Source organism: Phyllostomus discolor, chromosome 5 (genome assembly GCF_004126475.2).
Source record: "Phyllostomus discolor isolate MPI-MPIP mPhyDis1 chromosome 5, mPhyDis1.pri.v3, whole genome shotgun sequence".
Classification (NCBI taxonomy): Eukaryota; Metazoa; Chordata; class Mammalia; order Chiroptera; family Phyllostomidae; genus Phyllostomus; species Phyllostomus discolor.
This window is the reverse complement of record NC_040907.2, coordinates 10820630-10890689: the sequence shown is the minus strand read 5'-3', so window position 1 is coordinate 10890689 and position 70060 is coordinate 10820630. Positions and strand designations below refer to the sequence as shown.

The 70060-nt window shown below is 53.5% G+C and overlaps 1 protein-coding gene across 4 annotated transcripts; it reads right to left on the bottom strand.

Annotated features, from left to right (window-relative positions):
• Positions 1-29223: 29223 nt before the first annotated feature.
• KLHDC7A (kelch domain containing 7A) lies at positions 29224-47870 on the bottom strand. Of its 4 annotated transcripts, XM_036025392.1 has the most exons (3): positions 44331-47863; positions 32486-32496; positions 29224-29235 (listed from the first exon to the last, which is right to left on the bottom strand). In XM_036025392.1, the coding sequence occupies exon 1, from the start codon at positions 47182-47184 to the stop codon at positions 44779-44781; it is 2406 nt and encodes an 801-aa protein (XP_035881285.1). In that variant the 5' UTR covers positions 47185-47863; the 3' UTR covers positions 29224-29235; positions 32486-32496; positions 44331-44778. The 4 variants fall into 4 exon arrangements, with proteins under 4 accessions (XP_035881285.1, XP_035881286.1, XP_035881287.1 ...); XM_036025393.1 differs by lacking the exons at positions 29224-29235; positions 32486-32496 and adding an exon at positions 34220-34270 and having other exon boundaries at positions 44882-47870; XM_036025394.1 differs by lacking the exons at positions 29224-29235; positions 32486-32496 and adding an exon at positions 40736-44130 and having other exon boundaries at positions 44882-47868.
• Positions 47871-70060: the final 22190 nt, after the last annotated feature.

The window sequence follows — 70060 nt, the reverse complement described above, 5'->3', positions numbered from 1 at the left end:
TGGTGGGGGCGGGGTCGTCCAGGCATTGCAAGCTCAGCAGACCCAGAACAGAATTCCTCCCCCACCCCATTGGCTCCTGCTCTGGCTTCCCTAGCTCAGTGGGGGCCCGAGGACCCACTGGTTGCCCAGAAGAGAACCCTGGATCCCATCCTGGGCTCCAACATTTTCCTCACCCCGATTCCCTCCCTTTTACCCCTTAATGTCTCTCACGTCCGTCCCCTCCTCTCGTACCTCCGCCCACCGCGCCTCCCTCAACAGCTGTCTCCTCACTGCCCTCCCCTGCCCGTCACGCCAAACCCTCCCTCCCACCCATCCACCCCGAGGCTGCCCAGAGCTCTTCCTAAAAGGCGCCTGCGGACACGCCACTGTGTGCTGTGCTTGAAACACGGCGAGCTGTGGTTTCCCGAGACTCCCTCCACTGGGGCCTCTGTTCCTGCTATTGCTTCTCCCTGGAAGTCGCGCTATCCCCCGGCTGCCTGAAAAATTCTCACTCCTCCTTCAGAACTCAGCTCCGATGCTACTTCTGTGGGTGCTTTCTCGATGGCCTCAGGCTGTGTTCCTTCCTCTGTTACAACACTCAAAACATGGGGCCCAATGGGCCGGGACCAGTTACTCCGACCTGTGAGCCACTGAACGTGGGACGTGTCTTTCTTATTCTTCCAGAGGATTCCTAGCCCCGGGCTGGCCCGCCGTTGGTGCTTAGCAAATGTTCCTCTCACTCCCTCCACCCCTCGCCCCCACCCCTCCCTCACTACTCCTGCACCCAGCGGTCTTCTAGGCATCGGGGAGGGCAGGAGGCAGTGTGACGCTTGCGTTCTAGTTCGAGACAGAGAGTTCCACAACAAGCAGGTCCTAAAACCAACCCAAGATGATTTTGAATTGAAGCAAGTGCTATGAAGCCCAGCAGTGCAGACAGGCAGCTGCTTTACGTAGCTGGTTAGGAACGGTCTTTTTAAGGAGGTAGCATTTGCGCTGGGACCTGATTCAGGAGAAGAGTTCTCCATGTGGGTCCCTGGAGGGAAAAGTGTTCCGGCCAGTGGGAACAGGATGTGCAAAGGCCCTGTGGAGAGAAGGCCTCAACGTTTATTAAGTGGGTGGGTGGGTGGATGGGTGGATGGATGCGTGGGTGGGTAGGGGACGCCCACTCTCTCTCTTCTCCCTCTTAGGGTCGGGTTGTGCAGCTGCGTAGGTGGCCAGAGTCAGCTGCCCCCACCTTCCGCGATGACAGCCTTCTCTCCCAGAAGGCGCTGGGACCCGCCGCTGTGAGTTTAGAGCCAGGAGACGGTGGGAGCTGGCGCTGGCCCTGAAGCCCCTCACCCCCAGTACAGGGGGTGGTGTGCCAGACTGCCAGCCCCCCAAGAAGACACATTCGTGGAGCTGGTCTGTGTCTTCCTTGAGCCAAGGCTCCGTAGGCACCTGCTTTGTAACAAACGTCTCTGGTTTTAATCCTGGAGAGTGTCCCCTTCAGACCCCCCGCAGGTGGAGGGGGCGCGCACTTGCACGGAGCAAACACGGGGGAGGCTGTGGCCTCTTGAAGTCTCACCACTACCCACCTCGCTGTCCCGCTGTCCTCCACGTCTGCGCCCTCCGGAGGGGGTGGCACCATTTATGGGATAGTTCACCTCGCTGGCTGATCCCCCCCGCACACACGCGCATGCATATTTCTGAGCACCGTGCGGTGGCTGCCACTAGGAAGTGCCAGGTAGTGAGTCAGGGGCAGGTGTGGGACGGGCGGCGATGGTGGGTCTCGCCTTCCTTGCCAGGGGAGGCCACCCCGCTGAGCACCTCAGCTGAGGCTGGGGTCGAGTTTCCACCCCCAGGGCCTCCCACTCTGGGCCTCCCACCCCCCAGGCCCCCCACCCCCAGGCCTCCTGCCCCCGCTCTCAAGCCGGCAGTTAACCCTGGACCGTGACTTTCCCTGTGGAGGGAGGGACAGCAGGAGCAGCTGTAGCTGGCTCGGGGTTCCTGCGGCCAGAGCCTGCGAGTGCCCGGGAGGGGCAGATGTCTGTGTGTGCTGGGAGTCAGCGGCAGCCCAGGCCTCAGAACCAGACGGGCCTGGCTTCCAAACCAGCCCCTGCTCTCCAGTGTGGCTTCGAGCGTGGACCGGACCTGCTCTGAGCCTCAGTTTCTTCACCGGTGAGGATGGCAGGGCCAACTCAACACCCTCCCTGAGCGGCGCTCCCGAGGGTGAATCACAGCACCGAGCATCAGGTTCCTGGTGCCCAGGAGATGCTAATGACGTGAGCTTGGGCTGGGGCTGCTGTGACTTCATCATGCTTCAGTCCCACAGGTCCCCGCCCCTCATGCTGGGGTGGGGGAAAGGGCGATGGGGCTCCGGATGGGAAGTGACTAGGAGGGTGCCAGACCTATCAGCAGTCAGACCCCCTGACCACCGAAGGCCGGGGTCCCTGCATGTGGGAGCTGGAGGGAGTGAGGAAGGGCTCAGCAGATGGATGGGGCGAGGCTGACCCAGAGGGCGGCCCCTCCCGGGTGGAGCCATCTCTGCATCCTGCGCACATCAGCCCTAGCTGAGTGCCCTGGCGTCTGCAGGGCCCCACTGAGCCTCCGCAGCCAGCAGGGCCGGGAGGGGGGGCCCCTCAGAAACGAGGAAGTGGGAGCGGGTGGGGCATGCCCTGCTCCGACCCAGCAGGCCTCAGTGCTGCCCGCGCCGACCTGGAAAGCAGTGTGGAGCGAATGCTGGGCACAGCCCCCCCTGCGTGGGGAAACCTGCGGTGGCTTCCTTGCACAGCTCGGGCCGGCATAGCTTGTCTCCAAGGTGAGCTTCCCCAGTGGTGTGCTGGCAAGATGTTGACAACCAGCTTTTCGGGGCGGGGCGGGGGGAGACAAATTCTGATCTGTAGCAGAGCAGATTTCCATGGTGTGAATACTCCCACACCGCCTGGTCTCAAGCTACTGCGGAACCCGGGAGGGAGGTGCGCCCTGGCTCTCAGAGCAGGTGTGGATCATCTCCAGGCGCCCCTGCCTTCTCCCCGGCCTGCTGCCGCTCCGGGGCAACCCACCCCACCCCACTTCCCCTTCTCCTGCCTCCGGCCCTGCATTCCCTGGTGTCTGCACCCCAACTCCCAGTGTGCCCTGTTTCGGGGCGTGGCCAGCGATGATCTCACGGCTGGCCCCTGGGGCCCGCCGAGACAGGAGATGTGGGAGGCAGATTGTTCCCGAGATTACACATTATTTTTAGGTCGCAGGCCATCGTTCATGATCTAAAAATGATTGAACCAAGAAAGTGTACATAGGGATACATGCAGAACAGTTTGTACAAAATTACAGGGGATTTCTGGACCCCCAGAAGCCGCCACTGGGCTCTCAGGGTCTCGGGGGGTTGAGTGGGGAGCGGGCGAGAGTTGAGAGTCTCACGTGAGGTCAGAATGGTTGGTCAGGACCTCTGGACCACATTTTAGTTTTCAAACACTTTCCCTTCCATCACTTTATGGCCAATCCTTGGGAGCTGTGCTGTTCTTTTTTTTTTAAATTTATTTTTATTGATTTTAGAGAGAAAGAGGAACAGGGAGAGAGAAGAGAGAGAGAGAAAGAAGACCTATCCGTTGTCCACTTACTCATGCATACATTGGTTGATTCTTATATGTGCCCTGACCAGGGATCGAACCTGCAACCTTGGTGAATGAAGACGCTCTAACCAACTGAGCTAACCGGCCAGGGCAGGGGCTGTGTTATTCTGATCATCATAGCTATCAGGTTAGGAAATGGAGCCCACAGAGGAAAGATACCACTCCAAGAGTCTTTTGTTAATAACACCACAGCTGCCATTTTTTGAGTGCGCCTTCTATGCCGGGAGTTTATTTATTACTGTTTTATTATTATTATTATTATTCAACAAATGTTTCTTGAGCACCTCCTATGTGCCAGACACTGTTCTAGGCACTGGAGGATGTCAGTGAAACAAAACGAAGAGCCCCACCCTTGTGGGGCTTCCACTCTGGCCCCGGGACACAGACCTGCATCATCTCAATAATCTGTCAGAGAAAGTTCCAGCTGCCTCACAGAGAAACTCAAGACCTCTCCTGATGTGGGGCTTCAGGCTCTCACGGGGCCCCTGCTGGCCTTTTCAGGCTGTGACGTCTCAACTCTGAAGTCTGTCTGTTGCCAAATGCACTAAATAGTTTTGATCTTTCCGACCCTGCGAAGCTGATGCATTTGCTTGCCATGGCTGCTGTGACTGGTTACCACAACTTGGTGGTTTGAGCAACAGACAGACCATCAGGGATTTGGAGTCTGAAGTCTGACATCAGTGCCACTCCCTCTGGAGGCTCCCAGGGCGTCCTCCTCAGTGCTTGTGGCTGCTGGCGTTCCTCGGCTTGCAACCTCCTCACTTCTAACCTTCAAGGTCAGCATCCTCAAATCTCTTGGTCTTCCGCTTCATCAGCACCTCACCGTGTGCTCTGTGTATCAGGGCCTCCCATGCCCTGAATCCTTTCCCAGGGGGCCCAATTAGGGTCCGTCTGAACCCCTCTCAGCCAAGCCTGTGCAGTCTTAGCTGGCGCCGGGCCTCCACTTGCCATCAGGAAACACACGGAGCCCTGGCTGGTGTGGCTCCGTGGATCGACCACCAACCTGCAAAACTGAAGCATCGCTGGTTCGATTCCCAGCTAGGGCACATGCCTGGGTTGCGGGCCAGGTCTCCGGGGCAGGGCCCATGAGATGCAACCACATGGTGATTTCTCTCCCTCCCTTTCTCCCTCCCATCTCCTCTCTCTAACAATAAATAAATAAAATCTTAAAAAAAAAGAAAAGAAAAGAGAGAAAACACGTGGACAGAAGGGGCGGCGAGAAGTCCCTTCAGTTGCCGTGTTTACCAGCTTTAAGCTTTCCAACCCAGTCAGGGCGGCTAATGTTCTGCAGCTTCCACTGTTCAGCTCCATTTATTGGCCGGACACGGAGTAAGCACGCGATCGAGAGCTGGGCTGTAGGAACTGTCGCTCCCCAGCCCCCGGCCCCGGCCCCGGCTCCTGCAGTGGGCCCACAAGTAGGGAGGGCGGGGACAGGTGGGGGGGGGCCACTGCCTGTCAATAACCAGTCGCAGGAAAACGGCCCACTCTCCGACCCCCCGGAGCCCTGGCGCATGAAGAGAGAAGCTGCTTAAAAACTCCGGTCTCCTGCGTGGACACTCGGACACTCACACTCCAGCTGATCAATAATTCCGTCACCCGTGGGGCTCCCGGGGGGCCGCCCGAGATGGCTAATTGGCTCTAGGAGATGGCTGGCTGGTGGAAAGTGTGTGTTTGTCCCTGTGTGAGTGTTTGGTGTGGTGTGTGAATGTGTGTATGTGCGTGCGTGTGTTTGAGGGTGTCTGGGCAACTGAGGGGAGGGTGCATGGTTTCCGTGTTCCCCACACACAGGTCCCTAGGGTGGGGGAGCCCCTTCGCATGGGTAGGATCGGGAGGGACTGTGACTTTGGAGAAAGGCCTTTGAGTTAGTTACAGGTACGGAGGCTGGTGATTCCTCCACGTGTGAACTGTCACAAAGCGAAGGGACAAATAGAAGTGTCTTAGGGTAGTGGCAAAGCACATGGGGGTGACGCCAGAGGGACCTGAGTTCTAATTCCGGCCCTTTCACTAACTTGCTGCGTGGCCTTGGGCAAGTCCCTGGCCTCCGGAAGCCTGGATGTCCTCATCTGTCACGTGAGCATAATGCCCCTGTCCTAGAAGGCCGGTAGGGGGGTTACATGAAGTGACAGGTGTAACAAGTCACAGCCATTGCCTCAGTCCTCAGAGGAGCTGGGGCGGACAGGGTAGGGTCTGGAAGTCAGGCCGGCCTGAGCTTGGATCTTGGACCTGCTACTTGTGTGGCCATGACCTTGGGAAAGTCACTCTCTGAGCCTCAGTTTCCTCTGCTGTGAAAGGGAAGAATAATATCTGTGGTATTTGGCCGATGGTGTCTTCCAGAAACTCACGTGCACCTGAAACCTCAGAAGGCACTTGACATGGAAACACCTTCGCAGGTGTAACTGAGTTCAGGTGAGGTCGTGCTGGGTTAGGGTGACCTGAATCCAGGGGCCGGTTCTTTGTGAGCGCGTCCTGTGAAGACGGACACAGAGGCACACACAGGGAAGAAACCTATGATGTGGAGGCAGACATAGGGGTGCTGCAGCCTCAAGCCAAGGACCCTAAGAACTGCCAGCAACTGCCAGAAGCTGGAAGAAGCTGCCACTTTCCTCCAGGACCCCTGTCCTGGTGGACCCCAGTGTCCTCAGACCTCCCTCGTATCGCATCAGCTGGCTTCTGGCTCCCGAGAGAGCGGCAGGGAGTCTTCCTCCTTCTCCCCCGAAGCCCCAGGGAAGGACGTGGGCCTGGCTGCGCGGCAGCGGGCGGTCCCCTGGGAGGCTCTGGGTCCCCCCCGGGGCTTGCCCGGCCGTCCTGCTGGCCATGCTGGAGTTGGCAGGGTCACTCCATGATATAGCACCCCACGCTTGGAGCAACATAATGAGGCCTCCTAGGGATTGTTCAAGAAAAAAACACAGAGCACAAGATAATTCTGGAATATTAGGCCCATACATCAAAGTGCAGCGGGAGGCCAGCTGGCTGGCGCAGGGAGGCCTCTGGGCCATATTCCCCCAAGGGGAGCGAAGGGTCTGGGCTGGTGAAGCAGGGGTTGGCGCCACCCCGTGAGGACTGTTCTGCCGGCGGGACAGTGACCAAGGGGTTTCTGGGTCCAGAGACGCCTGCCCAGCCTGGGGAGACATTCCAGGGAAGTCACGGATGGCACGGTGAAGCTAGCACGCACTCAGTTTGGGCGCACTTTTCCCATGGGGGGGCCAGGTTCCTTGTGCGGGGCACGTCACAGAGGAGACTGACCCGAATGGCAGCACCGCCTCTGTCCTCCGAGGGCGCCGGTGGGACCCCTGTGAGAGGAGACCGGGGTTCTCAGCTGTCCTTTTCCAATTACAGGCAATTCTCAGTCGTCGCAGGGGACATGACTGGAGCACTTTTAATCGACATCATTACCCAGTGGGTTTAATATCTAGTTGGTGGACATCCTCTCACCCGAAGCAGCAGCAGTTAAAGGAAAGTTTTTGAGATCACAATGTAATTACTTGCTGAATCAGGTAGGACCGCGTTCAGGTGCAAGAGACAGGAAACCCAGCAAACGGGAGTTTGTTTTTCACAGCGAAGGTGGAGCTCAGAATTAAACAGGCCAGGTGCAGCTGAAGGAAGCTGCCCAGAGTGCAGCCTGGTTCTGTCTTTCCGCTCTGCCGCCCCTGTGACTTTTGTCCTCTTGGTTGCAAGAGGGCTGCTGATGGCCAGACATTGTGTCCACATCCTGGGCGGGAAGAAGCAGGAGAAGGGGCAGTGCCTATATCAGGAGAGGATAAGCATCTCATAAATCCCCAGCAGACTTCTATTCGCATCTCAAGGGCGAAGATTGTGTCACATGTCCACGCCTGGCTGCCAAGGAGGCTGGCGAGTTAACTGCCCTGATCAAAGCCAGCACTCTGGAGGTGAGAAGGAAGGAAGGAACGGATACTGGATGGATAACTATTCGTGCCTTCCTTCACTCATACAGCGGAATCTAAAAGTGCAACTAGATTAGCTTAACATCTGGCATCAGACCTTCCTTAGGGAGAAAAATGATCTTTGTTTCAGAAAATACTTTGACAACCTTGCGAGGGTGGAGGATAAGACTCAGGGAGCGTGCAGTGTCTGGAAACGCAGATAGCTAAGCCAGCGGCCCGTGAAATGCATGGGAGTCTGAGGAGAGGAGAGCAGAGAGAGGGTGAGGGGAGGTGAATTGGCAGGGGATGAAGCTAAGGAAGACTGCCGTTGGTGGGGTGACCACATTTTTTAATTTTTATTTTAAATATTTTTATATTTATTTTTAGAGAGGGAAGGGAGGGAGAAAGAGAGAGAGAGAGAGAGAGAAACATCAATGCGTGGTTGCTGGGGGCTGTGGCCTGCAACCCAGGCACATGTGCCCTGACTGGGAATCGAACCTGTGACACTTTAGTTTGCAGCCCACACTCAATCACTGAGCTACACCAGCCAGGGCCCAAATACATTTTCAGAGCAGAGAGAGATCTCTAGCATCCAACGTAAGTCAGTTGAGATCGTGGATAGGAAATCCTCACCCTCCTCCAGGCCTTCGGTAACATCTGTGAGCGTCCACAGAAGCCTTGTAGGTTATTTGGGGGCTCTCAGGGGTCGGGGGAGATGGCTTTCAGGCCTGAGAAGGGGAACAGAGAGGAGGAAAGATGGGAATTCCTGGTCCAGGGTGGCCAGAAATTCACAGGAGTCTCAGAGAGACACCGAACTTCCCAGGAACACACACCGGGGTGCATTGGTTATCTGTTGCTGCGTAAAGCACCTACCCAAACACACTGCCTGGGCACAGCAACAGTCATTTATTCTGGAGCTCTGCTAGGCTAGGTGCTTTTCATCCCCTTGGGAGGTGACATTCTTCATTTTCAGCAGAGACAGGGTGACAGGCTGGGGCTGAGCCTGGGGGTGGCCGTCTGGTTTCTCTCAAGGCAGGTGTCTGTAATTATCCTTCTTTTCTCTCTCTCTCTCTCTCTTTTTTTTTTTTTTTTTTTTGCGGAGGGATTAGGAAGGCTCGCTGAGTTCCCAGGGTGCCAGGCCCACCCATATCCAAACAGGAGGATAAACACATGTCCCAGAGCCAAACAGAAATGCATTTTTAATTATCTGCACCACCGCTCCCTCCCATTAGTGTGGGAAATCAAGAGTTGAGTGCAGAGTATTTACAATCATAATCCCAGGAACGGCGCTTCCACTTTCAAAACGGCTCCTCATCTGTTCTTGCATTTGATGCTCGCGAGCATGCCTGGGGCGGGCTCGGGTTAGTGTGGGCGGCCGCTTCGGGTTTTGGTTGGATACGTGGAGACTCAGGTGGCAGAAGGCTTGGTGGGGGGGGGGGAGAGGTGAAGGCAGGCTGTGAGGGCTGGTCCCCTGCGTGTCTTCCCTATTAAGGAGAGGAGTGGTCTGTCGTGGGCTGGGTCAGGGGGTTGGGGGGCCGGTGGGGACAGCACAGACGTGCAGCCAGCTGATCGGGTTGAACCCCAACCTGGCTACTTCCTAGCTGAGTGAACTTGAACAGAGTTCTTCGTAGCTCTGAACTTCAGTTTCCCAACAGCAAACTAGGAATAGGACCGTGTCTCTTGCAAGGGAGGCTATGCTAGATGTTCCATGTGACAGTACCTAGCCTGTGCCTGGTATGTGCTCAGGCTGTTGTACCGTCCTCCTGTGGCAGCTTCTCCTAGGTGGTTGGGCTGGCAACGCGGTGTGCGCTCTGGCTTCGTTCTGTGTGGTCCTAGGACTGTCCCTCTTCACAACCTCCTATGGGAGTGGCACGAAGAGGAGGAGGGGACAAGAGATAGGGGCCTGGAGTTTCCTGAAGTGAGGTGTTAGCAAGCAGGTTGCATGGCTCAGGAGAACCGTGGCCATAAAACCAGGAGCTTTCAGGTGAGAACTCTTTGCTGTCACTTGCTTGGTTTCTCAAGGGGCTGTGCTGGGGGAGAACCAAGCGCTCAGTAGGGTCCCCTCCTGGAGCTGGTGGTGAGGGGATGTGCCGGAATCTTCTGTGGTTTCAGATCCAGCGGTGTGGGCAAGCCAGGCCAGGACCTTGCTCTGGGTGGTCTCACTGCTCCCAAATGACCTCAGCCTCCTTGGGCTTTTCATTTTGCAGGGGAGGCAGGGTGTCAACTTTCCCTCCCAAGAGAGGGTTGGGGGCAGGGATGGGATGTGATCTTGGGAAATTGCTTCGCTTCTCCGGCTCAGTTTTATCAACGGTGAGCCACGTGTTAGGTTCCTGCAGCTGCTGTAACCGATCACCACAAACCCCACAGCTTAGGAGAGCACACATGTGCTCCCTCACAGTATGGGAGGCCAGAAGTCCAACATCAAGGCCCCTGGGCTGAAATCAAGGAGCCGTCAGGGCTGCACTCTTTCCAGGGGTCCTAGGGGAGAATCTGCTTCTTGCTTCTTCTATCTTCTGGGGCTGCCGGCATGCCTCGGCTTGTGGCTGCATCACTCCAGTCTTCAAGGTCATCATCTTCAAATCTCTGCACCAGCCTCACGTCACCTGCTCCTCTGTGTTCCAAATACCCTCTGCCTCACATTTATACGGATGCATGTGATTTCATTTAGGGCCCATCTGGATAATCCAGGATCATCTGCTCCTCTGAGAACCCTAACTCAATCCCATCTGCAAAGACCATTTTCCAAATAAGATAACGTTCACAGGCCCTAGGCAGTAAGATCTGGTACCCTGGGGAGCCATTGTTCAGCCCACTGGAAGTCTGCAAACCATTCTGTCAACAGTATTCAGCAGGCAGTATCGAGAGCTGCAAATGTAGACTCTGAAGCCAGCCTGCTGGGCTTCCATCCTCCCACCTGGGACACAGGTCTCAAGAGGGAGACAGGGGCGCTAGGAAAGCTGGAGAGGGATTTTACCAGCAAGGGAGGTCAGCGCAGGCTCCCTGGAGTAGGTGATGGCGGGGACATGAGGAGGATAAGCAAGAGTTGGCTGGAAAGAGTGGTGTAAAGAACATTCTGGACAAAGGGGACAGCCCCGCCATGTGGAGAAAGGGAAAGGTGGTCTGTGAGGGTGAAGAAGAGCTAGGTAGGGGGGGGCTTGAGGGGCCGCTGGAGAGGTGGGCAGGGCCGAGGCTTATTCTCTACCCTGAGAATTTCGGACCCCATCAAGAGCAAGAGGAGGCCAGGAGGGGTTTTACGTGGGATAGATCTGATCTGATGTGCGCTGTGTCCTGACTAGACCGGTCTGGCTGCAGAGTGAAGGGGGTGCTAGAGGGGCCGGAGGTGAGAAGCTGAAATGGGACATTCTTGAAGTCGTCCTCGCAGGAGGAGGGGGCCCGTCGAGGGAGGGAAGTGAAGATGGGACACGGAGCAGCGAGGGCTTCAGGCTGTCACTATTGAGGAGGTGAAACTGACAGCATTGGGGGTGGGTTCCTCACGGGCATGAGGCCGGGGGAGAGGGACAGTGTGACTCGTCAGGTTCCAGCCTGGGCCGCTGGAGGGTGGTGTCATTCCCAGGGGACAGGAAACCCAAGAAGAGGCTTGGATAAGGAGACCGCTGTGAGGGCCATCTTGAAAGCACTGAGTTTGAGCTGTCCTTGAGACACCCGAGGACCTAACAACTTCTGGCAGAGCCTGAGCTCCAAGCGATGCTGCAGCTGGAGATGTGAGCCCACAGAGGGAGAAACAGGCAAGGTAGATATTCTGCACCATGCCTGGCAGCTAGGAGGGCTTCAAAAGAGTGTAGCTCCCTCCTTCTTACCTTGAAAGTAATAACTCTCAGGGTCTCAGGAGAAGATACAGCAGTGGTCAGGGAGGTGGCCTGTCTGGGCCGTGGGGACCATTCATGGTCTATCCATGCTCAAGGACAGCCAGCCTTGCTGTCGGGGGTGGGTCACTGAGAGGATTGCTGGCTGATGATGGAGACTCAACTAAGGTTGAATTTGTTGAGCCCTCATTAGGCTCAGTGGTGGACCCAACTGGAGCTCAAGGGGAAAGAGACGCTCAGAGGCAGGGTCTGTGGGTGTACCAGAGGATGATGTCCACCCATTCCCCCCCCCCCAGTTGGTCCTGCCCACTCAGCAAGGGTGGCCTGGGTCAGGGCCGGCCTGGACCAGCCTTCTCAGGTGGCACCAGGACCTGATCTTTGGAGGGTCTTTATCCAGATGAGTGCACTGTGTGGGGATGATGCTTAGGTTGGATCAGATGGAGTCTGTACCCCCAAAACCTTGGCCAAATCCAGTGTATGCTGGGTAAACAGGTATCAGGACCAGAACCACTGCTACTGTTGCTGCTCCTCCTCCTCTTCCCCTTCATTCTCCTCCTCCTCCACCTCCTCCCCCTCTTCTCTTGAGCAACTGTTTTGTGTTCCTTCATGAGCCCTGGGAATCTGCTGAATAAATTGACTTGTCTTTCTTGCTTCGGCCACTAGGAAGCTCAAACCCAGGAAGCAACCAACTCAAGCAAACTGTAGAACATGACATTTTATAACTTAATTAAAACCCTTGTTTTATTTTATTTCCTGCTCTTGCCTTGTGTGTGTCCTGACTCCACATCGATTTAGTATATCTGGTTAAATGTATTTCGAAAATTGCCTCAAGCCCCCTTTTTTTTTTGGTGGAATAAGACCGGGTATATATAAACAAATCAACCAAGTCAATAGAACAAACATTTGTGGATTGATTTAAAAATAGACTGTTTCTGCGTGGCGCTGGCTTTGAAGGGGAGTGTGCTGCTTGGAGAGTTCTGTGGTTCATCCTCCTGCAAGGGGAACGGTTGTTCCTTAATTAATCTGCTGAGCAAGTCTGTTCAGCGCATCAGCCAGATGCCGTTGGAGGACAGACATTCAAAGATCCTGTAAAGGGTCTCCATGAACTGGGCAAACACCTTCTGGACACCAGGTCGGGCAGGAGTCAGAGTGGTGAGGGAGGACTGAGAGATTCTAGGACTGTGAGATTCTCCTGGAATCCTGCTTAGTGGGTTCGATGGTCTCTATTCCTCTAATTAGCTGGAGAACGTTTTACAGAGGCTGGGGACAGGGCCAAGGCTGGGGTTGGGGTGGGGGTTAGGTCTTTGGGGAATGGCTCTACGGACCCAGCTGTCAATCATCCGGGATGTGGAGAGAGTTTGACCGTGTTTTCATGCCAGCTGCATGATTGGGCGGCTGTCGCCTGCCCAAGAGTTGTCTCCATGAACAAACGCTCACTCTGCTGGTCTCCGAGTCTCACCACAGTCGGCTGGCCCCGGCCGCGTCCTGCAGTCGGGTGCCTGGCCCTCTACACATGCTGCCTGCTGCACCGCTCGGCACAGTGAAGAAGTGCAGAGCCCAGAGGCAGGAGCCAGGTGCTGGCTCCCCCATCTGTGATAGCCAAAATCTCAGGGAGGTTTTTAGCCTCTGTGCCTCAGTTTCCTCTCTGTAAAATGGGGACGGTGGGCATTGGGTTATTTTTGAGTCCTGATGAGTTGCCGTCACTAAAGAGCGTAGAGAAGTGTTCGCTGCTGTGGCATCGTCCCTCCCGAATGCTGCACCTGCTGGTCTCTGTCCATCTCCCAGGGCTCAGTGGTCTCCCTGAAACCTCCCCTGACCACCCCTTTCCCGAGGCTGGGTCAGAGGCCTCCCTCTGGGCTCCTGCAGCCAGTCTTGCAAGCATTTGTCTTGATGGGCATTTCTGCACCCTCCTCCAGGTCTCGATCCCTTCTGGGGCTGACAGGTTGAGTCTGGTACATCTCTGTGTGCGGTACCCAGGCCGGGGCTTGGCGTAGCAAGGTGCAGGGTACCACCGGCATCACTTGGGCCCACGCCATCCTGCCAACAGCTGCCTGGAAGTGCGGAATGGGCTGTTTCCCTCCTCTGAGGGGCTGGGTAGGGGGTGCAGGGGTGTGACCGTGCTCTTGGTAGGAATAGTCCCAAATCCAGTTTCATCCGGATAGCCTCCAGGTGAGCAAATGGCCTTGCCCTGCGCAGACCGTGGGCAGGAAAGATGCTTTTAATCAGTTCTAAGGAGGCGGTGTTCCCAGCGGTGAGGGCTGGGGCTCAAGCCTACATCCTCCCTGCACCGCGGTTTTTTCAGCTGAAAAATGGAGTTCATATCTCCCTGTGCTTATTTCTACGAGGACCGAAGAGTCAACGCTTGTAAAGCTTTGGCACGATGCGAGGTGCGCAGTAGCCATTCAAGAAGTGGTAGCCATTGTCTCCATTCTTGTTTTTTTTTTCTGAATATTTTGATGGTGGCCTTCTGAAGGGGGTCTCTCCTGCGGCCCTTTCTCCTCAGCGGCGAGGTCTGACTCACTGGCTGCGAGCCATGCGGGGAAGCTGCTGACCAGCCCGTAGACAGAGTCGCCACCGCCCCCAGCTCAGCACCTGCTCCGTGCCGTCTGCACGGACTTATCATCAGTTCTCATTCGCAGGATGACGGCGCGCCCCGGGCTTGTTGTGTGTTCTCTTTACTAAGCCTTCCTGGCCACTCTGCAATGACCAAAGTGGGGTGCAGAGAGGTGACGTGACTTGCCTGGGGTCACACGGCTTGGAAATGGCGGGGTTCAAACACCACTGGTCTGCTCCAACGTCCGCGCTCCTTCCTCCGGGTCACACGGGCCTACTGCCCGCTACAGCGTGTGGTGTGCGGCAGGCACTGGGGACAGAATAGATGCGTGTTGAGCAGATGGATTTGCTGTGTCAGGCACTGAGAATGGCGAGGGGATAGGATGTGGACCAATGGTCCTACAGTCCAGTGGGTTTGAATGGGTTGGCCATGCAGATGCTGCCGGAGCCCACGAGGCCTTTCATTGTGAAGGAGGCTCTGGGGCACCATCATGGTTGCTTGTCCTGCAGCAATCGCTGCCTTTCTTTTTTTTCTTTTTTAAAAATATATTTTCTTGATTATGCTATTACAGTTGTCCCATTTTCCCCCCTTCACTCCCCTCCACCCTGTACACCCTCTCCCACCCACACTCCCCCGCTTTAGTTCATGTCCATGTGTCATACTTATGAGTTCTTTAGCTTCTACATTTCCCGTACTATTCTTACCCTCCCCCTATCTATTTTCAACCTACATTCTATATGTATTATTCTCTGTACCTTTACCCCCTCTCTCCTCTTCCCACTCCCCTGTTGCTAACCCTCCATGTGCCCTCCATTTCTGTGGTTCTGTTCCTGTTCTAGTTGTTTGCTTAGTTTCTTTTGGTTTTGCTTTAGGTGTGGTTGTTAATAATTGTGAGTTTGCTGTCCTTTTACTATACACATTTCTTCTTTATCTTCTTTTCTTAGATAAGTTCCTTTAGCATTTCATAAAATAAGGGCTTGGTGATGATGAACTCCTTTAACTTGACCTTATCTGAGAAGCACTTTATCTGCCCTTCCATTCTAAATGAGAGCTTTGCTAGATAGAGCAGTCTGGGATGTAGGTCCTTGTCTTTCATGACTTTCTCCTTGGACAGCACAACCTCCCTGCCTGTCTAACAATTCGGGCTAGTGAGAGGGAAGGCCAAATCTGCTGGGGCGGGGAGCTTCCTCCTCGGCCAGAGAACAAGCCGGAAAAATCTCCGACTCCTGCCTGCCTGCAACCGGGTCTTGGGGCGGGGCGGGGCGTTAAGAGTTAGGAGAGATGGGAGACACGGCAGAAATGAAAGGGTTTGCAGGACAGTCAGGAAGCGCAGAATCCGAATAAGAAGAGATAGGGAGATGCGCGAGGCAGTGCTTCTCCAAGTGTGAGCCCAGAACCAACAGCAGCACTCACCCGGGGACTGGCTGGGAATGCAGGTTCCCAGGCCTGGCCGCAATCCCCAGATTCCCAGACTCCGGCGGCAGGGCCTCACAGCTGCTTTCACAGGCTCTCCGGGTGATGCCCGCGATGCTGACATTTGAGACTAGCTGGGGTTGTTCGTTGAAGACTTGGGCTGCGATCGATAAGAGGCGTCCAACTGCCCCCCTGGCAAGGTGCCTAGCCTTTGCTGGGGGCAGGGGGGGCAGCAGGGCAGATTTGAGAGAGCCACACCGGGATGTGGAGGGCATTGCGTCGTGTGTGGAGTGGACTACAGAACCTGAGTCACTGTTCTCCATGCTGTGCAGGCAGCTGAGCTCAGGGTTCTGTCGCAGAATGTGAGACAGTGGATGCTGATCCAGCTTTCTAAGAAAGAATAAGAGAAAGGAGTGTGTGTGTGTGCGTGCATGTGTGTGTGCATGTGGAGGGGCCGGAAAGACCCACTGACATCAGGCCACTGCTTGAGGCAGCCCTTAATTGGGATCCATTTCTCTCTCCCCAGCTGCTGGCTCAGCTCAGTGAGGAAGCGACACGCTGACAGCAGCCAGCGGTCCGGACCGGACCTCCCCCCCCCCCACCCCGCTCTGCTTGAGGCGTGGGCTCCATGGGGGCACCTGCCAGCTGGGCATTCTGCCTGCTGATGGATGAAGCTGTAAGGAACATCCTTATTGGGGCCCAGCTCCCGCCTGGCTCTGGAGCTCCAGGATGCCTGTGTCCCTCTCTGGCACGGGGGCTCTGCCGGACACTCATTCGGCAGCATGTGCTCGGAACGGAGCCAGTTCCTAAATACTGACTGCTCTGATGCCCTCTTCCCTAGGGGGTGGCCCCATGGGAGGGGTGAGACAGGGGCTCCATTCGGGCTGCAAAGGGCTCCATGGAACTTCCTTCTCTCTGTCTTCGTTTATGTCACATGACGTGTGGGAGGCAGGGAGGAGAGCACTCGGAGACAGAGGGTCCTCCCCACCTCCCCTCCATCCTTGTCCTGCTGTGATGACTGCCTGTGTTCACCGCAGTCCTGGTTCCCCACCGTCTCTCCGTGGCCATGGTGACCGCCCCAGGACCCATCCCAGTGACCGTTGTGATGTCCCCTGCATGGTCGCCCTGTGTCACATCTCCAGGGCTGACTTCTCCCTCGGGCACAGTGGGCTCAGTGCCCAGGGCTCACCGTCCTTTCAGGGGGCCCACGGAGATATTTTAGTTTATTTCAAAATCAGAAGAAAACATAAAATTTTAGGTCAACAACAGTGTTTCAATACATAAATTAATATATTGGCCTTCATACCAACACCACAGTGGTAAAAGAGAACTTTAAGACTCTTTAAATTATTATTTTTTTTGTTTTTATGGAAGATGGGGCCCATGGAAGTCCCATGTGGCCCTGCCCCCACCCCCAATCCATCTGTCACTTGATATGGGGCTTCAACAATCCGAGCCTGGCCTGTCCCTTCGCTGCTTGTAGTGTGATGAGCAGAATGAGCCAAAGTGGCCCTGGTGACAGAGGACCGAGCCCCCCCCCACTCTTCCCTGTCAGGGTCTGCACCCAGAGTCAGCCCCCACTCGGTAGTGGGCCTGCAACACCCCCGGACACTGCGGTCTCTCATCCCTGGACACCCCGTGTTGTTGCTGGGTAACTCTTGCGAGCTGTGGCTCCCATATCGGTCACTTGGCACCAAGTGGTCTGGGGTATCTCCCTCTGATATGGTTTCTCAAACTGGCGTTTTAAGAGAGAGAGAGACAGGAGGGAAGGCCCCTCCACCGGAATGGTGGACCCATCTTAACCCATTCCAAGCGGGGTGGAATTTGTTTTAGCCTTGGTGCATGGCCAGCAGGAGCCTTTCTGGACACTTGAACTCTGAGTGTCCCCTGCCCACAAGATTAGGCCTGAGATCCTTAGCCTGGCTCACCAGTCGCTCCATGATCCAGCCCTGGAAATCTCCTGGTTTTCTTCCCTCACCTCCTCGCTCATTCTGCACGCCATTCCTGAATAAGCATGCCGTTTTAGGTCTCTGAGCTTCATCACATGCTCTTCTCCTCGATTGGAACGCCTGCCCTCCACATTTCTCCCTGGTTCACAAAGGGAAACTTCTGTGTTCATCAAAACTCCATGACTGTATTACCTCCCACGGAAGGCTTTTTGGAGTTTAATCATCCTCACCTCAAGATAAATGTGTATGATATATACATGAATATGATAAGGAGTTCAGAAAAACAATAGATGAGTTTTAGCTTTTCATGCTCCTCTTGGCCCTCAAGAAAGGAGAAGCCAGTATTATTTATTTATTATTAGAAAGAAAAGGCAGAAGGGAGGAGGAGGGAGGGAGGAGGGAGGGAGGAGGGGAGAAAGAGACTCCCATTTACCCACCTCTCGAGATTCATGGACGTTAACCTTTATCCTGCTTGATTTACATCCTTTCCGTGAATGAGAAAATTTAAAAAATGGAAATAATAAAGCTGAAGTACCACTGTCTCCTTCCTGGTCCCAATTCTCCTTCCTCATCCCTCAGGGCTATCATGATTTGAATTTGCTTTAGTCCTTTCTGTTCATGATTTTACATTTTCACTCTACGCGTTTGTACTTGAAACCCTGTGGGGTGCCTCGTGTGTGCTTACACGTGTCGTACAAACGATGCATTGTCTTTAACCTGCAATTTGGTTTACTCACCCAGTCCCTCCCGCACCAACTCTACCTACGCTGACTCTCGTAGGTCCCGTTCATTCATTGCAATAGTCCCTCGCATGCACACAGCACATGGAACAATGCTCTCCTTGGGAGGAACACTGATGTGTCCTTTTCTTTTCAGTTGCAATCAGTGCTGTGCCTGGATTTCTCTAGACACATACCTAATGGTAGAGGTGCCGGGTTACGCAATGGGCATGCGTAACCTCCACCCCAGCAGCGTGTGAGAGCCTGCCTGGACAGGGACCACATTTGGGAGAGGTTAATAGGATCTATATGCAACAGAATTCATTTTTTTTGTTTTAAATGTTATTTCTCAGATGACTAGTGAAGCTGCTATTTCACTACTAAATATATAAGATATTTAACAGACACTTGTCAGCCATTTGAGCTTTTGTATTTCTTTCATTCAGTTTTTGAGTGGGTTATCTGTCTTTTTCTTCCGAGTTGCAGGAACATTGTGTATTTCAAATACTGTTTTGCACAGTTCGGACAATCTTCTCCAACTGTGTTGATTATACGTTGAATTTGTGTCCGGGTGGTTTTAGCATACAATAATGTGAGTATTTGAAGCAGTCAAATTATTACTTTTTCACTGTATTTATATCTTTGCTATGTGTTTAGGAAATCTTCCCTTAACTCCATATTGCGAAGGTATTCACTATATTTCCTCATCTGGTTTTAAAGTTTTGTGTTTAAACCACCTGGAATTTATTTTTAGGTGTGGTGTGAGGTAAGCATCCAGTTAAGAATGGCTCCGTGGCTCAGTTGGTTAGAGCATCGTTCTGTGCACCAGAATGTTGAGGGTTTGATTCCTGGTCAGGGCACATACCTAGGTTGAGGGTTTGATCCCCGGCGGGGTCATGTAAGGGAGGCAATGATTGATGTTTCTCTCTCACATCGATGTTTCTCTCTCTCTCTCTCTCTCTCTCTCTCTCCCTCTCTCTCTCTCCCTCTCTCCCTCCCTTCCACTCTCTCTGGAGTCCATGAACACATCCTTGGGTGAGGATTAAGAAGAAGCCAATGTCCCCCATAGCCATGCCAATGGTCTGACACCATCTGTTGAATAATCACCGTCTCCTGGCGGAGGCACGCAGCGCCTCTGACTAACAGCGAGTCTTCGCAAACATGTGAGGGCCTCTGAGCTCTCCGGTCTGTTCCGCTGATGGATGTGTCTCTCTTGTATGCCTCTCCCATTATTTTAACGTCACAAGGCTTTATAGCGAGTCTTTATATCTACTTGGGAAAGTTCCTTCCCCACGTTCTTTTATCTTGGCTCTCCTTTGCCCTTAACTACATCAGATTAATGTCGGGCTCAGTGTGTCAGCCCCATGAAAGGCTCCATTGGGATCTGGATTGGAATGGCAATGAATTTATAGATTAATTTTGGGGGGAACTGACATCTGTGTAATGTTGAATCTTCCGATGCATGAACATGTTATATTTCTCCATCTTTTCGGGTCTTCTCTTATGTCCTTCAGTAACTTTTAATAATTTCCTCCATAAAGGTCTCTCACATCTTTTGCTAGATTTATTCTCAAGTAGCATAGTTTTTCTTGCTTTTATGATTGGGAACTTTCTTTCCGTTATATTTTTTTATTGATTATTGCAGACATATGGGATCACTATTGAATTTTGAATCTTGAAATTTCTGCTACCTTGCTGGCTCCTCTTGGCTGTAGATTATCTTGGATTTTCTATGGGAACAACCATACCATCCACTAACTATTCCTTCCTACCTTCTTCTTCTCCTCCTCCCTCCTTCCCTCCCTCCATCCCTCCTTCCTCCTCTCCTTTTTTTCCCCTTCCTTCCTTCCTTTCTTTCTGTCCCTTATCTGATTTTTTCTTGTTTTATATTGCTTGCTAGGTCTCTGGTACAAAGCCGTATAAAACATTATAGCAGCCATGCTTATTTTATTTTTGACTTTAATCATAATATTTTTATAGTCTTGCCATTACATATGATATTTACTTTAGGTTAAACATCATAAAATGTAGGTAGACCCATTTGATCAAGTTAAGGGAGTTTCCCTTATTTCTAGTTTACTATTTTTTAAATAACAGCTTTATTGAGATAAAATTCCCATACTTAAAACCCACCATTTTAAAGAGTACAATTCAGTGTTTTTTTATTATGTTCACAGAGTCGTACAACCATCACCATTATCTAATCTTAGAATGTTTTCATTACTCCCAGAAGAAATCCTATTCATCCCTCCTCTCCAGTCCCTGGCAACTACTAGTCTTTCTCCCGGAGGTGCCTGTTTTCTGGACATTTTATATAGATGGAATCGTATTATATGTGTAGTCCATTGTGATTGGCTCCTTTCCCTTACCATCACGGTTTCAAGGTCCATCTATGCGGCATTGTGTGTTAGTACCTCATTCTTTTCTATTGCTGAAAAGTATGCATTGTACGGACATGTCGCATTTTTATTCATTCACCTGTTGATGGACATTTAGGCTGTTTCCACTTTTCGCCTCTTGTGAATAGTGCTGCCATAAACATTTGTATGCAAGTTTTTTTGTTAATGTATGTGTTCTATCATCTTGGGTGTATACCTCAGTGGAATTTCTGGGATATATGGTAACTGTGTGTTAACTTTTTGAGGAATTGCCAAACTGTTTTCCCAAATGGTTGCACTATTTTACATTCCCACCAGCAGTGTATGAGGGTTCCGATTTCTCTACATCCTCACCAACACTCATTACTGTCTATTAAAAAATGTATAGCTCTCCCAGTGCTCGTGAAGAGGCATCTCATGGCTTTGGTTTGCATTTCCCTAGTGGCTAATGACGTTGCAGGTCTTTTCGTGTTCTTATTGGCCACATGTATATCTTCTTTGGAGAAACGTCTTCTTAAACCGTTTGCCTGTTTTTTAAAAATTTGGTTACCTGTCTTTTTACTGTCGAGTAGTAAGTGTTGCTATAGTCTGGAAGTAAGTCTCTTATCAGATATCTGATTTGCCAATATTGTCTCCTAGTCTGTGGGTTGTCTTTCCACTTTCTTAATACCTTGTGATGCATAAGAGCTTTAATTTTGATGAAGTCTCATTTATTTATTTTTCTTGTGTTTTAGGTAAAATAGCTAAGAAATCATTGCCTAATTTGAGGTCATAAAGTTTTACACCTGTTACCTTCTGAGTTGCATAGTTCTCACTTTTATATTTAGGCCTTTGATCAGTTTTGAGTTCATTTTGCATGTGTGTGAATCCAAACTCATTCTTTTGCATTTGGATAACCAGTTATCCCGGTACCATTTGTTGGAAAGACTCTTTGTCCACACTGAATTACGATGACATCCTCATGGAAAATACTTTAACTACAGATTTTTACTTCTGGACTCTCCATCCCAGTTCCTCTGTGTGTCTGTCCTTATGCCGCTGCCACACTGCCTCGATTACTGCAGCTTTGTGGCAAGTGTCGGAACTGGAATGTGTGCGCCTTCCAACTTTGTTCCTTATCATGACTGTGTTTGCTATTTAAATGCTGTTTTGTACTGCATATACATTTTAGGATCAGTTTGTCAATTTCCATAAAAAGGCAGCTGGAATTTTGATAGAGATAACTCAGTTGCAGATCAGTTTAGGAAGTTGCGACATCTTCAAAATATTCAGTCTTCTAATCCATGAACATGGGATATCTTTCCACTGATTTAAGTCTTTTTTTAAAATATATTTTATTGATTATGCTATTACAGTTGTCCCATTTCCCCCCTTCACTCCCCTCCACCCTGTACACCCTCTCCCACCCACACTCCCTCCCCCTTTAGTTCATGTCCATGTGTCATACTTATGAGTTCTTTAGCTTCTATGTTTCCCGTACTATTCTTGCCCTCCCCCTATCTATTTGCAACCTACATTCTATGCTACTTATTCTCTGTACCTTTTCCCCCTCTCTCCTCCTTACACCCCCCTGTTGCTAACCCTCCATGTGACCTCCATTTGTGTGGTTCTGTTCCTGTTCTAGTTGTTTGCTTAGTTTCTTTTGGTTTTGCTTTAGGCGTGGTTGTTAATAATTGTGAATTTGTTGTCCTTTTACTATACATGTTTTTTCTTAATCTTCTTTTCTTAGATAAGTCCCTTTATCATTTCATAAAATAAGGGCTTGGTGATGATGAACTCCTTTAACTTGACCTTATCTGAGAAGCACTTTATCTGCCCTTCCATTCTAAATGAGAGCTTTGCTGGATAGAGCAATCTGGGATGTAGGTCCTTGTCTTTCATGACTTGGAATATTTCTTTCCAGCCCCTTCTTGCCTGTAAGGTCTCTTTTGAGAAATCAGCTGACAGTCTGATGGGAACTCCTTTGTAGGTTACTGTCCCCTTATCTCTTGCTGCTTCTAGGATTTTCTCCTTCATTTTTACCTTGGTGCCATTATGAGGCACTCATAATGTAATTATGATGTGCCTTGGTGTATTTCTTCTTGGGTCCAACTTCTTTGGGGCTCTCTGAGCTTCCTGGATTTCTTGGAAGACTATTTCCTTTGCCAGATTAAGGAAGTTCTCCTTTATTATTTGTTCAAATACATGCTCAATCTGTTGCTTTTCCCCTTCCCCTTCTGGTACCCCTATAATTCGGATGTTGGAACATTTAAAGATGTCCTGGATGCTCTTAAGCTTCTCCTCATTTTTTTAAATTCTTATTTCTCCATGCTTTCCTGCTTGGTTGATTCTATCATCCTTCTGGTCCACTGTATTGTTTTGAGACCCAGTTTCCTTCCCTTCACTATTGGCTCTCCTCCGTGTATCTTCCTGCATCTCTTTTATGGTAACCTGCATCCTTTCATCTAAATTGCGCCTAAAATCAACCAATTCCGTGAGCTTTCTGATCACCAGTGTTTTGAACTGTGCATCTGATAGATTGGCTATTTCTTGGTTGCTCAAAAGGATGAGTCCTGGGGGACTGATCTATTCTTCTCTTGGAAACATATCTCTCCCTGTCTCTCCCTTTTTTTTTCTTTTTTTTCCCCCTGTCTGGTCGCTCTTGTTACAGTGGGGGGCGGAGCCTTAGGTGTTCACCTGGGCTGGGCACCCCAGTCGCTAGATTGTGACGTTATATGTGGGGGCGGGGGCGGGAGCGGGGACGGGAGGGAACAATGGCGGCAGTTCCGTTCTCCTGGGATCTCAGTCCCTTCTCTGGGATCCTGGGCTTCGAGCTCTGCCCTGGTCCACAATCGCCGCCTCACTGGGTCCGCCAGCCACAGCCTGCTCACTCAGGGTCCACTGCTGCGTTCCTGCGCGCCCCGGTTGGCTTATGCACCCAGTTCGCGCCAAGTTTTCCCCGACCTCCGCACACTGCTGACCCAAGCCCGCCCTGCTCGTCCTCTCCTACCAGTCTGGATGTACAGGTTTACTTCAACTTCTTGGCTGTCCAACTTCCATTCAGATAAATCCTCTATCAGTTCTGGGTGTTATTCTGACTCTAAATTGTTGTTATTCTAATCTTGGTTGTGCTTGGAGGTACAGTGCATCCACCTATTCCTCCATCTTGCCGGAAGTCCTGAGTTAAGTCTTTATTAATTCTCTCAACACTTCCTAGTTTTCAGTACACATGTCTTGTACTTCTTCTGTGTTATTTATTTCTAGACACTTATTGTCTCTGATGTTTTGTAAATGGAATGTTTTTTTAAATTTCATTTGTGTTTCTGAATCAAAAGTGTGTCTCTTGTAGACAATATATATTTGGATCATTTAAAAATTCATTTAGACAATTTCTACCTTTTGAGGGGCATGTTTAGTTTATCTATGCTTAATGTAATTACTGGTAAGATAGGGCCTATATGTCTCATTTTGCTATTTGTTTTCATATGTCTTATGTCTTTTTTGTTTTTCTATTTATTCATTCATACCCCCTTTTGTGTTAAATAGATATTTTGTAGTGTATAATTTTCAATCCTTTGTTTTTTCTTTTATTGTATTTGTTAAAGGAAAACAAGCATTTTATATAGTGATCAAGGGCAAAAATACAAATATACACACATAGATATCTGAAACATTATTTTCCCTTACCATGTGGGGTGCATTGTACAATTTTCTATTTCATGTTCTTATTTAAAAATAAAAATGTTTTTAAAATTATTTTTATTGTATTTTTCCATTACCATTTATCCTGTTATCCCCTGCTCCCTCCCCCTCACCATCACCACCCTGTTGTCGGTGTCCATGAGTCCTTTTTTTGCTCGATCCCTCCACCCTGTAACCACCTCCCTCAGAACTGTCAGCCTGCTCCCTATGAGTCCGTCTCTGTTTGGCTTGTTAGTTCAATTTGTTCATGAGATTTCACATACCAGTAAAATCATATGGTATTTGTCTTTCTCTGACTGGTTTATTTCACTTAGCATAATGTTCTCCAGGTCTATCCATGCTGTCACAAAGGGTAAAATTTTCATCATTTTTACATCAATTCCTATCAAGATACCAAGGATGCACTTCACAGAACTAGACCAAATATTTCAAAAATTTATATGAAACCACAAAAGGCCCTGAATAGCAACAGCAATCTTAAGAAAAAAGAATAAAGTTGGAGGAATCATGCTACCTAATATCAAGCTATATTATCAGGGCCATAATAATGAAAACAGCACAGTACTAGCATAAAAACAGACATGCAGGTCAATGCAACAGAATAGAGAGCCCAGAAACAAACCCATTTCTTTATAGTCAGCTAATATTTGACAGAGGAAGCAAGCACATACAATGGACAAAAGAGAGTTTATTCAATAAATGGTGTTGAGAAAATTGGATAGATACATGCAGAAAAAAATGAAAATAGACCACCTTTCTATGCCACACACAAGAATAAGCTCAAAGTGGATTAAAGACTTCAATGTTAGACCCAAAGCCATAAAACTCCTAGAAGAAAACATAGGCAGGAAGATCTCAGACATTGCTGATAGCAATACTTTTTCTGATATATCTCCTTAGGCAAGGGAAATAATCTTTTATAGTACACTTTAAAAGTTATTTTCTCAGTAGTTTCCCTGGGTATTACAACTAACATCTTTTTCTAAAAGATGTTAATTATTTATTTTTAGAGGGAGGGGGAGGGATGGAGAAAGAGAGGGAGAGAAACACTGGCCTGCAACCCAGGCAGGTGCTGTGACTGGGAATCGAACCTGTGACCTTTGGGTTTGTCTTAAATGAAGACAATATAGTTCAGGTTAATAACAACTTAATTTAGATAGTGTGCAAAAAGTTGGCTCCAAGATATCCATTCTCTCCTTTGTGCTATTATTGTCATGTAGATTACATCTTTACACATTATAATCTCTTCAACACAGTTTATAATTATTTCTTTATGTAGGTGGTTTTTAAATCAGAGGAGACTTACCAAGAATACATTTATACTATTTTTTATGTTTACTTATGCAGTTACCTTTACCAGTCCTCTTTGTTTCTTCACATGGATTTGAGTCACTGTCTAGTGTCCTTTCATTTCAGCCTGAAGGGCTCTTGTTAGTATTTCTTTAGTCTGCTAGTGACAAATTCTCTGTGTTAATTCATCTGGAGATGCTTTAATGTTCCTTAATTTTTGAAAGATAGTTTTCCTGAATATAGAATTCTTGGTTGACAGTCTTTTTCTGTCTGCATTTTAAATATGTCACCTCATTGCTTTGTGGCCTGTATGGTTCCTGATGAGAAATCAGCTGTTAATCTCACTAAGGATCCCCTTTATGTAAAGAGTTGCTTCTTTCTTATTGCTTTCAAGATTTGCTCTTTGTCTTTTGAAACTTTGAGTATGATATGTATTGGTGTGGATCTTTTTGTGTTTAACATATTTAGAGTTTATGGGCTCCTTAGACGTGTAGATAATTTTTAAAAAAACAAATCTGAGTTTTCTGTCATTATTTACTTAAATAATCTTTAAGTATTTAGATGTTTTTTAAATATTCTTTCTCTTTTATCTTTCCTCTCCTTCTGGGGCTTCTGTTACTCATATGTTTGCAGGATTGATGGTGTCCCATAGATCTCTGCCACCTTGGTCATTTATCTTCAGTCTTTCTGATGTCTGTTTCACAGACAGGATCATTTTAATTGACCTGTCTTCAAGTTTCCTGGTCCTTCCTTATGTCAATACAAATCTGATACTGAGCCCTTCTGGTAATTTTTTTTCAATTATAATTTTCAACTCTTTATTACCTATTCTGTTGTTTTTATAATTTATATCTCTTTTGATATTTTGTGTTTCATGATACCTTGTTCTCACACTTTCCTTTAATTCTTTGGACATAATTTTATTTACTTCTTTGAACATATTTATAATAGCTGATTGAAGTGCTTTTTCAAATAAGTCCAACATCTAGGTATCTTTAGGAACATTTTTATTGATTTCCCCCCTTGTGTATGGGTCATACTTTCCTGTTTCTTTGCATGTCTTGAAAATTTTTTTGAATACTAAACATTTTAAATAACATAATGTGGAACTCTGGAAATCAGATTTCTCCTTCTCCCCAGAGTTCATTGTCATTGCTCTTCCCACCCTCTCATTGCTTGTTTGTTTAGTGATGTTTTTGGACTGATTATATAATTTGTTTGCTGTTATGTATAGCCACTGAAGTCTCTGCTTATTTAGCTTATTGGTCAGCTAATGATTGGACAGAGATTATCTTAATTGCCTTGAAACAATAAATCTTCTACCCTTGGCCAAAGGACTCTTTGTGTGCCTTTAGTGTTCCAGCAATTTACAACTCTGCTTTAGCCTTCACTTTCTGCTTATTCAGGGTCTCAAGGTCATCCAGAGGTGAGAGATTAGGACCTTCTCTGTTTTTTTTCCCCGGGCACGTGCACAGCCATACGTATGTGTGGTATTCTAGATTCTCAGGAATATGTTAGAGGTTTTCAAAGCCCCTTATGGGCATCCCATTCCTCAGATTTTTATTTTAATATTTTTTGGCCAGGCTCTTGTTTGCCTCAGTTGGTGTCACCACCTTAGGCAGCTGTGATATGAAAAGCTAAAATTGCCACTCTTGCCCTGGCTGGTATATTTCAGTGGATTGAATGCAGGCCTTCAAACCAAAGGGTTGTCAGTTCAATTCCCAGCCAGGGTATATGCCTGGGTTGTGGGCCAGGCCCCCAGTGGGGGATGCGTGAGAGGCAACCACACATTGTTTCTCTCCTTCTCTTTCTCCTTCCCTTCCCATCTCTCTAAAAAAAACCAAATAAATACATCTTTGGAAAAAATTGCTACTTTTTTTTGGTAAATGCTCTGGCTTAGGGCTTTATCCACTGAGCAGGCTCCGAGTTAGGTCAAATAATGATAAATCTTGCAAATAGGGTTTTTGCAGGGAGGTTCAAGACAAGTCAAACAGTGACACTACTCTTGGGGTGGAGCTTTATGAGGAGCCCCAGCCCATAGTGGCCCTTCTAGTGACTGGTTTACATAGCTACTAGGGCCTGTGACTGCTGATTTTCAAGGACATGAAGCTAGAAATTAAAGAATGGAAATAGAGAAAGTTAAAACAACATGAACCTCACTGATCTTTCCAACATTCAGCTCTTTTTCATGAATAAATGATCATTGGATTCTTGTTAGCTTTTAGTTACTTTAAGATTCTGAAAAAGTTGATTTGGATAATTTTTTTGCTAGTGCTTTTATTGCTTTTAAAACCAGAGGAGTAGACTCTCAGAGGTAAGAACTATAATTTTTTAAAAAATCATAAATGAGTTTTAAATTTTTTCTGATGATTTTCTGCATCTGTTGGGATGAGAAAATGATTATTCTTCTTAAATTGTTACTGTGATAAATTACTTGATAGATTTTCTGATGTGGAAGTTCCTAGCTGAGTTCAAGGGCAAGTTATTTTACATCTCTTCTCTGTATTTCAATTTCTTCATTTTCAAAATTGAGACCATAAGAGTATATTCTCATTAGTTCTAAATATTAAAAAGGAAGTTAGAACTGTGTCTGGCACGTAGTGAACCCCTGATGAAGGTCAGCTATTATTATTATCTTTACATTCCAGGGATAAAGTCTACTTAGTCATGGTGTGTTGCAATTTTAGACATACTGCTAGATTCCATTTGCCAATGTTTTATTTAGAATGTTTGCATTCATGCTCATAAGTATGAGGATGGTTTCAAAATCTTTTTTTTACTATTCTTGTCAAATTTCTGTATCAGGGTTATTCTGGCTTAAAAAAAACAAGTTGGGTGCATTGGCTTTCTAATACCCCATTGTGGGATATTATCAAGGAAGGGGGATGGGTGGGTTTTAGAGGATGTGGGAGATGTCAAGCACCCATTCATAATAACCTCACTCCCCTCACCAGTGACTTGCTTAGAAATGAACATACAATGCCATCTTGGCCAAGAAAGACGGAGAGACCAGCATGTCTGCTGGTGGAGAAAGGAGGCTGCCAGGAAAAGTTTTCTGTCTTCTAGAAAGGACACCCAGGCAGGGATGGCCCTTCTTCTTGTGTCTGGGTGTGATGCCTTGGACAAATCCTTAATCTCTGTAATCTCTACCTGTGATGAGAATAGATATGTAAATCACCTGGGCATAACATCCACTTAATATGTTGCAGCTATTACTGTTTTTATTACTCTAACAAGATAATACTACAGAAACCCAAGTTCAGTGTAATTTGTGCTTGAAAATGATACAATGCAGCTTCTAGTCTCAAAGATGGCCATCATCAATCCCTTTCACTACTCCCCCCCCACCCCATACACATGCCTCTTCTCACATTATGAGATACAGCCTATTTCCTTTCTCTTTAAACATGGGCTAACCCTGTGACTGCTCTGATCAATAGAATATAGCAGACATAATGTTCTGGGAATTTTGAGTTTTAAGAGCACTGGAAGCTTTTCTTTTCTCTCTTAGTAGTGCTAGCCCTTGAGATCCTCCCTTTCAGAACCCAGTTGCCCAGCTGTGAGGAGCCCACATCACGTGGAAACGCCACGTGGAGGAGAACGGAGGCTCTCCAGCTGAGAGCTCAGCCAGGCACAGAGCGAGCCATTTTTGCTTGACATTTCTACTTACTTCCCCTCAGACAACTGCAGTCCAGGTGACACTGCACAGAGCAGAAGAGCTACCTATGGCCGCTCAACTTCCAGAACTGTAAGAGAAAAGAAAATGGCTGTTATTTCAAGCCACTAACTTTCAGAGTAGCTTGTTAACGCAGCAAGGATAACAAACACAACTTCTTTAAATGCACTGTAGAATTCTGGCTCGTCACTGAGTTCATATCAACATCCTGTCTGTCCTGTAGGCTGAAACAGTGGGCATTCGATGTCGATGGCCATGGAGGTCCGCTCTCGCTGTCCCAGGTCTCGTCTCCCAGCACCCTTTGGATAAGTTCCGTGTGCTGGGACCACCTCAGCCAACGCCTGCAGCTTCTTCCCGCACTCCCTGGAATGCTTGGAAGGCAACAATGTGCATCACAGGAAGAATATCAGATTTGTGGTCTCATGGCTCAAGTTCAAGACCTAGTTATTTTAGTTACCAGTTATGGGAGCTTAGTCAAGATTCTTAATTTTTTTTGAGTCTCATTTCATTTTCAACTGCAAACTTCAGAAAATGAGAGGAGCTTCACAGAGCAGTAGGCTGGTGCAAATAAGGTAACACATGTGAAAGTGCTTTGAAAACGTATTCTCGGCACATGGTAATTATCATTATCATGCCTCATTGTACCATGAACACCAGGGCATGAGCTCATCAACCAGCAGCCCCTCTTTGTGTTGTATTGTTGAGCTCTCCCTGCTCTCAGAAACAAACCACTGAGAGGGAAGTACATCTATTACCACCATCACCATCGTCATCTTCATTATCCTCGGCAGAAGCATCATTCTTGTCGTTGTTACTGTCACCATCATTACATACCATTTCTTGAGCCTCTCCCATGCTACACCCTCGTCATAGATTCCCACCACAGTCCTTCAGGATGAGTGTGTTACTAACCCGCCTTTACAGGTGAGGACATCAAGGCTAGTTCAGGTTCATCTCCTTGCCTAAGATTATGCAGAAGTAAATTTGGCTCATGGGGAAGTGAAAAACTAGATAGAAAGGACATTTGTTACCATATATATGTTTCTCGTTTCTCCATCCACTTCAGAGAACTAATGACTCTTCTTAAGTGGCTCTGGGGGCATTTGGGATGTCAACACCATTATTAAGCTGTGATGCAAATGGTACTGTTTTGGGGGGGGGACACCCTCTAGCATTGGAATAGTGGCAATGAAGGATGAATCTGAAGCTTTCGACATCCCGAAAGTCCATGGGCTGGAGCTAAGGGGCAGTCAGGCGTCCCTGTTTATTTGCTGTGTGCAGCCATCTCTTGGAATCCGGGCAGGCGCTAATTAGATAGCCGCTTGGAAAGTTGCTCTCACAAACTGGAGACCATCCAAATTGCTCTCTTTGTTCCAGAAGCTTCGGAAGAGCATGCCCCCCTTCCCCAACTCTCTTCCCACCCTATCCTCACTTGCCAAACCTCAAGGACCACAAATACAGCTAATTATGTCAGCTTGGCTTGACATTTGTTTTCCAGATAGCATCTTTCATTAGCGTTGACCTTCCGGCTGCCTGGCTGCTGTACCCGTGGGAGTTGTGAGCGATGTGTTGGTTACCCCAGTGACATGGGAAAGTGGTAGAGGAGGAGGTGGAGGGAGTGGATGATATCTCCAACAGTCCCCAAAACTATGTGTACTTTTTCGTCCCTCCTGCCTGTGCTTCCATAAGGTGGTCCTCTGTGGTTGCCAGAGAGGAAGGTGGTGTGGATTTGTTGGTTGTCTTGGCCTCGAGGATCTTAAAGACACCGGCAGGCTCCAGTGGTAAGTTTTGGAGGGCCATCACTGTCTTCTATTTATTGTTCCTGTACTTCATGTGCTACCAAGCACGTGCGTGCACACACACGCCACGCACCCAGCCCTAGCTGTCAGAGGCTTCTTAGGCAAGATGCGTGGAATTGAATTTGCATCATTTTGCTCCAATGGCATGGACCAAAGGCAGGGGCGTGGTATTGATTTTTGTAAGGGCACAAACTCTTTGCAGGTTCCTTAACTCAGTGCTTAAGCAGAGTTCTGAGCTTGCGAGCCATATTCAAAGGTTTCCGGTACACGATTTTGAGAGGGTCTTGCTTACCAAATTCTCTACAAACTGAGGGGGGTGCATAACGCATAGAGAAATAAGTGTGACTTACTTCTGTCCATAATTTTCTGGACTCCCTGATACTACATCTCAGCAGACAAGCATTTGCCTTTTGCCAGGTGCAACCATACCTCGGTCACACAGTGGTTCCAATCCCAGCCCCAACATGTCCGGGTGGGGAGCCGGCCAAAGAAAGGGCAGAGAAAGGGCTTATCTGTAGACCGATTCCTTGACCATCCATGACTCGTCCTGGCCAACAGGAGAGTGGATAGTACTTCTTTTTCAGTCTTCCATCTCTAACTTTCAAAACTCTTTCTTATTCTAGGTGTGACCAAGGCCACAAGGAGAAACCAGCTGCCCACATTTTGCTTTTCGGGGGAATTATGAATCCACCAGTACCCCCATACCATTTAGCTTCTCAGTCATCTGCCTGTCGGGGGGAAGGAGAGACATAGAACAAAACCAAACCAGCCAATGGGAAGGGGCACTTATCATGTGAAATGGTCATCTCAGCAGGAAACATACAGTAAATAATCATTTACAGACAATGTCATGTTAACGGCATCGAGAAAAAGATTTGAAACGGTGGCCGAGACTCCTCCACCCCAATAGAGTGCGGGATCCAGGTGCAACCCCTATGAAGCTCACGGGCCCGAAGCCCCACAGTTTCCTGCAGACAAGAGAAAAAAAAGAATCCTTTCTCATTTTTAGCCTAGAAAATTTGGCCAGCGTCCCGGCTGGCTGCACTCTATAGAAGTCAGTTCAAATATAGATTTCTTCCCCTCTCCTTGTTTGCGAGAGTTGCTTGCAGAAAGCAGCCAGCAAACCAGTCAGCCAGATGAGTTTCCTTCTTTCACTTGATCAGACAAAGCGTCTCACGTCGCGGTGTCCGTGCTGGAGCCGCGTCAGCTGTCGAGTGCCCAAGAGAAACCGGAGTTTTATTTGTCCGACTGTATAAACTGCGCTGAGAGAGACGGAAGGCAGAAGGCCCTGCTGGGGGTTCACCTGATGACGGGCGCGTGGGCACACCGGCCGGAAAGCCTGCAGCCTGACGTTGGGTGTGGCCTGGGCGTTCCCAGTTCTCCAGCAGCTAAATGAAGTGTATTTTTTTTTATGAGGCAGACACCGTGCTGAGTGCTTCATACCCACTGTCTTATTTAATCTCATGGGGACCTTACGAGGGGCACTGAGCTGGTGAGTGGGGGAATCAAGATTCGAACCCGGGTCCCTCTGACTCGGCCTGTACTGTACGGGTTATTTTAGGAGTTAGCGGTTTGAAGGATCGAGGTCCATACTATCCTCATCTGCCTGAGACTTCACTTGTGATCTTTTCTCTCTTCTTCCTTCTTCTTCTTGTAGGTTTTCTTGTTTTTATTTATTTATTTTAATGGTTGTTCAACTACAGTTTTCTGCCCTTTACCCCCATCCCAGCCCACCCCTCCCAGTCCTCCCCCCTCCCTCCCATCTCCACCCCCTCCCTTGTTATTGTCCATGTGTCCTTTACTCTTCTTCCTTCAAACCCTTCCCCCCTCCCCTCCCCTCCCCTCTCCCCTCTGGTCACTGTCAGCCTGTTCTCCATTTCAGTGTCTTTGGTTATATTTTGCTTGCTTGTTTGTTTTGTTGATTACATTCCCGTTAAAGGTGAGATCATACGGTATTTGTCTCTCACCGCCTGGCTTATTTGTGATCTATCTTCTGGCAGAATTTTCGGATCAAGGATCCAGGCAGCTTGGCCCAACACAAGGCAATAGCAGGAGGCACGAGACCGGGTCAGCTGATCCAGAATGCCTTGTCTGGCAATGCCAAAGTCCATCTTGCAACAGTCTTCCGGTGGTTAACTCTAATCTCCCTCTCTTCCTGCCTCCACCCTCCCCCTCCCCCTCCCATTTCAAAGACAAGAAAACAGGCGTTGTTACTTTCATTCTGGGCAGCTATAAAAAGGAGAAGTTGATTTAGATTGAATGCGGAAGAAGACAAGCAAACAGACGTTGCTGGAACAGGACTGGTACGACCCGAGGGCACGCACGGGAGGTTCGGTGTGCCACAGGTACGCCAGCTTTCACAGGGCACTCACGGCAGGCTGGTGCGGATCTCACTCCCGCGAATACCGAGTGCGCCTCAGTGGCTGCCGCAGCAGCAGTCAGTGGATGCCTGGGCATCCCCAGCAGCCACTGAGCCCAGAACCTGTCTCCTCATTTGACCAGATCTGGGAGAAGACCAGAGTGGTTTAGCTGCCATGTACGGGCATAGACACACTCATGAGCTCCTCACAACAACCCTATGAAATAAGCGTCACCCCCATTTCGTGGGTGCTGACGTGAAAGCCTAGTGAGAATCACAGAGAATTACTCAGAAATCGGAATATAGGAGATTGCTTTCGGTGAATTGTTGCATTATTCCTTCCGAGAGCATGTGGGGATACTGACGGTACTAAGTCACTGCCGGCGAAGTGTTGCCAAGCGCTGGTCCTGCTGGATCCCTCCTCGAAGCAGGAACAAGGCTTATCTGCAATTAGCCCATCCGTTGTGTACAAACAGTCCTAATTGCTGGAAAACAGTGTGTTTTTGTAAGCAGGTTAAACCTTCCCTTCTGAAATCTTGTTTATACTATTAATTGGAGCAACAGACTCTTCCTTTATGGACCCAGACACACTCCGGCCAGGCCGGGCCTGGAGAAGGGTGACAATTTCTCACTCGTCTGAGTTGGGATGTGGGTGTCGATGGACACGCACCTGCCAGCCTGGGTCCCAAGAAACCGGCGGTCGGAGGGCCAGCGGAGTCAGCAGTCACCGAAGGTATTGAACATTCGTGACGAGAAAGGAAAACGACTTTTTTTTCCTGCTACCAGAGAACCTTGAACTCGGTGCCAACAAAACCTTGCCAACTGGAGGTCCCGCTGGGCTTACTTGAACGAACGGATACGACTCCGTTTTAATTAGCACACTAATTGTTTCCCTGCACATGAGTGCGGGGAGAGAACTTGCAAACAGTTTATTTTCTTAAGTGGGTTACAAGGTGCCCCCCGCAGCCCCGTGCGTGGTGCGCCACCGGGCAGCCAACTGTCGTGTTCATCAGACGGCTCACGTCCCGGCCCAACGCGCGCTTCTCGAGCACAGCCCCAGTGGTAGGCTCTGGGTGAGAGCCGGGGGCCCGGACCCTCTCTCCTAGGAGTGCCCTGTAGAGGTCAAGGGTGACATTGTCAAACTCTATCGGCTAGGGTTCCTGGTCGTAAGCAATCAATTCAGGACAGTGAAGAGAAAGGCAGTGTACCAGAGGGGGCGGGGGTAGAGGTGGGCCAGGGAGGGGACGAGAGGGGGAGGAGAACCCCTTGTCTCCGTGCCTGGGAGCCTGCAAACTCAACTGACAAAAGGTAGAGTAACAGGAAGGGAAAAAACCCCCACAAAATTTATTCATATGGGAGCTCACAAAAGAAGTAGCTGGCTAAATGGCTGAAGTTGGGGAAAGGAAAGGAGACGAGAGGCTTTTATGGGAGGAACAAATGGGTTTCTAGGGGAACAAACGGGAGATAAGGAAATTTGCGATGATGTTTGTTTATGCAGGTGCGGGCGGCCTCTTCCATCCTTTCACACCGTAAAACTCCCATAGACGGGGGGGTTTCACTCCCAGAAGTTTCGGCTTTTAGTGAAATAAAGGAAGCTCTGAGAAGGCTTCTCTCCGCACCCGATACTATCAGCTATCTTTAAAGTAATCTGCACATTCACTCTGAGGGCCCGGGGGTGGGGGGGTTCCCACACCTCTCACCGACGGGACCCAGCCCCCTCCTCACTGGTGTCTCCATTTCCCCTCTGGCCACCCACCACCAGCCTGTTCAGAGGGACACATTGAAAATGAAAATCCAGTAACACCACCCGTGTGCTTTGAAATCTCCGAAGACCCGGGGTCCAACCTGGGTTCCTGACCCCCTTCTGTAATGGAAGGAACTGGGGCTCCTTGGAGGAACGCTGGGTTCTAGGATGGGGCTGGGAATGTGTGAGTGCCAGGAAATAAGGAAACGCTCAGAAAACCAGTGGGGGAAGGCACATCGAAGGGGCCCAGGAATCAACTGAAGATGCTCTCAGTAGCCAAAGCGGGAATGCTCTGGGCAACAACATACACCACGTGGAATCGGAATGTGACCCAGAGAACACAGTTAGTATCTGTGGGACCACACTGACATAGGGAAATAACCGGGGAAGAGACCAATCTCCCGGACAGAAGAATTCCAAATAATATATGGAGCTAGTCCCCCTGCCCCCCCAGGGAGGCGAAGCTGGTTTCCCGCCCCTGAGTGTGCACCACACAGTGACGCCTTCTGAACGGCAGGGCACGGCCACAGCAAAAACAGAGCAACTTTGCAGCAGAGGAGCCTGACAAATGCTAACTCAGCCAGCCATCAGGGTCAAAGTCAACAGTTACAAGTCCTGTTGATAGCGCGTACCCTTGATAGGATGGGATGTGCTCGAATGGCCCTTTGCCTCCATGAACTTCCTTCCATCATCCCGGGCGAGTGGCCTATAACCTGTGAAAAAAGCATCGGTCAAAAGGCACGCTGCAGGTCAGTCTGCAAGACACCAGGCCAGTCCTCCTGCCGTCAGCAACAAGGGGAGCCTGGAAACCGTCCCCACCGAGAGGAAGGAGGAGCCTCGGGAGGTGACCTGTGAAAGGAAAGCGTCTTGGACAGAATCCTGGGACAGAAAAGGGACGTTGGGTAAACTTTTAGGAAATCTGAATAAAGTATGAACTTTAATGAGTGAGAGTATATCAGCGTTGGGTCCTCACTTGCGACAATGTACAGGTGCCCTACTAATATCAGGTGTTAATAACAGGGGCACAGGGTAGGGGTATAGGGGATTTCGCTGCACAACCCCTGCAACTTTTCTGTTACACGGCTTATTAACAAACAAAGCAAGATGTCCTTTGGGGCTTCTCATCGAGCTGAGGGTAAAATCCAAGCTTCTCAGTGTGGCTGACAGTGGACAGTGTGACACTGCCCAGTGTGACCTGGCTGGCCTTGGCCTCACACTGCCTCTGGGGCCAACCTGGCTTCTGGGGTCGGCACAGGGCCCTTGCTCTTGGGTCCCCCCCCCCCACTTCCAGAATGTTCTTCCTCTCTCCCTTCAAGCCAGGTCCTTCTCATTTTTCATGTCACAGCTAAAATGTCACCTCCTCCAAGAAGCCATCTGGAGAATGATGAGATATGTCCCTCCTGATTCTCTCCGTCACAGTGCATTTGCTTCCTGCACCGAGTTCCTGCCAGGCCACCTGTGTTTAGGGAGCTGGTCACTGGTGCCCTCCTGGCTTCGCCAGGAGATCGTGCTGACCTGTTCACAACCCCACCCCTGGCACCTTGCAGGGCGTAGGAGCTTATAAATGTTGAAGGGGAGGAGGGGGGACTCGCCTCTGTCAAGCTGTGCTGACTTGCTAGCCTCGTCACGCCCTGTCCGACCTCCCTGCCCCCAGGAAAGGCAACCTTTCCGTTTACTGCCTGAGCCCTGGTCTCTCAACCCTCCAGACGCCTTCTTTGGCTCATCCCCTGTGCACTGCACCCCGAGGCTCCTTAACTGCAGCCGATGCTGTCCTGGGTGTGGGCACACCTCTGCAGAGGTTATTGCTGTGTAATTACAGTGACTCACTCCCACCCTGCTCCACGAGCTCATCGCTGCGTAATTAGGGCCCGCCACACAACACAGTTGTTAACGGGTTTCGCACCTCTGCCTTTTCCAAACTGTATTGTTGTTAAAGCTCCAAAAGTAATTAGTTCGGGGTGATGATGGAGGAAGTTGTGGAGAACAGAGAGTGTTTTTCCCTTTGTCTTTCCCCCTGGCGTGGCGGGGAGGAGGGGCGGGGAGGGTCTTTGAGAAAGGAGCTATTGATTGTTTTGCCCCAAAGCATCCCGCGGAGCTGGGTGCTGCATTGTTTGCGGAACTTTCCAAAATGAATGAAAACCACCGTGTCTTTTGTGCTTAAGGCACATTCCCAATTATCTGTGCTGAAGGCACAGAGAACTTCTTTATACTTGTGAAGGGTGCCTTCCAGAGTTAGAGAAAACTTCTACTCACCAGGGGCCAGTGGGGGATGGCAGAGGGAGCTGGCTCCTGTTCAGCGGGCACCGGCTTCTCCTTGGGGTGGTGGTGAGTTCTCTGGGGAGAGGGAGGTGGCGGTGGCGGGGGCACAATACGAATGCACTTACTACCTCTGAGCTGCACACTTTAAATTAGTGAAAATGGTGCATCTTCCCTTGTGTGCATTTTACCACAATAAAAAGAAACCCGGTGGTGTATTTTTTTAAAACTCAAAAGTGTCACGGTATTAGTGATAAAAGGAAAGGTCAGTTATACTGCAAGTTCACAGTAAGACCCCAGTTTTTACTTTTATTTTTACTTTTAAAATGTAAGTATTTATTTTTTTAGAGGGGGGAAGGGAGGGAGAAAGAGAGGCAGAGAAGCCTCAGTCGGCTGGGGACTGGACCGCATCCCAGGCACGTGTCCCGACCGGGGACCAAACCAGAGAACTTTCTCTCTGCAGGATGAGGCCCAGTGAACTGAGCCACACTGGCCGGGGCCCCACTTATTATTTTAAAAATTACGGATAACAAATAAGAGACTGGAAATAAGAGGCTGGAAATAAAGAAGTCAAAATAATAACCGATTATTCCTGAGTGGGGGTGATTTCTACTGTCTTCTTTGGACTTCTCTATGCTTTTCCAATTCTGCGTTTGACAATATGTGTTTGTGTATCTTTTGTAATCGGATGAAACCGACGCGCAGCCTGGTGAACGTTCTCAAGGCCACTGAATTGTATGCTTTAAAGTGGTTGTGATGGTGAACATCGTGAGGTATATTTTGCCATGATAAAAATACGTTTCAGAGAGACAAGGCAACTTGTGTGAAAAACATCACTTCCCTGGGTTTTTCCGAGGCCGGTATTTTCCAAATTTGCCATCCTCCTCCCCCCTCCCCCCTCCTCCCCTGCTGTGTGGTCCAGCGTGGAGGTGGGGCAGGGAGAGACCAGGATTGGGAATGAGACCGAGTGGCCGAGAGATGCCAGGCATGGGTTTCAACGCTCCTCAGTACAACCCAACATTGCGGCTCCTCCAGATCAGATGGGAAGCCTTCTGTAACAAGAGGCTTTTATTTTTTTTAAGAGTCTACTCAAGATGCGTTACGATTCAAATTGAGGCCACGTTAAGCTAACCCTCGTATTTTCTATGAAGTAAAGATGGCCAAACGGGATAGCCTAAATGGGCTCGCAGGGGAAACAGCCACAGAGCTTCAGAAGCTCAGATGAACTCTTTGAGAGCACAAAGGCACCCCGTCGCCGTGACACTCGTAACAAAGAGAGCTGCATCATATTTGGGTGGTGTTTCCAACCTGCTGAAGTGCATTCGGGGCTCTTCTTTATCAGCGATCGTGAGAAAAGCTCTTCTTTCGCAATGGGGAGAGGCCAGAGCCTGTTCGAATCTGCTTTTAACCGCCCAGGAGACAGGGGGCTTGGCTGGTGCTGGACCAGGACCGTCCCTAGAGTGAAGCCCCAAGGAGCCTAAGAGGGCGTGGGCTTACGGGGCAAGGGGGAGCCACTCCTCGCCTGTCTCACGAAGGACAGGGGGTGCAGGGGGAGAGCTGACCGGGAGCACGCAGGAGCTTGGTTAAAGGGAGGTTACCCAGGGAGCCTGCGTGGTCCACTGAGGGCGGAGGGAGCCTGGGTGTCTGTCCACCAACCCCTGCCAGTTAGGCTCCTTGGGGGGCTCCTCCTGGGCTGAGCCAGCCTGCCCCTTGCATGGGCAGCGGGTAAGGCTCTTGGTTAGCGTGAGAGTGCCAACAGTTTCATCAGAGCAGTTGTGCTCGGCACTGTAAGAACCGGGGGGCTTTGCATCCCATTATCGTGGGCCAGAGGGAAGAGGGGCTGTTTGAGGAAAGAGGGAAGGCAGGGAGCTGCCTAGCTTGGACACAGGAAGGCAGGCCCGCTGGGTAGTGCCAACACCGGGTCACGGTGCCCGATGGCACATTCCAAACAGGGATACAGCGTGGCTGTGGCTTCCTCTGAGCCACGCCCTGTGGCCACTCTGTGCTGGCACCCAGGACACCTGCGGAGTGACAGGTGAAGGAGTCTCGTGTGCAGTGTGGGGCGCCCGATCACGGGTGGGGGTGTCGGTGCGGAGGAGCTGAGGCCGCATTTTCAAGGCCTTGAAGGATGCGTACTCACGTCACAGCTGGGAGAGCCCTCTGAGCCTTCGCTACTTCATCTGCAAAATGGGACGATGATGGCTCGGAGAGTCTGGGTGGAGACTCGGGCTGGGGAAGGTCATGAGCATGTGGGCCACGTGTCACTCATCACCCAGCAGGCCAGCCCGGCTTGTGCACATGGAGACTGTCTCGAGGTCTCTAACAGCCACAAGGGAGTCCACCCCACACCCCAGCTTTTTAAAGCGGGTCCCACAGCCGCATTCAGGGGGTGGAGAAGCTGAGGGGAAGGGGGGAGTTGGGCTAGTTGTGCCATGTACTGTGGGTGTTTGGAGGGTAAAGTGAGGGTAAAGCATATGAGTAGAGCTCTCATTAGCGTCGGGACGGCTCAACAGAGGTATGACAGAGATGACATGTGTCCCTTCCTTTTTAATAATAAAATGGTCGCTGGAACAATAGGTATGAAATAGTAATTTTTATTTTTTGTGAAATGTCTTATCTTCGTTCCCTCCCCTCTGCAGCGAGGGTGACCACTTCCGGACAGCATGTCTCCGGGAGGATTCAACCTGCAGGGAGCCCGGTGCAGGTGCCGCCGGGGTCTTATTCTGGTTACAGGGCCCGAGTCTCCCCTTCCTCCCCGCAGGCAAGAAGGCAACCCAGACACCACCCTTTTTCATTTTTTGTTTTATTTTGACCCATGTCCCACTTTTCAAAAAACAGAGGCTGGGAGCTGTTTGCAGAAACGCTCCTGCAGGCCGGCTGGCCTTTCTTCCGGCTCCTGGTGAAACCTCCGCACCCTCGGAGTCTGCTCTCCCTGAACGCGCACCTCCTCCCTTCGTGTGTCACCCCCCTCCCTCTCTCTGCTGCAGCCTCCCAGCTGCCCGGGGGTGGGGGGGCTCCTCCCAGCCGCAGCTCCAGGGGACTCCCGGGCCACCCTGGGGCCACCAGGTCCTCCCAGGGAAAGGTGACCAAGGCGGGCAGCGCTGGGCACCTGCCGTAGCTATACCCATCTAACCCCCCCTTTCAGTGGCCCTGAGTGGCTCCCCCTCCCAGTCTGTGAAAGGAAGGAGGCCCTGCGCCTGCTCGAGCTTCCCAGCTCCCCGCGGTGCGGCTCTCAGCGGCATGGGCGCCCCGCTGCGCTGTGGCCGGCGCTCGCTGTGGGCAAGCGCTTCCTGCCTTGAGCCTGGAGCTCGCATCAGCAGCCGGTCCATTCTCACCCCAGCTGAGGGGCTTGGAGGCTCAGAGCCTCAGAGCCTGGATGAGCTACAACATCAGTAACTTGAGCACACCCCAGACCTTGTCAAGCCAGACAGGGCCCTGCAGCTTAAACCTCAGACACCAGGGAGCTGGCCCGGGCAGCCCCACCCCCCACTGGCAGAAGACACCAAGACTGACCTGAGTGCAGAACTTGGGCTGGGTGTTTTACCCATATTCTCTTGCTTCTTATAACACCCACGATGGGCCGGTAGTGGCAGGCCCATTTTACAGATGCAGATCATGAGGATCAGAGAGTTGCAGAAAAGTTTATTTGAGTTCCAAGTTCAAGGATAGACTACACTTGATTGGCGTGGGTGGAGAAGGCCTTGGGGGCAGCCACGGGACGGCTGATGCCAACTTCCTGGCCCCCGTGCCCCCCGAGAGGGGCATGGAAAGTCTACCATGTTGAGAGTGGGTCTGGCTCCAGTACGCTTTTAAGGACACGGAGGGTCCCTGAACTTGCTATGAAGGCTAGGTCTCCCGTCCTCTCTGAGCTTCAGTTTTGTCACCTGTAACATGGGGTGTAGGGAGGGTCAACGAGATGACACGTAGAAAGCCTCTCGTGCAGTGGCTGTGCAAGACCCGGGCCCTGTCTTACATCCCGGCTCCAGGAGCACCTCGGGGCGGGAAGCCTGGGGCGGCCCCTCCAGAGAGCCTGGCCGTCCAGGCTGGGGCACTTACAAGGGCAGCCCCGTGCCCTATCAGAGCGGGGCCTGGGCCTAACCCCTGGCAAAGGCTGTGGCTTCTATGGTTGTTTGGACAACCCTGCTTATTCCAGACCAGACCTAGGCTGGGTTTCTCTTGTAAATATTGACAGAGGCCCCAGACAGAGAGGAATAAGAAAACAACGGACGTTTTATTTGTGACAGAAAAAAACAAATCTACAGACCCACCAGGAGGGGGGAATGTTAAATAAACCATGGCACAGCCGCTGGATGGAATATTGTGCAACTATTGAAGTGTTGTTTACCGAGGGCTTGTAATAACACGGGGAAATGCTTATTTCCAAACGCTAAGTGGAAAAAAGGAAGCGACTGAGTTGTATACTCAGCATAATCACACGCAGGCGAAAGTCAAGCCCAGCCACACCAGAGGGACGCACGCCACGGCGGGGGTTAATTGGGGAGATTTTTTTTATCCTTTTCTGCATTTTCCAATTTTTCTTTTTTTTCCGTAATGGCATGGTTAGTCTCACGCAGAAAGCAAACCAGACGTAGGGTATTTTTTTTTCCTTGAAGAAGAAAGACCTCTTATGGGGCAAGCAGGCCCGAGGACCCAGGGGGAAGCTTTATTTGACATAGAGGCTACTTGGAGGCTGAGGGCTCCAGGTAGGCAGACAAGGCTGAAAAACAAGGTCAAGTGGAAGTCCTAGCCCCGGAACCCATGGGGTCACGTGGGCCGGCTGGCACGCACCCACACGTCCAGGTGTGGCGTCTGTGTGGTTGTCCTGGTCGTTGTTCTGGCTTTCGCCCCTACCTGTGCAAACGCTGCTTCTCTCCCGGGAACGTCGTGTATCCCCAAGTGAGGACCCTCTTTTACAGGTGTCAGTGGGACAGGATTCTCTCCCGGACGTGACAGGCAGAACGGCTGGGCTCCTGCCCCCTTCACACCCTGAGCTGGGCCTCCTGGGGGCAGACCTGCACTCTGCTGCCCTTGTGACAAGGGCCTTCGGGTGGCATGGCTTCCCGTGCCCTGAGCTGGCCCTGGTCTAGGCAATTCCCCAGATTCCCATTCAGGTCCCTGCTCGGTGTCATCTTATCGGAAGGCCTGCTCGCCCTCTCCCCCTGGGTTGCCTTCTCCGTCGCTACGGCCCTGATGCAGCACGGGTCCTATTTACTTATGTACTGTACCAATTTCTTCAAAACTGCCTGTTTTCCTCCATTAGAACCCGCACCTGCAGGGCAGGGCTCCCTGCAGGGTGCTGCAGCGCCTCCAGCACCAGGAAGGGTGGCCGGCCGCAGCCTTCTGTCAGCGAGCCCTGACCTCCGGGGCTCCGGGTGGCAGTCGTGGCCCCTGGACTGCCTGCTCTGCCACAGCGGCCCTGACCACGCTCATCCCTCACCCAGCACCAGAGATGAGAGATGCATCAGCTCTAATGGGTGACGATGGCCGGGCCCTGTGCTGAGACCCGTCTGAGGCCCTGAGAAAGCCTCAACAGGAAAAGGGGTGACAATCGGTTAGTGCCGTCTGTCGGGGGGACCAGAGGGAGGCAGAGACAGCATGTCACGCCTTCTTCCCAGCTCAGCCCGGACCCAAAGCCAGCTCTCCCTGGGGTCATGGAGACCACAGCTGCCCTCACTGTGTCTGGAGCTTTGCCTCCTGGTCCCTGGAACCATTTCCCTTGTCCTGCCATAAGTACGCAGTGGGCTTGTCCTCCACCGGACTCCTCACCTGCCCCTGACCCTGGGGCTGGATCTGGCTCCCCTTGCCCCAGCTCCCACACAGGGTTCTCTTCCCAAGCAAACCCCAGCCTGGCGCCACCGTGCCGATGCCACCTCCTAGTGATGTCATGGCAGCAGCCCCCAGTCTCCTGGGTTCCTGGGAGGTTCATGCCTGAGTGTTGGCTCTGACCTTGAGCATAGCCTTGGTGAGGGACCACTCCTCCCAGGCACCAGTCTTAGCTACTTTCCTCTCTCAACCTCCAGTTTAGGAATAGACTAAGCAGCTTCACCCCCCGGGCCCCGGGCCCCATGTGGCCCACGGAAAGCCCTGTGTCCTGGCCGAGCTCCTTCTCCGTCTCCGTTCCCATCCTGCATCTTTCAGACCGACCCTGGCTCAGCCCAAGCAGCTGCGGGGAGCACCAGCTCCTGCCCGGACCCCCAGGAACTCGGGAAGAACTTTCTCCCGATGCTCTTGTTTGTGTCCTCGTGAAGAAGGGCATGAGTGGTCCTTTCCATTTCCAAGAGAGGGACGCTGACGTCCTTAACGTCCTTATCTCTGACCCGTCAGCCCTGGTGTGGTGCGCCCCATCTCTGCGTCTTTCCTCCGTGCTGCTTGTCACATGGGAGGAGTGTCTGCCCCCTGGCTCCCGGCTGTGGCCAAGAGCTGGACAGCTCCTCTGTCTGTGTGAGCCTCTCCCTTGGGGATGGAGCAGGGCCGTGGTTAGAGACGGGGCCAGTCTCTCTCTCTTCCCTCCAGGGCAACGGGGAACTTCTGGGTTTGGAGGTCTCGTCCCCTGGAGAAGTTCCCAAACCCGATGGCAAAGGAGACCCCAGCTTCCTGATGCATCACCTCCAGTCCCCCAGCTCCACCCTGGGCCTGCCCGTCCCTGGTCCTCTCCTGTCTGGTGCTGACCAGGGGGCAACATGGCGCAGGAACGGCAGACCACGCCGTTGGCTCTCACCCGCCCGAAAGGGTTGGCCGGTCGGCGGAGGCTGTTCCCCGCCCCTGGGGTGTGAGGCTGGGGTCCTGGGGCAGCTGTGCCATGAAGAGCTCTGAGACGTGGAGAGAGGGTCAGTGGGCCCCAGGGGGACAGTGGCCCTTGGACCACCTTCTCCTGCCTCCCTCAGGACTGACGATATCCCTAACAGGCCCCTATGAGAAGATGTCCCTTGTCAAATGTCAAATGGCTGCTACAAATGGAGGTTTCTCGTGCTAGAATTCCAGGTAATAAGGAGAACTGAAGTGGGCTTTGGTTAATTTACTCTGAAGAAACAAAGAAAAAGAGAGAGAGAGAGAGAAAGAGAGAGAGAGGGAAAGGGGGAGAGAGAGAAAGGAAGGAAAAGAAAAGAAAAAAAAGAAAAGAAAAGAAAAAATAAAAAGGAAAGAAAGCCCTCCAGCTTTAACTGTGTGACTTCCCCCACCTTCTGTCCCTCTGGCTGGGCCCCTGGGGTGGCCCCGGGCACCTGCCTGAACCACCTCCCTTGACTGCTTCCCCCTGTGTCCCAGGTGCTTCTGGGAACCTCGGCCGTGGAGGCTTAGGGCCAATGTTTAGGAAGGGGCCCATCTCCAGTGGGGTCAGCTTGAGGGGTCACGGCAGTAAACCGGCACCGGAATCACAGTTGTCATAAGGTTGTGTCCCTGAAGTTTGCTGGGGTCCTGGAGCCCCCCCAGAATTCAGACTTGAAGCCAGCCCTGCAGAAGCGGCTGCCCTTGGCCTCGGAACCCCAGTCCTGAGTTCTCTTTTCCCGCTTGCCCCCAGCAGCCCACGGACAGCACGGACGCACCCCAGAGCCCCAGCCAGTGAAGGAGGGAGGACTAGGATCCACCTTCTGGGGCTCAATTCCTGGCCGCCTGATCTCCCAGAAACGGCCCTGGAGCCGCCGCGGGCAGGGGCTGCCCAGCAGAAGGCGGCTAGACCCTGGTCTGAGGCACGTGGGGGCCGGGCAAGGCCAGGACGGTGGGCAGGAGGGTGCCCTGGGGGGAGGGGAAGCTCCGCAGCTCCTTGGGCACAAACCTGGGGGAGACGGGGTCAGCCAGGAAGAGGAGCGTGCGCCGGCGCCCCACGCAGTAGATGAGGTTGTCCACCACGGCGCACTGGAAGGCGTCGGGGTAGGGCGTCCGGTACGTGGCGCACTCGTACCAGAGGCGGGCGCTGGCGCTGCAGCGGTACACGCCGATGCCCAGGCTGCGGTTGAGGTCGAAGCGGTAGAGGAAGCCGCCGACCGCCACCATCTCGGCCGTGCGGTCCTTGCCGCCCGCCGCGGGGCCCACCTGCCAGCGCTGCTCCCGCGTGGAGAAGCGGAGCAGCAGGTAGCGCAGCGTGCCGCCCGTGACGAAGATGTCCCCGGCACACGCCGTGGCCGTGTGCGCCAGGGCGAAGGTGTCGTTGGGGAGTGGCGGGGCAAAGTTCCAGCGGTCCAGGCGCGGGTCGTAGCGCTCGACTGTGTTCAGGCACTCGCCCCCGATGGCGTACAGGTGCCCGTCCAGGGCCACCAGCTGGCAGTGTGGCCGGGCCTGGTTCAGCGGGCACACCTCGCTCCAGATCTCGGTCAGAGGGTTGTAGCAGAAGACTCGGTTGGAGGGCCGGCCCCCGGCCCCCTGGCAACCGGACACCACGAAGACGTAGTTGAAGAGACTGCAGATGGCACAGCCCCGGGACACAGCCTCCGGGGGCAGATGGGTCAGCGGGTGCCAGACATCCTGCTCATCGTCATAGCAACAGAGGCGGCCAGAGTCTTCCTGGGGGCACACGTCGGCCACCACCAGGCGCTTGCGGCCCCGCAGCCGTCGCCGAAGGACCAGCTCCCTCTCTGCCCCGCTCAGGCGCCCATAGATGTCTGGGCTGCGCAGGACCTGGAGGTAGTTGTCACTCATCACTTTGTAGGCAGCCTCCTTCAGGGCCTCCAGCTTCTGCCGCTTGGCCAAGGTCAGCACCTCGTAGCAATTTCCCAGATCCAGGTGGACCTCTGGGGCTGGACCTGGGGAGGTGAGAGGGAAGTGGAAGAAACTGGTCCCCGCCACCAGCTGTAGGTTGGGCTCCCCGCCGCTGCCGCTGCTTCCGGCTGAGCTGGACTCCACAGACCGCCCGGCTGCTGCCGGGCCGCTGGGCGGGGCGCTCCGGTCGGGGGAGGATGGAGCAGGGCTCCCGAAGCTGTTGAGCTGCAGCTGAAGCTCCGGGTTCTCCACGATCTGAAGGAGGCTCTCCTTCCTGCTGAAGCCTCGCACAGGGGGCGACAGCACAGGCTGGGAGGAGGCGGCTGGATGGGCTCCACCTTCTCCGTCATCGTGGTGGCCTCTGGGGACGGCCCCTGTTCCCAGGGGGCCTGGCACAGCGGGTGGAGCCCCGGCCAGGGCTGCTGCCCCGGGGGCCAGCCCGCCTCTGGAGGTGGCCTGAGAGGTAGATTGCACGTAGTACTCGTACACCTTGCCCTGCAGCCTGGGCCCGGTCCCTGCCGCCTTCTCCCTTATGAAGTTCTCCTCGACTCGAACCTGGGCCACCGACAAGAAGGTGTAGGAGGAGTTGGTGGCTCCCTCCTGCTGCTGCAGGGCCAGGCCCACGTCCGAGGCAGCCTGCAGGGACCCGGCCTCTTCCCCACTCGCTCCTGTCGCACGAGTGACGACCCAGCTCTTATTCACGTCACTCTCGTCTTCCGAGTGGGCCGCCCAGGGCTGGTGTGGGGACCCCTGTGCCCCAGCCCCCGGCTGCTTGGGGTGGCCACCTTCCCACCATGAGGCAGGCTCACCCTCCACACCACTGCCGTCCACCGCAGCCAGGCCAGGCGGGGAGCTTTTGGGTTCACTGCCCTGCTGGGGGCGGCGGGGCAGCTCGGACTCACTGCCAGCAGCTGTTCCGGCTCCCTGGCCACTGCAGCGGGGAGGTGCCAGGCCAGACTCCAGGCACCGCCTGCTCAGATCCTCACCAGTGCCTGTCCTCTCTGGCTCCCAAGCCCCTTCGGCTTCCGAGTCACTGGAAGAGGCTGCTGTTGCCAGGACTTGGGAGCCCCTCCGACTGTCCCAGCCGCAGCCCGGCAGTGGTGCTCCCGGTTCCTTGCTCTCCCTCCGGCGTCTCAGCCCCCAGCGGGGCGCCCCAGGAGCAGCCCCCTGGACTTCAGGCTGTCTGGAGCCTTCTGCCTCCTCCTCAGCCTTGGCCTTGGTGTTCCTGTCCCACAGCGGGGCCCGGGCAGGCCTCGACTTGTACAGCCTGTAGGCTGCGGTCACCAGGAGCAGGGCGGCGGCGGACAGCACCACCTTGCCGGTCAGCTGCATGTCCAAATGCCAGTCCTGGGCCTCGGCTCCTCCTCCTCCTCCAGGGAGCATGTTTCCCAAGCCAACCTGGGGCTGAGGAATCTCAAGAATCTGATTAATAATTACCCAATGGGAGCCGGTTCCTTGTTCCTGCTGAGCTGAGAGGAGGAGGTTCTGGGCCGGCTCTGGCTGGCCCGCGGAGGAGTTGAAGCAAAGGTGACTTTGAGCTGGCAGAGGGCGGCCCCCCGGAGCCCCAGCTGGCAGATCTCCACGCTGGCCTCCTAGGATCCTTCAGTGCTTTCCCTGGTGGGGGGTGGGGGGGGGGTCAGCCTGGGTGGCTGAACTTGCACCTAGCCACCTGAGGCCGCAGTGGCTAGAGGATGTCCAGAGTGTCCAGCTGGCCCATGAAGAGGGAGGAAGCTCTTGACCAAACAGTCACCCGATGCTAGGAAACGCGTGGGGTTGGTTATTATTTGTGTGTGTGTGTGTGTGTGTGCTTTATTTTCTCTTTTGCAAATTGACGGAGCTGGGCGGGTTGGGCGTGGCGAGTGTGGGACAGGTGGCGCCACCGCAGGTGCGGCAGGAGGCCCGCCTGGGTCTGTTTCCTTTCTGCGGGGGTCTGCTGGCCCCCGCAGTGGGGGCTGGGGCCTGCATTTAGCAGCAGGGGAGGCTGAGCCGGGACCTCGGCCAAGCCACCTGACCCGGCCCTTTCAGCACAGCTGCCCCCTGACGGAGAGAACTGGACATTCTGAGAGAGCCTGGGGAAAACACTTGGCACCACACCCAGAGCCGGGGCAGACGTGGGGCATCTTCTCGCCCTCCAGGCCAGACACCCCCATTGGACGAGAGGCCGAGAGAGACTCGCTCAAACCATCCCCTAGGGCTGCGGGTGCCAGAGCCAGACCACTGGCTCTGCCCCTTACCAGCTGTGTGGCATTAGGCAAGTGGCCTCACCTCTCTGTGCCTCAGTGTTCTCCTCTGAAAAACGGGGGTAGCCGCACACAAGCCTCCTAAGGTCGTCGTGGTGAGAACAAACGGGGTTAATGTGTGTGACGCTTGCAGGGCTGAGCTCTACCTCGTGCGAGCTCAGTGACTGTCACTGGTGACATCAGCCTCTCTATTAATCATCGTCAGCTGGACCTCCTGAAGCACAGATCTAATTGTGCTCTCGGGGTCCCCAAAGGCCAGGATCTGGAGGTCAAACCTGTGCCCCCTACAGGGACGGGGCAGGGAAATCGAGGCCCCACTGTGTGATGGTGCCCGGTGGGCCGGCCCCCCATAGCCAGAACCCACTGTCCCAGAGATACTTACTCTCGGTAGCGATGTGATCCTTCCTGATTTCCAATCGATGGCGTCTCATTAAAACATGAGACTCAAACTGACTCTGTGAGCCGAAGGAAACACAGGCTGGGGAGGCATTTGGCTCTGAGCCTTGGCCAGGCGGAAATCCTGATGTGCGCCTGCGTTCACAGCTCCCACCGCTCCAGCCTCAGTTTACTCTTCCCGTTCATCTCCTGCGGGCTGTCTCACGTGCCCGGCTGGGGGCTGGGGCTCCGGCCGACTCTCCTTGTCTTCCCCGGCCGCATCCCTCCAGCCCCACAGAGTCCGCTCAGAGGCTGGGCCTTCCCACGCCTCCTCCCCGGCACCTGTACCCTCCCAGGATTATCTTCTGCTTCTCTGGGTCTCTCGTCCTTCTCTGCTCCTCTTTCAGCCTCTGCCACGGGCCACGGGTCAAAGTGCACTCTGTTCTCCTCCTGCTGGAGGCTGAGTCCCCCGGGGTCTGGGTGTGAGCAGGAACAACCAGGACGACAGCCAACATGCACCGTGTCTTTCCGTGGGCACAGCGGGGGTGGGCACGCTGGATGATTCTCATCTAACGCTCAGTGATTTTGGGGGAAAGATACAATTGTCACCCCCATTCTATGGCCGCCCCAAGGTTATGTCTGTTTGCTTGCAAACAGACTGAAACAGGTGGCATTTCTCCGGAAGTCAGGCCTCCCCGGCCTGTCCCACCACCGGTGACTGGCGGCAGGGTTTCCCGTCTCCCCATCACGGTCCAGACAGTGACTCCGAGTTCCTCAGGGACGGAGACTCTGGCGGTGTTTGTTAGAAAGGCAGGTTTCCCCTCCCCGCCCCACACAGATTCAGGAGGTTTGGGTGGCTGCCAGGAAATCCCTGTTTTCTAACCATGCGCTCAGGGGATTTCAGCGGGTCTAGGAATATGCAGTGGGTCAGCTTTTCAGCTTTTCTAGGGATCTGCCGATTCCTCTGCACCTGGGTGGGGTGAGCAGTTTGCTCCCTGGATCTCAGAGGTGAGCCACAGGGCGAGGGCACGGAGGCCAGGACACTTTGCATAACAAAGTCACCTCATTTCCTGGTGATCCGGAGAGGAGCCTGAGGCTCAGAGGGATGGGCCACTGTCACACTTCCCTTGAGGTTGCGAAGGACAGTGTCTCCACTAATAACCGGGCGTCAGTGGCTGCGTGGCCCATGCGTCTTCCTCTGGGAAGCAGAGGGCGAGACAGGAAGGGAAATAAAAACGATGTGTTCCCGGGGTGGCAGCAGGGCTTGGGGGGCTGCTGTGGCCAGGCGACCATCCCAGCGGCAGGGACAGCTTTGGGACTCTCATACCCTTGGGGAGGGAAAGGCCTGTTGCATTATGTTGTGACCTGGTACTGTCCCCTCAGATGCCACCCCGTGAGCAGGGTTGGGGCCCCTTTGGTGCACAGTTTTCTAACCAATGAGGCTCCACTGTGCCCTGGAGCAGCGTTCTCCCTGCAGCTCCAGTGTAAACCAGTTGAGCCAGACACTCGCCCCCTCCATTTGGAACTTGTTCCTGGGCACCGGGGGGGTATGGCCAAACCGAGCCCCTGGGGCAGCAGGGGGAGGATGGGAGGGGCACGGGGACCAAAGGCAACAGTCTCAGCCCCAGGGGACTGATGTCCTGATCCGGAAGACAGCAGACAACCCCGATATGATCTATGGTCGGTCCACAGTGTTTCACAAAGGAAAAGTTAATGAGGCAATCTGTCCACGGGCGTCTGCTGACCAAGTGCAACCTGGCTCCTGGACGGCTGGGGCCGGGAGGGAGGGGCATCAGGTCAGAGGTCAGGCAAGGGTCCCAGACAGAGGCCTTGAGCACTGACCACTGATAAAGGAAGCGGGGCCTGGACTGATTGACTGAACCAATGTTTATCAGATGCTTATCCTGAACCAGGCCGAGCCCCGGGATGCAGTGACATAGGTAAGGAGACGCGTGTGGCCCCTGGGCCCTTGGAGACTGCGACTCCGGGGGAAGAGGGTGCTGAGCAAGAGGATGGTGGCGTGAGATGCACTCACCGCTCATCACTCACCGCTCATGGGTGGCAGGAAACGGGAGCCCGGCCCCAGGCGAGGACAGGAAGCGGAGAGGGCATTTGGCGCGGCAGGAACGGGGAAGGCCAAGAGGGGGCGACAACAAGGTCTCGGGGAAACTGAGGGTGCGAGAGCCTCAGCAATGCGTGAGGACCTCCAGGCCGGGTCTCGGAGCAGGCTGCAGGCCGTGCACGTGGGGGGTGGGGGGGGGTGCGTCAGAGGGCTCTGATTTGAACCCGGCTGGGCGCTTCCTGGGACCTCCCCTGGTTCGAGGGCAAAAGCGACACCTGTGAAACACCGAGCTCGGAGGAGACCCACGTTAGATGAGGATTACCACTGTCCGCCCTCCACGGTGCAGTTCTCTGGGAGCACGGCCGCCTGGGCTTGTTCTGGGATGCAGGCTTTATTGCCACTCGGGTCGGGAGAATGGCTGCTGTGGAAAAGATGGTTTGTTACTCCTGGCTCCCAGGAGGCGTTCCCTTCTCTCCAGAAGCCGCAGCACCCAGAGCCAGCCTCGGGCAGGCACCGGGGGCAGGGGGGGCCAGAGCGGCTGAGGGGAAAGGGTAACAGTGTTTCTCGAGGTTTCCCTGGGAAGGAACCAGGGAGGCGGGGTTAAGTAAGGGGTTTAGGATCGGGGGACTCAAATTTATCTTCAGGGGCCTCGGGGCTGCCTCTGGTTGTCCGACGCCTGGTCCTGGGGCGACTGGGGCGGGGAATATTGGCCCTCGGGTGAAAGGGCCTCGTGAGGCCCTGATGAAGGTGAGGGTGGTTGGGGTGCTGGCTTTGGACTGACTCACCTGCCCGTGAAAGGTGTGCTCGTAGGGCTGTCGTTTTGCTGCCTACGAACCAGCGAGCCCTGGGAGGGGCCGTCCCTTCCCGGTTAGGGTGAGCGGGCCTGGGCGCCGGAGCCTGGAGGATACAGAGACTATGTAGGATGGAGCTGCATGGTGACATGTCGCAGAGAGTCAGAAGGCAGGCAGCAGGGGCCACAGCGGGGCTGCGGGGGCTGCGGGGGCCGGGTAGGGGGGTCCCCAGCAGGTGCCTTTCTCCCCTGCAAGGCTATCGGAAGTGAGCTTTCGCTGCCACCCTGAGGTCTCTCCATCCGGCAGGTGAACGCTGTGCTGTCACAGGCTGACTTCAGACTCTATAAATTACAGCTTTTTTTTTTTCAGTCTGTTTGGAAAAAGTGAAATGAACAAATGAAGACAGGAGCGAAATTAAAAGATAATTGGAAGTCTATATTAGGCTTCCGTGAATGAGCGCGCGTGCCTCCAATCTGGTCTCTCCGTGAGGGCAGGATAAATGGATAACTCTTCAGTTGACTCCGGGGGCGGATAAAACAGTCAGAGACAAATGCGTGCCGTGCAGATAAACAGGCCCATCTTCGCATGATGAGCTTAGAACCCCGTGCTGCTGGTGCCTTCCCCTGGTCCCCTCAGCCCCGGTCCGCGTTTACCAAATGCCCACCCAGGCCGGTGCGAGCAGAGGCTGGGAGCAGGTGGGCACGGGCACCTGGGGGGATGAGGTGTGTGTGTAGAGAGGGGGTGGGGATGGCAGGGAGGGAGGCTCACACATGCACACACACGATTCCCATGTGTATACATACATGCACACACATGCAAACACAGATACACATGTGCATGGATGTGCACACACACACCTGTGGGACAGAGTGGACCTTTGAACCCTGAAGCGTCGGCAATAAGCAGACACTGGTCTGACCTACGGGAAGAGTAAGGCCTGGGGAGTTTGTCTAGCCGGGACTCGCTGAGTCGCAGGGGACGTCACTGGGTCTGTGGGGTGGAGGAGGAGTCAGGAATGAAATCTCCCTGGCCCGCGGGACAGTTAGTAACTATTCGGTAGTGGCGGTGGCACATGAGTACGTGGGGCTTTATCAGGCACAGTGTCCCGAGGCTGTGTCCCCAGCTAGGTGCCCTGCCAGGTCCACCCTGGTCGTTAAAACGTTGAAATATTCCCATTCTGATTGATAGATGGCCACTGCCCCCACCCACCAGCCTGGCCACTACTCCCCTGGGCCCACTCTGGGCTCCCCACTGTGCATGAGCTAGAAGTCAGGGCTTGGTGGGCAAGGCCCCTCGAAACTCGGCACCCCTCTGCTAGGGCAGCGCCACCCCTGGCCTGGAGGTCAAATTTCAGTTATTCCCACACCTGGCTCCGCCTCCCCCTGTGCTGCTCATTGAGGGTGATGCCAGCTCAGGGCTGAGGACTCCTCCTCTGTTGGAATGTGGGGCCCAACCAGGACCCCGGTGGACCCACCATGATGGATGACACCTGCCTCGCCCACCCGTTCCAGGGCACCCCGACAGGTCTTCCACTCACGTGACTTCAACCCAGAGCTGCCATGGTTGCCACAGTAACTGTGTCAGTGGCACAGCCCTTGACCGGGTACATCGGATTCTACCGCCTGGTGAGGTTGGTGCCATCTCCCCTCTTGACTATGGAGGCAGGCTCCCAGGAGGCAAGGTGGCCTCGCTCAAAGTCCCTCCAGCGTGGGAGCGGTACACAGGCGGGGCTCGAGACCAGTCTCCCCGTTGACCTTGGACTAGGTACCTGTCCAGCTCACCCTGCTGCCTGCTGCCCACACTCCCCTCTGCAGACACTCATGGGAGGCCCACGCTGCCCTCCAAGGAGACACGTCACTGTCGTTCCTTTCCGTTCTGGGCTGAGCAGTGGCTGGGGGCAGGGGATGCCGGGAGTTTGGAGAGGGCTAGGCATCCTGCCGGCGCCGGAATGGGGGTCTGGCCCAGAGGGGGGTTTTCAAGAGCCGGGAATGCCAAGGGCATGGAGAAATGTCCTACTTACGATTTTCCCCACACAGACCATTACGACGTGGAATAATGGCCTGCAGCGCGTGCCCGTGCATTTGATGGGGAAATTGAATGTGAAACGATTCGTGGGTGCCGTTTGCGACGGCAGAGCGCATCCTGATTTCTTGCTCCTGGGGCGGAAGGAGCTGAAGCAAAGCAAGAATCCTGAGTTTTGAGTGTGCGGCATCACCCCCACCTGCATTCAAGGAGAGAGCTCTCTCAGAGGGCTCCAAGCTGACAGTAATAATAATAATAATAGTAATGGTAATAATAGTGATAATAGGAATGGTAATACTGATGACAGCAGCTGATGTTCACGGGTGCCCCTCCGTCTTGGACCCAGTGCTCTGCTCAGGCTGCACACGCCACCTCCATTAATCCTCGCACCAGCCTTGTGGGGGTGTGTGTGTGTGTGTGTGTGTGTGAAACCCATTCTACAGGTGAGGAAACTGAGGCCCAGGTTCTCCCCCAAGGCCAAGTCTGTTTGACTCCCAAGCTGTGCTCTAGAAACCCTTGCTACTTAAAGAAGCAGCACCCGGGAGCTTGTTAGCCTGCAGGGGTCTCGCCAGCCTCAAAAAATCAAAACCCTCCCGTTAACCAGATGCTCACACAAAGCGCTGCACACACCTGGGTCAGCGCCCCAACCGCCCACACACCCAAGAGTCAGTGGATTGTGTGACCTTGACCATCGTCGAGAGCATGCGTGTCCTCTCACCCTGGGTCAGAGAGAGGTCATGCTTTTGTCACTGACCCTCAGACATCTGACTTTGCACACCAACCTCAATAGATGCTTACTATTGATTCCGGTCATGAAAATATTCCCGGTGCCTCGGCTTCCTTATCTCCCGCATAGGCGGATGCCACCCACCTGCCGGGTTATTGTTGGAAACCACATTAGGATGCCCGAGGACATTCGGTGCAGACACGAATGGGGACTGATAAGGGTTCACTCAATGAGCGGATGGATTCTAGGAGAAGCCATTCTTGTTGGTGGCTGGCCGTGTGCTATGCCCTAGGCTAAGAGCTACAGAGGCCGTTTCCCACTTAAGTGAATTTTCACGACCGTGCCCAGCAGGTGAGGTTGTCCCTGTTTTAAGAGGAAGACACTGGAAGGGTTAAATCACTCGCTCCAAACCTTACAGCCGGGACATGGCAGGCCTGGGATTAAGACCAGGCAGCTCTAGGTCTAAAGACCTAGCTCGCAGCCAGCCGGGCTGCCTGCTCCCGCAGCCGCCAGCCCCGAGTGCCCTTGAGGGGGGCCGAGTGCCCCCTGCATCCGGCCCCGGAGTCCAACGGGGCCCCGTCCACGCCGCCCGTCTCTCCCCTCCACCCTCGCCTGCTGCTCCTGTAAACCCACGTCCCGTGGCCCCCCATTGTCCTCTGCGATCAGATCTAAACGCCTCGGCTGGCTCTCCAAGGTCCCTGCGGTACCCCGGCCTCATTTGTCTGTGTTCCCAGCACCCGTTCTGCTCCAGCCAAGCTCGTCTGTTTACTGTCCCCTCGTCCCTGCTGTCGCACGGGCTATTGGGCCCACGCAGGGCGCTCGTTCCCACATCTCTGCCGTTCTGTTCGCTTCCGAGAAGCCCCAGATTAAAACCGGCCGTTCTCTGCAGGGACTCGGGCCAGGGCAGGGGCTCTGCACTCCTGCCACGTCTCAGGCTCCTCGGAGGATCTGTTGGGAGTTAGGAACCCTTGCTGGACAAAAAATGCACACGCACGTAAAAGTTCATGTGCAAATCCTGGAAGTCCCCGGGCCCTCAGAGCCCCGGCTGTAAGCCCCTCAGCTTGGGGAAGTTGGATGCTGGAAGCATATGTCAGATGGGTTTTGACGTAAGAAACAGGCCAGAGGAGGGTGACGTGTTTGGATGTGTGTTCTTGGTGTCACTCCGTGTAAAAAAGGTTCCTTGGCTAGATAAGATGAGAATATACTGCTCTGTGACTTCTGAGCCTCAATTTCGTTTACTTGTGAAATGAGGCCAGCGGGACCTGCTTCTGTGTCAGTTGTCATGGCGATCGGATGAGTTAGGGGGGACGGAGGGAGGACCGGCCTGTCTATCGGCCCCCACGTCTTGTTCTCTTTTCAAGAGACTGCCAGGAGGGAGACCCTCTCCTGCCCACCCCTAGAGGACAGTGAGGCTCCAGAGGGGGGCTCGGAGCCTGGCCCGCATATGGCTGTGGCTCCCAGTGGCTGCCCCAAACCAGCAGCGGGGGAGCCGGGTGAGGGGCGAGGGTGGGCCTTGCTGGGAGAGTCCGGCTCTGACTCCTATGTCTCCCAGAGACTCCGGGGCTGGTCCTGGCTCCAGGGAGGCAGGCAGGTTTGTGTTCCACAGCTCTGAGCCTCTAAACGGAGCTAACTCAGCGCGGCCAGGGGCCTCGCTGGCCCATTAGAGCTGCTCTGGCCGATTGCAAATCAATGCCGTGGAAAGAGACAGGCGCCCAGGTGCAGAAGGTGGGGAGAGCGGCCCCAGCTGAGCTGCAGAGAGCTGAAGGAGGGAGAAGAGAGGCGGAAGGGGAGGCCGGAGGGAGAGCTTCCAGGGGAGGCGGGCCTGGGGCTCGAGGGCCTGCGCGGGCACCAGCGACCTCTGCTTAGGAGCTGGATGCAGCGCTGGTTCTGGGGATGGAGAAACACGGAGAACAAGCAGCTTGCTTGAGCACCTACTATGTGCCAGCCACTGGGCAAGGGACTCCACATGCTTTGCCACTTAATCCTCATGATAGCCCTGTGGCAGAGACCAGGCTGTGTCCTCGACTCAATCCCGGTTCAGTTCCCTCCTCTGGGCACCCAGGAAACCGGCATTTCCCAGCCCCCTGCGGTGTGAGCGTGCCTGCACCGCACGTGACAGGGTCACGTCCTAGGAAGGGCAAGCAGAGGTGACTCGAGCGGCATCTGGGACGAGGCATTGAAGGAGCAGCGTGCCGCCTTCTCCCTCACACCCCACGCCGTGGCGACTTCAGAGGCCGCAGGCCCCAGAAGGATGGGGGCCCCCCAGCCCACGTGAGAGCGAGACGATGAACTGGTGTGGAGTTAAGCCCCCGGGAGCACAGGGTTTGCTGGCTGTAGCCACCAGCATCAGCTTCCTGGGCTGGCAGAAGCCTCGTTGGCAGGGGCATCTCTCCCACTTCGCAGACGGGGGAGCCGACGGTCAGAGAGGCTCAGCTCACCCGGCTGGCAGTTCACCCAGACAGAGCGTCGGCCCCAGGCCCTCTGCCCTCCCAGTCCCAGCCCAGCCCTCCAGAAACTCCCGGGGCAGGCAGGACCCCCTCACACCAAATCCTGATGGCGCACCACAGGGGGTCCATGGGCTGCCATGGAAACACGGAGGAAAGAGCCAGAGCTGGGGGGGGAGGGAGCTTCCCGGAGCTGAGTCTTGAGGGGTTTGGCAGATGGACAGGGCAGGGAGAGGGCAGCAGATACAGAGGCCCCACCGGGCGCCGAGGCCCTCTGTGACTGGGGCGGGGGGTGGTCTTGGCGCTTGAACGCGTACAGGATGCTGAAGTGGACAAAATTGGTCTCCACCTGGGTGGGAGTGACGTGGAGACCAAATGAGCCCTGGGACTAAAACAAGACAGACTGAGATAAGAACTGAGGAAGGACTTCCCTTGATTGCAGCATCCCAAATCATGCAAGGTGCAGGGCCGCTCCGTCAGCAGTCGCCACGAACTGGGAGAAAATGAGAGAGGTGGCTGTTCCAGTTTGGAGGAGGGGAGCCTAAACTGTGCTTCCTTGTCCACGCCTCCCCTCCCCCGCAGCGTGACCCCGCTCTTCACGGCCCCCCGCGCCCCAGGAGCACCGCTCTTGTCTGAGTTCTGAGTTCCCAGCCCTCATCTCCCAAGCTCCATGGCTTCAGCACCAAGCCCAGTTCTGTGCTCTGGGCCCCGCGGTGCTACAGGAGAGGTTCTCTGCCCGATCGTTTGGTGTCACAGACCCCACCTCCGGCCGGCGATGGGTGGGCGCTGCTTGCTTTATTCTGCATCTTCAGGGGCGTTGTGTTTCCATCTTCATCACTGCCTGAGAGCCCAGGGTGGGGTGAAGGGGGTGCAGAAGAAGGACAAGACTTTCAGGGCAGAGTCCCGACTTCCTCTGTTTCCAGGCAGCCGGCTCTCTTCCCCAGCGATCAGAGTTGATCGAGGGGCCCACAGTCCAACCCCCTGGTACCACAGGTGGAGAGAAAATGGAGGAGACGCCCCCACACCCACATAAAGGGGAGTAATGTGCCAGTGCCTTCGCTTTAGGCACCAAGGGGTCAGCTCCAGGCCCCACCGGCCCACAACTGTCCTCACTCCCGCCACGTGCTGTAGGCTGCCACCCCCGTCCCACGGTCAGTTGGGGGGGATGGGAGGCTCCCTGTGTTGTTCCCCAAAAGAGAAACAGAGGCCCAAGAGGGAGCGGACCCTGCCCAAGGCCCTCCGCTCAGAGGTGGCAGAGCCGGGGTTGCTGCCTGCTAAATCCCTGGGGCCTCCACGGGAGAGGCACGATGGTTCAGGAACTTCCAGAATTATCTCCGGGCAGCATCCGTGAAGACGGGCGAGACCCTTGCCTACCAGGTGAGGTTCCTGACTGGGAAAGCGCCTGGGGCCCAGACAGAGCCCCAGGGACACCCAGCGCCTAGCGGCTGCAGTGAGGGCCTGGCGGACCCTCTCCCCGAAGCCGCCCTCCCCGCCAGAGGGTGAGCGGCAGCGGGGCAGGCTGCACGCACGGGCACTGGGATGGCGCCCGGGAAACATTTGTGGGAGGAACGAATGAACAAATGAGAACAGACAAACCTGATGTTAACAAGAGCAAGTGAATGCAGTACAGACAGAGCCTCTAATTCGTTTAAATACCGGGAGGCAAGGTGCTGGTGTAGGCGGGGCCAGCCATCAGGGTGGGCTGGAGGGTGGGGATGTCGTTGCTCAGAGATCACCGCGGAAGGGCCCTAGGGGAGAGGGAACAGGTACGCCAGGGCTCCGAGGTAGGCAGGCGCAGCTGTGCTCGGATGGAGGTAAGTGATGGTGGCTGGAGCAGGGGACTGCAGGGGACTGTGTCACGGTGACATGTGTGGACACAGGGGACTGACTGGAGCTGGCTGCTGCCTCCGAGCTCAGCAATCCATTCTTTCCTTAAGCTGTCCTCAGAGCTACAGGGACCAGTCAGTTGTGTTGAGTAGATGTCAGGTGGGGCTTGGAAACAGAAAAGGAAAGAAAGGGGAAAAAAGCTGGTGCTCGAGTGGCTGACTGATCGGAAGACTTATAGTATGCAAAATACACTGATCAATGCTTTCCTTCAAAAGTTAGGGCACCTGGGTTTGAGTCCTGGCTTCGTCAAGAAATAGCTGTGTGTTTTTGGGCAAGTGGCTCCGGTTCTCTGGGCCTCAATTTTCCCATCTGTGAAATCGGTGGGGAGTTGGAATTTCGGCCCTCTGATGCAAGACCCTGGACGTACGTCCCATCAGGGGGAATGTGCAGAGGACAGTGGGTGGAGAATTCGAGACTCTGTCGGCCTCGGGGCCCCGCCAGAGGCCTCCCTGTGGTGCCGGAGGCCACGGCAGGGTGTTCAGTCAGGGCCCCATCCTCTGCTTCCCCTCCAGCCTTGGCCTCTGCCTCTGCGCCATTCCCCTGACAAGCTGTGACTGTCCTTTGCCAGCCTGACAATTCCCCTTGGTCTTCGGGATCCAGCTCAAGCCTCGGCTCCTCCACGGACTGCAGTGAAGTATTATTGGAACAGTGAAAATCATAACACGTTTTTGTGCTTTCAACATGGGCCATGCACCGTGCTGACATGTGTGAACACAGGGGACCGGAGCTGGCTGCTGTCTCCGAGCTCAGCAACCCACTTCATTTAATCCTGAGCAGCAGCGCCCTGAGAGGTAGGTGCTGTTACTGTTCCTAGGTGGGAGAGCTGAGGCTCCGAGACATTGGCAGTGGGGGTGGGGGGTGGGGGGCGGGGGGCGGGGGCAGTGTGCTGTCACTCTGTAGTTCGAGGCTTAAACCCCAGGCTCATCCCCGTGCCCCTTGCCCGGGCACCCTACCATTGCCCTCCGCAGTTCAGAGTCAGTAGGAAGGGGGCCTCGAGCAGCCCCAGGGCGGCCTCCTGGAACCGGTTTTTCTTGTCCTGGGTCTGAGCCGGGGCAGCCACTGGGCCAAGTCTGGACGCTGAGGATTTGGAAACTGCTTTTTCAGAAGCTTCCAGCCCCAGCGTCTTCTTTTACCTCCGGGGGCGAGGCGAGGGCAAAGGGAGGCCACTCAGCGGCTGGCACCCGATGTCTGGGATGGAAGCCGAGAACGAGTGTGGACAGGGAGCAGGGAGCAGAGGGCACGGAGAGTGTGTCAGAGAACTGGACAGGGTGCTGGGCCCCCCGGTAATTGGGTGAGGGATTCTGGGTCAGGCCCTTCCTGTTCCAGCCTCAATGTTCCCACCTGTGAGATGAGCGTGTTGGGTAGGTCCTAACCAGCTCAGACACGCAGCAGTGGCCAAGGTTTGTGTGGACATTGTATGCATGCGTGTGTGTGCATGCGTGCACGTGTGTGAGTATGTGTGTGTGCTCAGAGGTGGGAGGAGCTGGGCTCTTTCTCAGTCAGGGGGTGGGCACATGAAAGAAGGGGGTGGGAAAGAGCCCCAGATGGACAATCAGGAGACCAGGTCCTTGTCCTGGCTGAGGCACTAACCAGCCATGTGGCCCTGAGACCGCTGCGCCCCTTCCCCAGGCACACAGGTCCCCATGCACGAAACAAGAACCTCAGGCCAGGTCCTCTCCAGTGTCCCTTCGGCTCTGAGTCTGATTCCGCAGAGAGTAGTTTGGGTGGTAACAGAGTGGCGGGGTGACGGTGAGTGAGCAGTGTCCCTGGGTCCTGGGCATCTGGGTATGACGCCCGGCCCTGCCTCTTGCTGGCCATGTGACCCTGGGTGGTCCCTTCGCCGGTCCCCAAAGTCTCCTCATCCATCAGGCAGAGGGGCACAGTGCTGAGAGCCCAGGACACCTTGAGAGGCCCGTGAAATGTTTTAATTATCTTTTTAAAACCAGAAATTAAAAACCTAATATCATTCACCCTGGTTATATTCATGTTTATATCAAGAGAATTATGGAACACATTTTTAAATGGTTTTTTTAGGGAAGAAGGCAAAAGTTCCCCTGGCCCCCGGAAGTCCGAGGCGGCCCAGCCCCCCCAGGGGGTGTTGGGAGGAAGAGGAGAGAAAACAGCGTGTGAAGGGGCCGGGCACGCAGGAGGCACCCCCCAGGTAGGGGCTGGGCCTGGGGTGGGTGGTGGGCTAGTGACCCCCTAAGATGTCCACATCTTAATCCCTGGAACTTGTGACCATTCCGTCCCGGGGCATAGAAGTCTGCTGGTGGAATACAGGTTGCTCTAGGAACAGGGATTGCCCCAGGTCGACAGGGTGGGCCCGGCGTGGCCACTGGGTCCTTCCCAGTGGACGAGGGAGGCAGGAGCCAGCGTCAGAGTGATGAGATGTGAGCAAGACCCGACAGGCCTCTGCAGGAGGGGGGTGGGGCCACCCCCAGGCCGTGTGGACGGCCCAGAACATGTAGAAAAATGGGCGGACGCCGTGCTCCCCTAGTGCCTGCACAGAGGCTCGTGGCCCTGCTGACGCCCGGACCTTAGCCCCTGAGAACCATGCCGTGTCCTCATCTCCAGGACTGTAAGATCGCACCTTTGCGTCATTTAAAACCCCTTTGTCTTCGGTAGTCTGGGGCAGCAGCAACAGGCAGCTGGAAGAGCAGGTGCAGAAACAGGGCAACTGTGGAGGGCCCAGGGCCTTCGAGGAGGCTCCGCCTCTCCACGATCAGCTCCCGCCTTGCAAAAGCAGCCCTCCGGGCCTGGCGCAGAGCAGGGAAGGCAGTCCCGGGGGAGGGGGTGGTCTGAGGGGCCAGAGAGGGTCTGGGCCAAGCTGCGCATGTTTTGTTTCTCCCGGTTGGCTCTGTCCCTTTACCCGAGGCTCATTTTTTTCTAGGAGAGCAGAGGCAGCCTGGCAACACCAACTCCTGCTTCCATTTCGCTCCCTAAGCCCTGGTCCCAGCGGGTCACCTCCTATCCCCCATCCCCTCGCTGCCCCCATTGAGCAGAAAAGGCAGGTTCCCCTGAAGCTGATTAGACTCTGAAACCCAGTTGCAGGACCCCCTCCCTCACTACCTGGGCTTGTAAATAATCCCAGCAGGGATACCTTGTCAGACTCAGCACCTCCAGGAGGACAGAATGTGACCTGTGGCCCGGGCTTCCCTGACAGGCCTTCTGCCCCTTCAGCTCCAAATCCCTGGCCAAGCACAGGCTTCTCCCCCTGCACACGCCAGGCTTTGCTTATTGCCACAAGGGCAGGCTTTGGTGCCCGCGACCCGCAGGAAATGGACCTTCATCAGATATTTACACACCTTAGAGAGGAGGAGAGAAGAGGGAGCCACGAGTCTAGTGGTTTATTATTCAGTTTCTGGGGCCAGAGGGCCTGGGTTTAAGCCTTAGCTCGACCTCTTGGGGCCTCTTATTCTTGGACATAGACTTTCTGACTCAGAAGGATGTGCAAAGGCCCTGAGGCAGGAGTGTAACTTTGTATAGACAGAAAAGCCAGAGCAGCTAGGAAGTAGAAAGAAGGAGGACATGCAGTTAAAACTGAGGACCTAAGGCAAAACAAACTTTAAATAGGTCGTGATAAGATTTAAAGCAGGATGATGGACACAGGGAGACATTGACAGACATTGGGAATTTTTTTGGGGGGGTGGGGCAGAGGGTGGCTTTGTCAGGGCCAACCTCGGAAAGAGTTCGTCCACATAACAGTAACATGCGGTGGCACTCACTCCATGTGCCAGGCACCGACTGGAGCGCTAACTCTCTGAAGAATCCCTTGTCCTGGGCATCCTTGTGGTCAGCCTTCTGCAGATGAAGAAACTGAGGCTCACGGCATTGCGCATCTTGCCTAGTGGTGTGCAGCTAGTCAGTGGTCAAGTTGGGATTTGAACCCAGGCTTTCTGGGTCTGGGGCCCTTACCAAGCAGTGAGAACAACCAGGCAAAAGTGGGAGCCTGGGGGAGATTTACTCCCTCCCCAGCCACTTTCTTTTTACATCTCCAGTGGCAAGGCACCCAGGGATGCATCTTAGGAAGGGGCTCCCCTGCGATCCCCAGATCCCCAGTGGAAGGGTCTGGGGAGCACTGCAGCCCCTGCCAGGGGTTCGGAAGAAACTCCCACTGTGCAAAAAGCAGTACAGGGCGCCTTTGAAGACAATGGAATTGCGGTTATGTCAGTCGGACATACCACCCCCCTGCTGGACCCATACGTAATGTGAGATAAAGGAGCAGCTAGGGAAAGGGGCTGGGGATGGTGTGTGTGCACTTTGTGTGCAAGTGTGTTTGTGTGTGAGTGCATGCATGTGCCTGTCTGTGGGTGCATGTGTGTATGGGTGTGTTGGAGAGGCAGGAGGGACACTGGAACACTGGAGCCGGAGCAGGCAGCAGCACAGTGGTTTAATCAGTGTCGCCCAGCCTGGGCCCCGTGGGACTCAAGCCTGAGAACCAGCCCCGAGCCCCGCACCCACCTCTCACCGGGCGTGCTGCTCGGGCATCACTGCGCGCCTCCTGGCTCAGCCTTTTCATCTAACACACCAGGGAGCAGCATCCACTTTATGAGGTGGTTCTGGGGACCAGGTGAGGGGGCCTGGCACCTCGTAGAGAAAGTGGGTTTAGTTCTAAAAACAAGAATGCATGTGGGTAGGTTTGATGCAGAGAGGGGCATGGTCTGACTTTTGGATTCCATGGCGTCATCACTGTCGGTCACGGTCAGACCTATTTGAGAAGACGTAATGGGTGGGAAAAGTAGGAGTCCTCCTGCATTCCACTTGGATCTGCATGTTCCACAGCCAACCCATCCCTGCAAGTCCCGTCAGCAGTCCCTCCAAAGGATCCCCCGTGCTGACCGCCTTCCGCCTTCCACCCGAGTCCCCGCTCACCTGAGTGATCTTTGGGGAATGCCGTCATTCAGACCCTGCAGGTCCTGGATGACACGGTCAGCCACTCTCAATGGTATGGAGGAGGAGGGCTACGCTCCTGGGAAGGCAGAGCCACAATGCGGAAGGGGTCTGGGTGCCTGGCTGACCCCGAGGAGCGAGGCCACCGAGCCAGCCCTGGTATTGAAGCCACCACTATGTGGGACCACAGGAGCGTGCAGACACCCCTGTATTCTAACTGATAACCGCCTTGTCCAAGAAGGCTCCTGGCCACACTCTGTCCCCTCGCCTTGCTTTATTTTCTACTCATCACTCTCTGACCTAATACTGTACATTGGTTTTGTCATTTATTGTCTCTTTCCTTTCTGGAGAATGAGCCCCATGGGGGCAGGGCTTGCCTGTTCGCCTGTCCCCTGCTTGTCCCCGGTTCTGGCAACACGGCTCAGCACCGAGCTGGGCTCGATGAATGTTTGTGAGAAAATAGAAGTTGAACCCCTACTATGTGCTGCTGCTTTGTTGGCATTATTGCAACTGATGCATGAATTTCAGATTCTTCCAAAAGTGGCAGGGCCAAGATTTAAACTCAGATCTGTTTTCTGACCACCTAAGCTCCCTTCTCCTTCTCCCCGAAGCAATTACGAGAATGTGGCTTTCGTAGAACAGAACAGACTCTCACAACTCGGCAAGGCAGCCCGATTAAAAATGGGCAAAAAGGTTTTAATTGGTATTTCACCAAAGGAGATCCACAAATGGCCAATAAAGCACATGAAAAGATGCTCAACATCATTGGTTATTAAAGGCAAATGAAAACCACAGTGAGAAGCCACTTCCTGTCCAGTGGATTGGCTGTCATAACACAAAGAAACAGCCAATGGCAAGTGCCGGTGCGGATGCGGGGGGGCTGGAGCCCTCACACACTGCGGGTGGGAGTGTGACACGGCGCAGGCACGTGGGGAAACGGCTGGTCAGTTTCTCAGAAAGTTAAGCATGCCTTTGGCACATAACCTAGAAAGTTCCCGAGAAGTGAAAACGTAAGAAGTTCACTCAAAGATTTGTATGTGGGTCACTCACAGCTTCAGACACATCGCTGATCCTAACAGCCCACACTGGAAACAGCCCAAATGGCCATCAAGTGGTCACCGGGTAAACGGAATATGGTACATCTCTAGGTTATCCTCCTACAGCAAAAAGGGGAACAGCGTCCTCATACCTACCACAGCATGGATGCACCCCCAAAACCACCGTCTAAGTGAAAGAAGCCAGATGCCAGAGATTCTGTGTCGAATTTACGTGAACCATCCCAAAAGGCTAATCTGTCGAGACAGAAAGCAGCTGAGCGAGCGGCTGCCTGGGGCCGGGAATGGGCAGGGTGCTGACCGCGAAAGGGTACGAGGTTTCTTTTCAGAACGATGGAAATGTTCCAAAATTAGCCTGCGCTGATGGCTGAGCAACTCCGTGAAATTTACTCGAAATCACTGAGTGCTGCACCTAACGGTGAATTCCATGCTCCGCGCCAATTATACTTCAATGAAGGTATTAAAATAGAAATACATTTTAGCCCGTAGCGCGTCTTCAAAGGGAAATAGCTAAATTCTTGGACAGAGCCTCTGGCCCTCTGACTCGGAGGTGACGGAGGAGAATGCTGAAGGCGCAACCTCGGGGCACAGCCCTGGGTCCAGCCCCTGCTGAGCCCCTGCTTGGCTCGTCATGTGAGCTCTCCTAGCCTCTGCGGCCTCATCGGTACAGTGGGAGCAGCAGCACCTACCTCCTAAGGTGCTTTGGGCAATGAAAAGGGGTAACAAAAGGTTTGGCAGGTGCCCAGTACGGAGACTCGTTCTCACCGTGCATTGTGGCCCCTTCTAGGGGAGCCATGACTCAGCTTCAGCCTTGCAGGTGAGACCTCATGGGGGTGGGGGAAGGAATAATGCGATTAACTAATTCAGTTAACTAGTTCATCAGTCATGTCCCCAGCACCTGCCCGGTGCCAGGTCCTGCGGTGGGACCACCCATGGAAAGACGAATGACACCCAGTCTGTGCCCTCCAGGGACTCGGGGGCTAGCAGGGTGACACCATTATACCACTGAGGGTGTGGAATAGAACCGGGGGAGAGGGTGCCAGCCCAATGAGGAGGGAGAGTGGGGGAACTAGGGGAGGCTTCCAGAGGGGGTAATGCTGGTGGTGCGGACCCTCAGAGGACAGGTGGGAGGCAAAGGAGGGGTGCGGGCACCCCGACCGTGGCAGGAATTTGCACAAGCCCGGTTCAGCCATCACTCTGCCTCTCAGAGGAAGGGATGGTCAGAAGGGATCTTTCAAAGTCACTTTGTCCAATCGCTCTGCTCACTGGGGGCTGGACATCAAAGCCTTTCGGCAAAGCAAGCAGCCGCTCCTGAGCTCAGCACCCTTTGAAGGCGAAGCTGTCTATGGCAACCTCGTGACTGGCAACGAGCGTTGATATCAAGTTTCAGGAGCCTCAGGGTCTTGGGAGGATCAGTCATGATGTAGGGACTGGGTCCCTTCTGGTCAGAAGTAAAGATGGGGGAGGGAGATCCTGCCCACCCATCCTGGGCAAGAGGCCTCAGTTACCAGTGTCCTGATCGGGGTGGTGAGGAACCCCCACACCCCAGAAATACCCATGGAATGTAAAGAAGGAAAACCATTCATTGAAGATTTGGGTAGGTGACTCCTGTAGGTCCTTGGGGAGGTGGGACTTCTCAGCTCCATTTGACCCATAAGCACCTTGAAGCTCTGAGAACTGGAGGGACTTGCCCAAGGTCACATGACTAGAAAGGAATATGAAAGGGGTCAAGTTCAGCTCTTCCTGCCAGCCTTGCTTGCTGCTTCCCATCCCGTGCCTTTCCTGTCCCGATCACATCCGACATCAGACAGCCAGGCCCTCGGTGTGCCGGTGCTCTGGCCTCTGTGGAATTCCGCATTTGCACTGTCAAAAAAAGGGGTAGTTTTCTCATTATAATTTGTCATAGTTTAAAATGTGAAATAAAAGGCAAGAAAAATTAAAATTTCTATGTAAAATAAATGTAAAACCAAACACAATTTAAAGAAAAGAATAGCCCCGGCCGGGTGGCAAGGTTGGTCGGAGTGATGTCCCATACACCAAAGGGTCGAGGGTTCAATTCCCAGTCAGGGCGCATACACAGGTTGCAGGTTTGATCCCCAGCCATAGGAGGCAACTGATTGATGTTTCTCTCTCTTCCTCTCTCTTTAAAATCAATAAACACATCCTTGGGCAAGGATTACAAAAAACAAATAAATAAGAAATAAAATAAAAGGATAGTGACTCATCTGAAGACCCTGGCCGTATTTTGGGGTGTCTCCTTCCAGAGCTTTTCCTAGGCCGCAGAACCCCTCCTGTGCGGCGTGTCTGCCTAGTTGAACCATCTTGCACACACCATATTGCGCCCTGTCTTTTTTCTTCTCAAAATTGTATCATAAACATTCCCTTTGCCGCTTCAAGTTCCTTGTAAACATTTGGTGCCACAATCTTCATCAATCTGAATGAGTTTGTTTAACCACTCTCCCGCACTTGGATATTTAACTCGTTTCCACTTTATTTTTCAATACAGCATTTTAAACACCCCCTGACAGGTGAAGGTGGATGTAGCGGCTCCCTCTGGGTTTCTAATGAGACGTGCTGACGCATCTGTCTTAGGCCGCACACCCGTCAGATGGGGAAGGGGAAGGCAGAGGAGACAGCCGAGCATGTGCCAGGAGCTTCCCTGGCATCTTCCCACTCAGTTCCAACAACCCTGGGAGGCGGGCACGGCTCTGCCCCATCCTATAGTGGGGAAGCCGAGGGTCGGGAGGTTCACGGGCTAGAGCTCAGTCTTGGAGCCGGGCAGAGGCAGGAGTCTAACCTCACCGGACTCCTGGGTCCACGCTCCCCTGTGTCCCCTGGCTGCTCCCTCCCAAGTGTGGCCAGAGGACCGTGCTTCTGTCCACTGAGATGACCGTTGCCTCTTCCCTTTCATGGTCACGTGAAAACTCCGCCGCTCTGCAGGGGGCGTTAGACTGGAAATCTTGGCAGCTAAGAGCCGTGGTTCCCAGCCTTTTGTTTGGGGGGAGACTCAAGTTCCCAAGGGAGAAATGCCCCCGTGGGTGTTTGCCCTGCCCTAATGCCCCTTCTGTCTGCACCTTCTCGGAGACCGCTGCCATTCTAGGGTTAACCTTGACCTTACTCTAATTTATATATATATGAATTAGCAAAGCAAATCATATGCACATTTTTACCCGCTACCCTTTGTGAAGAGATGTAGCTCGTAGCTTGGGGGACCCTCTTGGTGTGTCACAGTACCCAGTTTGTGAGCAGCCAGTCCACAACACAGATGAGAACCAGGGAATTATAGATCTCAGAGCTGCCAAAACAGCCCTTGAAAATCCCTGCACTACAGTTCCTGCATGTGGATCAGAGGAGAGGCCCTCAACTTCCTAATCTGTAGAATGGGCATGTCTCCTGCCGGGTACTGCTGTGAGGGTTAAGTATGGTAATGGGTAAAAGTGATAGGCTAAAATGGACTGTGACAGAGAGGGCGTAGTTCCGTTCTTCCTGGGCATACAGAGACTACATTTCCCAGCATCCCTTGCAGTTAGGTGGAGCCATGTGACTAATTCTAGCCAACTGAGTGTGAGCAGATATACAGCTTGCCATTTCCAGGCTGAGGCATTTAAAAGCACTGTGGATTTTCTACACTGTGTCCTCCCCTTACCATGGAGACGCTGGAGGCCACATGCTGAGATGGCAGCATCGTCAAGGGGTGGCACCTCCATCAGCCTGCATCCCTGTGCCACTCTAGAGCACAGCCACCTGCTACCTTCATCCCACATATAACATCAGGAGGAATAAGCCTTTGTTATGCTGAGTTCCTGAGACTCCAGGGTTATCTTTGTCACTGCAGCAAAACCTAAACAACTCTTTACCGGTGCCATTCCCAGCACGGGGCCTGGCCCGTGGCAGGTGCTCACGCTTTCTCCTTGTCCCCTCCCTTCTTAGTGACACAGGCAGGCACCAGCCACACACCAACACAGAAAGGGCAGGGATCGTGCCGGAAGATTTCACTGACCTGGAGAAACCTGTTTGTCCTGAGATGGAGCCTTCTGCAAGGCCCAGGGGCTGTACATCCCCAAGTTCTGGGTTAAACAAGAAGACAGGTTTCTTGATTGATAATCAATAACAGATCATTGTAACAAAACAGCCTGAGAGGGCTCTTTGCAAGTGATTGTCTAAATTGTCCTCTCAGAAGTACTCCTTCCCAACTTCTCTTGTGGAGACTTAAGCGAACTCTTTGATTACTTAATCCACTGCCGGCTGGCCGCGCTCTGCCAAGAACTACACGGAATCAAAGGCTGTCAGTGCTGAATGTTTGATTAGAGATTATCCCTCAGAGTGGGCCGCAGGGTTTGCAACGGGTAATTTGATGTGTCAACTAGGCTAGGCCGTGGTGCCCGGTCCTTTGGTCAAACACAGGTCTAGGGATCACTGTGAAGATACTTCATAGACGTGATTAACAGCGACGACCAATGATCTCTAAGTTGCAAGAGAGCACCGTCACTAATGGGCTGAGTGTAGGTGGGCATCGTCCAGCCAGTTGAAGCTTTCACCGTAAAACCCGAAATGTCTTGGAGAAGTAATTCTGCCTCCTGAGTATAGCACACAAACCCTGCCCGAGTCTCCAGCCTGCCGGCCTGCCCTGCAAACTTCATACTTGCCAGCCCCGGCAGCTGCAGAAGCCGATTCCTTAAAATAAATTTATGTCTGTATCTGTCTATGCATCGTACTGGTTCCGTTTCTCTGGAGAGCCCTGCCTAACACAGAGCTCATCTCTCACGCTCATCTGATGAGTAGTGGCCGCTTTGAGAACGGTGTTAAGAAGGATTCCGAGCCCACAGCTAAGCTCAGCGAGTAGGGGCGAAGTGAATGAAGGTTCCAAAAAGCAGAGAACTTCTCCGTCTTGTCAATTAGTACTGTACCGCCTGTGCCTAGGACACCACCTGCTAAGTGCACAGGCGGTACCCCGGGAGGATACAGACACCCGCTGAGTGAATGCATGAGTGAGTGATCTTTCAGCGAGGTCTTCTGGGGGCGCAGCGATGGGAGAAGCGCGCCCTTGCCGATCCGCTCCGAGGAAGAGGGAGGGGAGGCCCCGCGAGGACTCGAGGACTTGGCGTAAGATCACACAGCTAATTAGCAGGCTGCGTATCCAAGTGTTCAACACAGGTCTTCTGACTTCCTTGCCCCAAGCTCTCCGCTCTCCCGCCTGGCTAGGGGCTGGGAGAGGAACAGGAAGTTCTCAGGAGAGGCGTAACCATCTGCTGGAAAAAAAGGTTCTGTCTCTTATCTGCCAAGAATAACTTTGAAGAGCCGCCCCTCGGGCGCTGGCGGAGGCAGGAACTCGTCCTCTTGCCTCTGTGCACTGAACCCTCCGTGTTCCAGGGGTCGTCCCTCCGACGCCTGCATATTGGTGGTGTCGCTCCCTCGCTCCCTCACCCTCTGCAAGTTCCCTCCTAGGAGGACGTGGTGGAGTGGCAGCCAGCGGTTCCCCACTTAGCGCCACCATGCCTGCCACCCATAAGTCCCGCTTTGCCCAAATCGGGGAGCTGGGTCAGGGCAGGCCAGCTGGCCCCCTGGGGAGGAGCAGTAGCCTGAGTGGGGGTTTTCTGGCTGCAGTGACGGGCAGGGTACCTGCAGTTCTCAGGGGAGACCGGCAGTGCCAGGGCTTACCTCGGGGCCTGGCACCTGTTGAACGGCTGAAGCAGGTCCAACGCAGGTGCAGATGGAAACGAGGGGAGGTAGAGACACCCAATGCCCACCTAGAGTCAGCACGGTTCC

Coding starts and splice junctions, on each gene's coding strand:
- KLHDC7A (XM_028513027.2), bottom strand. CDS start 47,184: ATGCTCCCTGGAGGAGGAGGAGGAGCCGAGGCCCAGGACTGGCATTTG.